Genomic DNA, 68,028 nt, shown 5'->3' with positions numbered 1-68,028 from the left:
AATTCATGCAAAATCTGAGTGGAAGAATACAGGTGCGAATAGGGCATGCCATCAGTTGGGTTGTAGCACTGTAAAATGAATGGGCCATGTGGAGGAACGTTCAACTTCGCAGTGTCACTGATCATAATTGGCCTACACCTAAACTTGAATCCGGTTCATTGCAATCCCTTGATTATTAGTTTGCAAGGTTCATATGCGAAATAAAACGCAAGGATGGTAAACTATATCCCCCATACTCATTGACAAACATAGCTGCTGGATTACAACGCCATTTGGTCGATGCGTGTGACCGCAGAGACATCCCATTTTTTCAAAGAGACTGTCAGATTGTTCAAAACCTTTCAAAACTTTCTGGAAAAACGGGAAAAAAGACTGTTGATGTCGGAGGGTTACGGCACCATCTTAAACCAGATATGAACTGAATATGCTCACGTGTTTTACAACAGGTTCATTAATAGTAGTACACTTCACAGAACAATAAGGTATATGTTATCACTATATGTAGCCTGTTGCGCAACTTTCTTTCTCTGGTTTGCCCAACGAAACTTAAGGTAAGACTATCCAAAATTAAATAGTTGCCAAAATTAGTAGGTAGTAAGACACCAGTGTCAATATTTTATCAGTGACCACAATGTATCGAAGATTTGGCACACTTGTACTTTTCAAATGAAAATACAAATGGTCCGTTGTCACAGCACAAGTGAAGATGGAACATTTCTAATTACTCGTTTTAACTTACTTTTACATGGATTATTAAGCGACATGTCATTAGATCACAAACATACAAATTCAAAGAATAGGTAACTTAAATTATATCGATTGTGTAGTTTATATATATAGATTCGCTCGCTTCTAGGTATCTGTCAATCAACAGGGGCATGACAGTAATGTCACTATAATCAGGCAATATGTTATATATTTCAAAAGAAACAGGTGAAACACTTGATTTTTTTTAATGATCAGCCCTCTTTGGTGAGTCTATAGTGGGTTTGCATCATGCATATACACGTTGAAATTTAGCAATACAACTTGGTGAATCGTTTCACGCTTTTCAAAATAAACTTACTGCAGAAAATTCCTTCCAGGGCCAATTCAATTTGTCAGTGCGGGAATGGATACATCATGCTTTTGGGGACGCTGTCATGTTTTAGGGACATCTGTCTGCTTGTAGTTCGGCATTCTGTTTCAGTGAGATATTGGCGGTTTACTTGCATATAAAGTTTCCTAGTGAGAATATTGGAATTTAATATACATCTACCATCGAGAACAATATAATTTTGCGTGCGCTAAAAAAGCCGTACGGAACGCCTGTTCCGTAACACGTACTGTTTCCAGGCGCCCCATTCCCTGCGGCTGCATGTGCGCGTTCACTGTTGAACGGTTTCAAGGGACTCATTGGCCAAGTGTCAGAACATGTCTCGCGCGCGCTCTGAAAATACGTGTGTAGTGCACACACGCTATCCAGAACTTGCAGAAGTGCGTCAGAGATAGCGTTCCACACTGGCGCTATAAATCGGAAGAAAAATTGTGACATTGCACGAAAACTGTCATTACTCTGACAACGTTGATGCCCCAGTCAAGAATATAAGATGTATAATAATAAGGTTATTACGAAAATACCGCAAAGGATGCACTTGCACATTGGCGCCTCGCATCGCCCTCCGCTTCGCGTCGGGCGATACGCTGCGCCAATGTCCTCGTGCATCGTTTGCGGTATTTTCGTAATAACCTCATAAGATTTCAATGCCGGTGCTTTCACATAGCGCTGAATTAGTATCAGTTGCCGTGTTTTTCGATAGCACAGCAGATGTCTACACATGTGACTGTAAGATTATGAGCAGGATTGATCACATTGAATTTGGTTCTCGCTACGATATCATACTGCATAGTGTTTTTCGCGGTTGTCTCATAAAAGCAAGCATTTCTTTTTGAAAAACCGCTCTGTTACCAATGATTTCGTTTCTTATCAACTGGAAAATATTTTGTTCTGTAAGTGTAAACAGTATTTATATCATATAATGTGACCATGGCTTAAAAGTAGTTTATAAGTTTAAATAGTACAAAATGTTTTTCAATTTTACAGAACTCTAATTTTGGAGAACTCCTAGAAAACTTTTTGCGGTAGATGAAAGTGATTATAAGAAGTATATACGCAGAGAAACCAAACTGGGACAGAAGCGGAAATCGGAACTAGAGGCAGTAGGAGAAGAATTAAAACAAATTAAAGGACATATTGGCGAAATAGTGAGTAAACAACTTCAAACATATTTTTATTTCTTATTTGCTATCATAGATTTCTGCTGAGCATAAACCAAACTCATTTTTACAGCTGAAATGCGAAAGTAAATGCATCACTGTGAAATACTGTAGTTTTCTACGACTATATTTTCATCGTTTGTTTTTCTCTCTAGAGAGGAAGAGGAGAATCCAGCAGCCAGAGAGACATATTGACATGCATGATATGTTTCGAACGGACATCATTCCCCGTTTTCACCTGTTGTGGGTGTAACAAGGTCATTGGTTGTTACATTTGTTGCATCCAAGTAGAAGCCTGCCCAAACTGCAGAGCAGCAATCCCGGAAAATGCGCCACCCCTCAGAGGGCTAGATCATGGCATGTTCGGAACTGAGTACAGTTGTAGCACTGACAGGGAAATCGCCAATGCTATTCAGCAAAGACCGCCTTCACGTAGTGCCGGGATGGAGGAGGAGGAGGAGGAGGATACCATCGAAATCCCAGATGACGACGATGACGACTTTCTGCCGGAAGTAAGATTTGGCCGTAGTAGAGCTAGAAACCAACGCGACTAACCGGCGTGTGCTTCATATTATTGTTTGCGTTTTTACAAGGAATGTTATAGAGTTCACGAATGTTTTGTAAACCGTTTACCCTTTTTCTCAAAGGAACTTGTAGACTCTAGTACATTTCGAAAGATAGTTTTATTGTTCAAGAAAAAGCTTTGTATCCAAGAGCTGAATTTATATAAAATTAATATTTTGCGGAGTTCAAGAGATTGGCTCATTACGTGACAACTACCTTTTCACGCATTCTCCCACCAAATTTAATTCTACCAACCGGTGCCACTTGAAGTCGCCAACAACCAGATAGGGAGGCATATTAAAGACTGCAGCTGCCAGGAGTATCAGGTGACCATATTTTTTCGTGTTTTGACTTTGAATGATTATGGAATGGGCGATTTAAATGACATTTTGTTTCTCATTTACATTTCTGAAGTAGATTCTGATTTATGATCAAAGGTAGAGCTTGCTGTTTCTTCAACCTGGAAAAATTGCTCCGACCGTTTCCGCTACTACTGAGGAGTTTGTGTCAAAAGGTCACAAAGTTTCATTTTATTGTTGTCTTCCAACAACGGAAGATTGATTGTAATGTTCTCTAAAATTTGTTGCATTTATATCCAATAAAACTATTGTAAAACGTAATGCTTCTAGTTTTTGAATACATGCTTTGCTATAATTTTGGTGTTTTATTTAAGGGGGTATGAGCTGTCACTTTTCTGCATTATTTGGCAGTTTCCTTGTACTTCTTTGTGAACTCAAGAATATGTTGACATGCTTGTTCAGTTTGTGAATATAGAATGTGCGTAAAGGACAATGTTACTGCATCTTGTAAAGTTCATTTAAAAGGTACAAAGTCTGCATTTTTCATAAATTTTGTTTGATACAAGATACTGCTTATATCGTTTGAGATGTTGAAAGATACTGAATGAATGTGTGGCCATGCATATATTCGAACCCGTTTTAGACGAAAATGAATGTTCATGACCATTAATTCATTTTCGCGATGGTTTCGTTTATCGTGTCTAAAACCGGGTGCGAATATATGCAGGGCCACCCATTCATTATCTTTCAACACGTCAATCGTATAAGTAGTATCGTGTATCAAACAAAATTCATAAAAAAAGGCAGACTTTGTCTCTTTAACAGTTACAATGCGTTTTACACACTTTGTATTCACAAGCTAAACAAAAAGCATCAACATGCTGTTCTAGTTTGGAGAAGAGCAAGAAATTTTCTGAGCTTTCAATGACCTACTGACGTCACGCAGTCCATCGTCACGTAAACCAAATAAAATTTGTACAGTTTTCGGGCCATGGGGGCACATGCCTTTCATCCTTTGGCGATTTGGGGCAGAACGACTTCCTTAACAGTACGCCCTCTATTGGTAATATGAGATCTGCCAAAACGTAGGGTATGGACAAGTTTACCAAAAGAGGGCGCACTCTCTGGTCGTCTGCCCCATTCTCACAGCTGACTGCTCTGCTCAAAAATATTAACCTATTTTTGCTCAAGAATAGGTCACCTATTCTTGAGCAGCGCAGCCAGCGGTAAAAGAAGGGCAAAGGACAAGACTATCGGGTCAGCAGTTACAACACGGAAATCAAGGTTCCTAGTTATTTATTTTAATAAAGATTACGAAAAGTACTCATATACCGAGGCGCCACCGTAGTTCACTAGTGTATAGTAGAATTGTACTATACACTTAGTCAACTACGGTTGCGCCTGTGCTCATATAGGGAAGATGAGTATGTTAGGGTGTAAGAATCTTGGTTTGCATTTTTACTGCATGATGATGATAGGAGCTACACTTAGGAGCTTTGACAAACGCAGGAAATCCATGAAATGTGATAGAAAATAGCATGTATAAGGGACTGGACACAAATTACAGGGGGGGTGGGCCGGTGTTTTTTGGGGGTGGGTCGCCATTTTTCGCGCAAGCATTTTTGAAGGGTCATAAAATTTTGTGCAAGCCTATGGGGGAGGGTCACCTTTTTTCATGCATCAAAGCTGAAATTGCATGTGCACGTTATGGAATACTGAAAAAAGAAAAAATACCTCCTGGCACTTTCATTTTCTGCCATTACCATTTTCGGCGCGCCCTTCGGGCGCAAATTTCAGGTATAATAAACAATGTATTGATGATCCAAACAGCCACATTGATTTAAGTTGTCATGATTTCTACTTATTCAACACTATTGTGCATAATTGTCCCCTATAATGACTCTTTCAATAACAATTTGGGAGATTACTTATTTGACATCATTCTCCCATTGACAATACATCGGGTATAGGTCGGTGTCAAACGTTCATGTCGCTGTATGTACATTTTTTAATTTTTTGAGGACATTGACAGAATACAAACTGTTCAGAATAGTGCATAGTGTCATCAATAACAACTGGAAGCTTCAGGTCGAACAACTTTTGAATAACAATTTAGGATCAGATAACCTATGAGTTATTTGTAGTTTCCTCATAGCCTACAATGTATAGTGAATCAACATTTTGGTGAAATTCCAAAATCAAATTTCTTGCACAACCATTGACTTGAAACCACTCTAGTCTAATCATGAATATTAATACTAATAATTAGGTGTACATAAATGCACAGGTTTACCAAGTTTTGTATTGGAAAAAAAATATTCATAGTTTCAACATAGACTGCCATGTATAGTGAATGGACATTTCAGTGAAATTCCAAAATCAAATTTCTTGCACACCCATTGACTTGAAACCACTCTAGTCTAATCATGAACATTAATACAAATAATCAAGTGTACATAAATGCACAGATTTTCCTATTTTTGTATTGGAAAAAATTATTCATAGTTTCATCATAGACTGCCATGTATAGTAAATCGACATTTAAGTGATATGCCAAAATCAAATTTCTTGCACAACCATTGACTTGAAACCACTCTAGTCTAATCATGAATATTTATACTAATAATTAGGTGTACATAAATGCACAGGTTTACCAAGTTTTGTATTGGAAAAAAATTATTCATAGTTTCATCATAGACTGCCATGTATAGTGAATGGACATTTCAGTGAAATTCCAAAATCAAATTTCTTGCACACCCATTGTCTTGAAACTACTCTAGTCTAATCATGAACATTAATACCAATAATCAAGTGTACATAAATGCACAGATTTTCCTATTTTTGTATTGGAAAAAAATTATTCACAGTTTCATCATAGACTGCCACACAGTAAATCGACATTTAAGTGATATGCCAAAATCAAATTTCTTGCACAACCATTGACTTGAAACCACTCTAGTCTAATCATGAACATTAGTACAAATAATTGAGTGTACATAGATGCACAGATTTACCTATTTTTGTATTGGAAAAAAATCATTCATAGGGTTTCACCATAGACTGCCATGTATAGTGAATCAACATTTCGGTGAAATTCCAAAATCAAATTTCTTGCACACACATGGACTTGTAACCACTCTAGTCTAATCAAGAACATAAATATCAATAATCAAGCACACATAAATACACAGATTTGCCAAGTTTTGTATTTAAAAAAATTATTCATAGTTTCTTCATAGACTACAATGTATAATGGATCCACATTTCACTGAGTGAAATTCCAAAAACAAAGTTATTGTACACAGATGCATGTGTTACCACCCTCTTCTAATCAAGCAAATTATGTCAATTATTCAGGGTCATATATACACAAATAGTGCATATTTTTAATTCTGAAAATTTTTTTTTACAGTTTTGTCATAGACTCCCATGTATAGTGGATCAACATTTTATGCGAAATTCCAAAAACAAAGTTATTGTACACAGATGCATATTTTACCACCCTCTTCTAATCAAGCACAATTATGTCAATTATTCAGGGTCCATATATGCACAAATAGTGCAAATTTTTAATTCTGAAAATCTTTTGACAGTTTTGTCATAGACTCCCATGTATAGTTTTGTCATAGACTCCCATGTATAGTGAATCAACATTTTGACAGAAATTCTAAAATCAAATATCTTGTCCACATGTGCACTTGTAAACAACCCATGCTAATCAAGTATATCTATATCAGTTATTAAACATCTGTATATGAACAGATATAGCTAGTTTTATACTGGAAAATACGCGTTCATAGTTTTCTTATAGTCGACTACATGTATAGTGAATCAACATTATCGATAAAATCTAAAAATTACATTTTTTGTACAGGCATGCACTTTTTACCTGCCACTTCAAGCAAAGTACATTTACATGAATAACACACATATGATTTGATATTTTTTGGACAACGCCTTATATCGGCCACATTTTGCCTTCCTTTCGGGAGGGCGACTTAAAAAGTATAGCAAGTCAGAAGGGGGTCTTTAACACATTGCGGGTTTTTTTTGGGGGTATTGAGTAACAGGGGAGGGTCACTTATTTTCATGCACGGATAAGGGGAGGGTCACTAATTTTTGTGCATGAACTTTTGAAGGGTCACTATTTTTTACGCAGCGGTTTTTCGAAAAACACCGGCCCACCCACCCCCCCCCCCCTGTAATTTATGTCCAGTCCCTAAGGAAATCCGGTCAGTACAAGCAAGCCCGGCCTGCGAACGGTTGTTAAGCAAGGGCTAAAAACGAAACTATATGTTGCCCCTAATTCTATTTGAAGCCCTAACCTTTTTGTGTCAGCCTGTGACCGTAATCCTAATGCTGGGACTGTAATGCCTATCAATACAACATCGCAGCCGACGTTTGATAACTGCCTGTTCTCCAAAGCAGTGCACTCCACCGTACGTCTACCGACGCACTTTTGCATGTAGCCGTTCCCGGTGGTGTGCACTGCTTTGGAGAATAGGCAGAAAAACGTCAGCTATGATGTCGTCGTCTTGATCGGCAGGAGGGTCTCAGCATGGGTTAAAGTCCGAGGTAGAAGAATAAACGGTTAGGGCCTTAAATAGTGTTAGTGACAGAGCATAGTTTCGTTTCAGCCCAAGTTTGGCAGGTCGCATGTAATGACCGAAATTCTGTACAAGTCAACTCGCTGAGAGGTAAGGAGATGTCATGCCAGTCGAGGGCGCTGTTTTACATTGCCGCATAATTGCATGTTTTGATATGCCCTGGAGGTTGGTGCACTGTAGTTACCGAATCAATAATAAAAGCTGACGGATGACAACGTAATCTCTTCGTTTTGATTGCTACCCCTCCCCTCCCCCGCTTGAAACGAAATGTCTTTTTGCGAAATCAGAAAATAATCAATGTGAGTACAAGGATTTGCACACACATACACTTCCGAGACATGATTAGAAAAGACTGCATCTAACACAACAAAGCCAGACACAACCACTGAGTGAATTTAGAGTTGATCATTTGTCATCATAGCTTAGGTGTACCATTTTGCCAGTGATTACAATTTCTGTAAATTTCTCGATTGTTTTCTGAAATTTCGGAACCGTAAGCGCAAGGACAAACAAAAACGAATTTACTTATCTTGGATTTATTTCCCTCAGGCGTTTTGTAAACTAAAATTATAACAATTAATGATAATAAAGACTACAAAATACCGGGATTTGTCTGAGTGCATCGCATAGGGGATTTTGTGTCAGACAACGGCTACGACAATACATTTTTTGTACGATGGAATTTAGCAAACGATCTCTATATTTCGTTAATAGCCTCACATCTTACACTTGCAAAAATTACTGTCGGTAGTCATGTGAACTGACATAATGGTATACATAGCGCATACACATTCAATTTTACATAGACACAGACTGATTGAAGTAACAATATTTCCACAATGCATTTAATGCAAACCTAAGCTTTATTTTGACATCTCTAAACTGGATAAAAGAACAACACAGACAGCTACCCGATGGAAACAGGATTAAATTCATCTGAAAAGATCAAAACATACTGAAGTGCGGTAAAAATGCTGAAAGATCTAACATAGCGTAAGAAGCTGAAGATGAAAAATAAGGCAGAATTTTGGGGCTTATGATGAACAACTGAACGAAATAAATACTTTGCTAAATCGCGAAATGACAACATTTCCAAGATCAAAAAAATATATATTTGAATAACATTCAATAATTAAAAAATGTCCGTGGTCACAGCAGTTGGTTTACTGGGTTTAATGAATGGATACAATAAAAGAATATTTTGAAGATACTTCAATCACGGTCGAACCTCAGAATTATAAATGACGAAATTATGGGCCTTATGAAAATATCAGTACGAACACGTTATCCACAATGACTAAAGTATCTTTTTAATCGGAGGAGGCTTTGAAACTTCACAAATACGTCTCCTATTCATAGCGTTCGACCCGGGATTGGGATACGCCGCGCCGGCATTCTGTATATTTATAGGTCTGGACGCCAGTTCTGTCTGAAAAGAACGTAGACGTTTGCCCGTACAAGTTTGCTTGCAAATCTGTCAATCTTAGCGCCTTCACTAAACAAGAGAAAGACTATTTTCATTTTTATTGCGCCGTACAGACATGCAATGACGACAGGGCGTGTCTTTACCCTGGGTCTCAAGCCATGAATTCGGGCATAATTTGTGAACTTCACAGCCCTCGACTGATCAGGTACTTTAGGCATTGTGGAGTACGTGTTCATATTGATATTTTTATATGGCCCATAATTGTGCCATGTATCACCTTGTGGCTTGACTGCTATTGAAGTTTTCGGCATGTATCACTTTGGCGAGACCGTATGTGAAGTCTCTTAAAATAATTACGTTAATGTACTTGATCCATTCATTAAACCCAGTTATACCACTCTCCGCCTCGTGCCCATTGTTCTAGCCATGCTCTCTAATTTCCATAACCGAATATTTTATTATATGCCACCTGGCTTTCTTTTGTTTTTTAAAAAAGTGTCCGATTTACAAGTTCTTTTGTTTAAAAGTGTCCGATTTACTAGTAAATCGGACACTTTTAAACAAAAGAACTTGTAAAATGGACACTTTTTAAACAAAAGAAAGTCACGTGGCGACGAATAAAAAAAACAAATGCGAGACATTATACCAGAAGAAATTTATTTCACCATCAAGTACAGAGTAAAGACACTTTAAAAGAATCACCGGACTGAATTAATTTTGCACGACTGTACATCTCAAAATCAATTACAGGTCACCGTGAAATAACAGTATTGATTGCAAATATCACTTCTGTGTTAAGGTTATTGTTATCACGATCATTCGAAGCTGAAATTTAAGACTTCAAAGTCAGTTATCAACACTGAATGTACAGGTTTCAGTCGCCTTTGGTAAAGTTAAATCTAGCTACAGGCAAACACACACGCAGTACCACAGTCATTGTGGATCTAGACATATTGTTTTTTTTGTACTTGCAGTTTCTGTTGCGCCTTTCTCTGACGTGTAGCTTGGTCTTCCGATTGTGGCCGTTAGCACTGGCGTGACAGGGGGACTTTTCTTTTCCATCTTTGGCTTTGGTAGTTGAAGTGCACCGGATACAGCTTTCATTTGTACTTCATCCGCCATATCGATATACGTAGAGCGACTCGGCAATTGCGTGTATGCTGCTCAAAGTTTTCGACCCAAGTGAGCAAAGCGTGACTCTAACGTCGATCTGCAAACACCTTTTCACTTCATTCAACCAACCAATCAATCAAACATAATTCATACAATTCAAATCAAACCAGGTGCGCTACCCACGTCATCGCACTACAATAGCAACACATGTCCACTTTGTTTTATCCAATCATGGGTCAGTTTTTTATACTTTCATTCAACAAGGTGTCAAAACGCGTCAACGTTTTCCTGCCAAAGTTTCGACTTGCACTGCACTAAAATTACAAATAAAACTTCCGGCGTGAAAACAAGGCTCTAAAACTCGGCAAATTCGTGGTATAACACGGTCAGCGAACTCGTCGTCGGCGGTTAACGGAATTAACGGTACAGTTTGCCATAAAACTCCTCGGACCTGCGGGCCTCGGAGTTTACTAGCAAACTGTACCGTTAAATTCAGTAAACCGCCTCCTACTCGTCCGCTTACCTATAGTTATACCACTCGCCGCCTCGTGCCCATTGTTCTAACCATGCTCTCCAATTTCCATAATCGAATATTTTATTATATACCACCTGGTTTCTTTTGTTTAAAAAGTGTCCGATTTACAAGTTCTTTTGTTTAAAAGTGTCTGATTTACTAGTAAATCGGACAGTTCTTTTATTAAAAACTGTCGGTTTACTAGTTAATCGGACACTTTTAAACAAAAGAACTTGTAAAATGGACACTTTTTAAACAAAAGAAAGTCACGTGGCGACGAATAAAAAAAACAAATGCGAGACATTATACCAGAAGAAATTTATTTCACCATCAAGTACAGAGTAAAGACACTTTAAAAGAATCACCGGACTGAATTAATTTTGCACGACTGTACATCTCAAAATCAATTACAGGTCACCGTGAAATAACGGTATTGATTGCAAATATCACTTCTGTGTTAAGGTTATTGTTATCACAATCATTCGAAGCTGAAATTTAAGACTTCAAAGTCAGTTATCAACACTGCACTGCAAATTTTTCTGGTTTGCCGGCCAGCTAAATTCAAGCCAAAATAAACCGGCTTTTTTGTCAGTAAACGGATTGTTTCGAGTTGTGAATTTTGGCTTATATTTGGCTTTCTGGCATGCCAAGTCTGGTTTCTGTGCATGCCAGTTTGGGTTTTGATACGGATATATACATGCCAAGTAAAAATCACTTCAGCTTGCCAGTAAGCCAGTTAGTACTGAACAATGGTTTACAGGCAATCCACTCTTATATGAACTAGGCTTGCTAGCAAGCAATGTTTTAGATACTGTGGCTTGCCCATATACCAGATAATGCTGAATAGTGGCTTATTTGTAAACCAATACCACACTTCTCTGGCTCAACAGTAAGCCAATTCTGGTTCCATCTGGTTTGAAGATAAGCCAATATTACTGCAATGTGGCTTACAAACAAACCAATTTCTGACTAATTATGGTTTACAAGCAAGCCACTATAAGGATTCCTCTGGTTTACCAACAAGCCATTACAAGCTGGCTTGCAGACATGCCACTCTAGGGCTTTTGTATGGCTTGCTGACAAACCAGTTCAATATTGGCCATATTGCTGGGGGGGAGGGGAGGGGGGATAATTATGTCTGACCATCCTTCAAATTTAAAATGGATTTCTTCAAATTTTGCAGACACAGGGGAGGATTATCATCCAATGGAATGGCCTATTGGGTCCTCTATGTGATGGAGCTACACAAAGCAGGACTGTAAAATATCTGAAACACAAACAACAGCTGAAATAGTTAGAAATCCTGCATGCAAGCTACATTAAAAAAACAACAACAACAATCATCAAAATTAATTTCAGATTAACATTTATTGCAATTTACAAGAAATGAAACAGTAATTGTTGCAACATAATTAAATCTAATACTTACAAGGGTATACTCACTGAAAATGACATTCTTATGAATGCTACTTGTAAAATCATACTGATAACATGATTGATGTTATAAAGTTTACCTCATGCATCTGATGCAAAATTGCTAGCTGTTTCACCGGGAAATCCCCTGTGCATTACAGACCACTCATAATTGTCAGCACATTTAGTTCACATCCCAGCTTTGTCAAGCCAGAAGTACTCTACAAATTAACAAGTTCCTTTCAGACATCTGATGTAATTAAACTTTGAGACCCTAGATAACTAAGCAAACCCAGCATAACATTGTCTCTTTCCATGCTGCAGAAGATTACACCTTCAAGAAACAACACAAACTGCTTGCTCCTTCATAGACGAGCATACCTAAACAGGGCTGCTGCTTTGCATCTCTTCCTCGGAGTTTTCCAGTATCCTGGAATGTAAAAGATGTAAACACTTTAAATTTGAGGCACAAGGTTAGATCATGGTAAAACACTCAGTACCAAGCTACCAGTACAATGAGGGCAAGGCCTATCTACTGGTATGTTTAGGGAATTTGTGCAAGTATATTGGAATGTTTATTGGCAGCATTCTAAATTACAGTCATGTTCTTAAACACATATTTGACTGCAGGTACACTATTATCAAGTCTTTCTTGGTGCACCAATAATCTGACATGACTACTCAGGGTAAAGTCTCTTAGCATGAAAAAGAGAGCTCTTACAAGTTATTGTCAATGTCATAGGCCTTGCTGCATCACTGCACTTGCAAAAATGTGTAAAACTATGGTTTGAATGTCATGATAATGAATTTTAAATCCAGAATATCAAAATGAATATATTACAAGGCAAGATATATTAGATTCTCAGTGCAATGTCCTTTTGAGACTTGCAAAGAAGCTGGAAAGACCTTTGAGAAAGCATTTTATCACTCTGGCTATGCAACAGCCATAATTGATGATATACTTCACATGTATATAGTTTGAAATAAGTAAGTGAAGCTCCATTAACTGTAACTACTGTTTATCATCTACACTTTCTTGGACTACTTTCCTCAGCATACTAAAATGCCAAGTATTATGTTTGTAAACACAGCCTGTATTTTTATCATTTTTATAATTGACAAATGAATTCTTGTCCAGCCCTAAATGAAATTTCAACAATAACAATGCTACATGTACATACTGTACTGAGTAGCTAAACATTGAGGATTTCATTATGCTTCAATGACTTGAATGGGAAACTACAGTTGATAAGCAGAACAAAAATGCTGGCAGAAAGCCCCCAAGTTGTGGCTAATGGAGATCCGAACAACAGAACTAAGCCATAATCTACCAAGTAAACATATGATTCATGTGAATGAGGGTATGGTTGATGGTCATATCTGCCTTTTATCTTGAAATAAATTGACAAATGCAGATTCGACATGGCCATGTCCTTGTACAACATCCTAGCACAGCTTTGACGAGCACTCTGTGTACCACCCATATACCTGACAACACTGTAGCAGGGGTAATTTTATACACATCCAGATATAGGAATGTGTGCTGTATGTATGTGACATGCCTAGCACTATATGCATGTACCAGATGTGCTGATCACCTCCCTCTACCAGGACCTGTGTTCAGCATTTGAGGCACAGTGAAATTTTCAGCTGTGAAATTTTCAGCCCCTTTTTACCCTTGTCACATAAAAGCTTACTTCCCTGTACCAGCCTTATTGTAAACACACAGTGCAATTGTGCCTATGCAGACATTCATGTACCAGTTATGTTGGAATTTCCCTATTACAGAACTGTACACATTGCTTCTACAAGGTTGATTTGGAAGCAAATTTTGAAGCTCATTTTTTCAAACCCATGTTACGGTACATGTACTATTTGCAAAACTATTGTACAGGACTGTTGACACACTAGGTACATGGATGTGAAATGCAGCTGTGCTACTTATTTTTCTGACTATACTACACTGAGGATATTATTTTAATAGCTGGTAGTCTATGTAGCTTCCAGAGCTGGTACAGGTATGTGCACATCCCTGAACCAGCCCTCAGAATGTAAAAGGGCTGTGAGAGATTTCCAGTGTAGGATTACACGGACGTCGTTGTACTGAATCTGACAGAAATTATAAATCCAGCATGATGAAAACTCCATCAGCTGTAGCCATTGGCAATTTCCAAGTAGTTTTGTTGTGTGTATATAGTTTCTTGTTCTACTTCTTAAAGCATAATGAATGTCTAACATACAGTATCAACCCAGTTCATATGTGTACAGCATGGTTATTGTTAAAAATCTAATTTCAGTCTGGAATAGAATTCATTTGTCAACAATAACAATGGATGTTAAGCATGTACACAGTACATTGTCAAGCAGAACACTGGTATTCAAGAGACTGTTATATAGCTATCAAAACTGCAGTTTGTACACACAACAATGAAGATTGAAAATTGCTAAAACTTACAGCTAATGTCAGAGCAAACTAGTCAAGGCACATTATGTGCCTTGACTAGTTTGTACTGAATCACAGTAACAATTTTTTTCAACAAGCAATACTTACGTCACAACTGTTACAATTTTTCCAACTGCAGTTTTTCCACCAAAGACACTTGAGAACCAAAAATGTTTGATGCCTTTTTAAAATAAGGGAAATGGCAAATTATGTTATGTTTGATACACCAGACTAAGATTCAATATCATAAACCAGGTGCAAGCAAATGGCTCCCCTCATAAGATTGATTATAACAATAAAAAGTTTAAACAGGTCTGTCAGTTGTGTGACCACGACAAAGATAATATGTCACAGATATGTAATAACAGCTGAAATTTAAACAAAACCCAAAGTTTAGTGTACTATGTGGAAATATGAGGAACATTCATGCCTGATGTAATTATTATCACTGCACATAACAATACTTGATCACCTTTTATATATTCGCTCTTTGAATTCCATATCTGAGGGCAGAGTCTTCATTCTGCTTACACATTGTACACAGAGAATCCATTGTTAATTTGTGGAGCTGAAGGCATTTTCTGTATCGAGTATGTTATGTCCTGGACAATCTGTTGAAAAAGAAACAAATAATTATCTATTACCGGTTAGTGGAAGTCAATAGTCACATTTGTACAGGAAGTTATTTGCTGGAAATGAATGACTTTAATATTTACCCATCTTGAGTGACAAGATGGCTCACAAAATTTGTGTAAGCAATGTTGAAGGACCCAAGTTCAAATCATGCTGTGGAAACATAAATTTGCCTTGAATAACAGAATCAACCATTACATCTTTTTGGCCAAAGGATTTGTGAGGTATGTGTCTGTATTAAATCATCTAAGTTGCCAGTTTGAGGTTATTATCAACATAAACAAGAAATATCATCCATGAAACAGTATGTTTGTTATTGAAAGAATGGCATGAGGATATCTGCAAATAAGCTGTGGCAAGTCAGTTTGCCTGAAAATAACACAGAAAGGTTGTGTGAAACAAATGTGCACTTTTACTCACTTTTTCTGGTAAAATGGGGCATCTCTTTACTGTGGCAATAGCTCTTGTTGCAGCTGTTTGTTGGTGTCTCCGTCCTATATAATAATGACAAAGGGTTATTAAATGCAATTTTCCTGTGAACTGATGGGTGACAAAATTTAAATGATTGCCATCTTTCCGTTCAGGATGGACAATGGCAAGGGGTTATTAAATGTATAGCGGACTATGGACGACGTACACCGGGCGACGCATTCATGATCTACCTCCCTCAAAGAATAGCCCTGCGTACAGGTCTGTGTGTTCCCGGCGTTATAACTTACGGCCTCCGCATAACTGGGGTCTCTGCGGTCCGGATGAGGACCGCAAGGAAAACGCTGTCTTTTTGGACGAAATTCTGCTCTATCGGGGCAAAATCCTTTTCCTGCCTACCTTAACCTCCTTACCGACCCAAGGAAAGATGCGATTAACTTCTCCTAACATCCAAAATCGCTCGTTTTCTGAAACATAACGTACTCGACAAGTTGTTTACCCACGGGGATCGCCATTTTGAATCTCGCTGCAACAACCCCAGTTATCTCCATATAGACCGTTGCAGAGTAGCTAGTGGTGGAGCCTGGAGGCCGTATAACGCCGGGAACACACATACCTGTACTCAGGGCTACTCTTAGAAAAGCTCCTCGTCGCTGACCAGCTGACACAGTGGAGCTAAGAAAACGCATTTGATTATTCACCGAGCATGGACGATTTCGGGGAAACACATTCATTCGCGGTCGTGAAAAGCCATACAAACACGATAAACATACACCCGTCCATGGTGTAGCGGTATGTCGAAGACAATGGCGAATAGTTGTGACAAGGAAATTTTCACTTTTTCCGACAATACTCAAACGCATGTATGTTACTTAAAAATGGTTCAAGCTAGCCGATAATCTTTGAGGAAAAAATAAGCGCGGTTTAAATCAATGGCTTTGCAAAGCTTCCACCGAATACGCAAAAACAAGCTTACATTTGATTTGTGCCGGCTGTGCATTCTAAGACGTCGGTCGCAACAACTTGCATCTGATCATGACCCGTGTATATGTGGTGGCGAATAGCTATCGTTGAGGTACATAACGAGTTCTTGCTTGCGAAGTAATTCTTCATCGGCGACGGAAGCCATTACTGTCGACTTGTACCGGAGAACGGAATCGTAAGCGCTGATACGATCGTCAGTAACGCCTCGGCTATGTACGGTGCGAAGGCCAGTGTAATTCGGATTTTTGGCGGGCGCGGTATCATATCAGTGCCACACAGGAATTAATACGCAACTGCCTAAAGTGAAGGGACGGGGATTCCAATAGCCAGCGGTCCCTTTAAGAGTACGATCAATCAACAAGTACTATAATTCTTACATATGTCACGGAGATATAATATCTATGACGAAGTTTAAACATTGGCTTGGTGAATCATTGTGTAAAATTGAACTATTTTAAAGTGCAATGTTACAAAGGGTGAAAGGACGGTCAAAGGTTAAGGACTTCCTCCTTGTACGCTGTTTTGGTAATTTGAACGACCGTCTGAATATCAGTTGCGTTTGCTATGGCTTGTGTATATTTTTGGCACATTCAGGGGCATAGAACATCCATTTCAAACATGTCCTTATTAATAAAATGCCGCGTCGGACTTGTCCCAGGATCAAGGCTGTGGCCTGGCAAAAATCCAGGATATGCCTACAATCCGGGCCTACAGGCTACAGAGAATAGCATTGATCCCGATTTCATGCTTGTATTACTACTGCATACGTGAATTCGGCCAAAGTTTGTTGTATGCGTGACTCACGGTTGTGGTAGCTTTAGTCTGAGCTATGAATTATTGTGGTTGTTACTTCCGTCATTGTCTTGGAAAATGTTGACAATCCGACGTATAGCCCTACATTTATTTTGCATGTCAATGAAAGAAAAATGACGTCATTTGACGCTTTTTATTGTCAATTATATCCTTCAATTGTTTTGATATTTATGTGCCCACAGATTTGAAGCAAGTCCATGTCTTTTGCTCAATTGAAAACTTCACAAAATTGTATCGCCCAAAATTAAAGCTAATCAATCTGTTGCACTGAATGCGCATGGTCCTCCCTATCGTGCGAAAGGCCTGTCAAGTCGTGACGTGATGTAAAATTCTGGTTTAGAAATTAGCCAGTGACTGATGATGACAATGGCTTGAAAACAGGCCGATTAATTTCATAAACTTGAATGGTTTAAACTCAAACCATGCCCACAAAGCTGCCACTTGTGGTTGGCTTAAAGATGAGCCAATGATTTGTTGGTATATAAACAAACCAACGATGCCAGTGGCTCAAATTTAAACCGATAAATTATATTGTCAGGGGCTTAAAAAGAAGCCATTCGGCTTAAATTTATACCATGACGGCCTTGATAATAAGCCACCAATGTATTGGTATGAATACACGCCATCCATACTCTGTGTGGTGGCGTGACTTCAAACCTTAAAAACCTTCGTGGATTTCGGGCAAACCGAAATATTTCACACTGGTTCACCCGCAAGCCACCTACAAACCAAGTGGTTATATTTCAAGCCAGAAGAATTTGCAGTGTGAATGTAGAGGTTTCAGTCGCCTTTGGTAAAGTTAAATCTAGCTACAGGCAAACACACACGCAGTACCACAGTCATTGTGGATCTACACATATTTTTTTTTGTACTTGCAGTTTCTGTTGCGCCTTTCTCTGACGTGGCTGTGTAGCTTGGTCTTCCGATTGTGGCCGTTAGCACTGGCGTGACAGGGGGACTTTTCTTTTCCATCTTTGGCTTTGGTAGTTGAAGTGCACCGGATACAGCTTTCATTTGTACTTCATCCGCCATATCGATATACGTAGAGCGACTCGGCAATTGCGTGTATGCTGCTCAAAGTTTTCGACCCAAATGAGCAAAGCGTGACTCTACTGAACGTCGATCTGCAAATACCTTTTCACTTCATTCAACCAACCAATCAATCAAACATAATTCATACAATTCAAATCAAACCAGGTGCGCAACCCACGTCATCGCACTACAATAGCAACACATGTCAACTTTGTTTTATCCAATCATGGGTTACTTTTTATACTTCGTTCAACAAGGTGTCAAAACGCGTCAATGTTTTCCTGCCAAAGTTTCAACTTGCACTGCACTAAAATTACAAATAAAAACTTTTGGCGTGCAAACAAGGCTCTAAAACTCGGCAAATTCGTGGTATAACACGGTCAGCGAACTCGTAGTCGGCGGTTTACGGAATTTAACGGTACAGTTTGCCATAAAACTCCTCGGCCCTGCGGGCCTCGGAGTTTTACTGGCAAACTGTACCGTTAAATTCCGTAAACCGCCTCCTACTCGTCCGCTTACCTATAGTTAACCAACTGCTGTGGTCCTGGACATTATGTAATTGTTATATTTTAATGAAATAATTTTTTTTTGATCGTGAAAATATTGTCTTTTCGCGATTTTGCCATTTTGCAAAGTATCTATTTCGTTGTTCATCATCAGCGGAATCTTTAATTTGAAGGGAAAAGACGAATGTGCAATTGCATTTGATTCCTGGCCCTAGCTGGTTCTACAGCGCAACAAAATTATTTCATGAACAGCACATCCAGTCGTAGAAATGGTGCGGCAGAAGTGCACACTTCAATCCTGACTTCCAAAAGCCAACACGAAACATTCAGTCTGCACGATGACCGGGCTTTTCGGTACCATTGCATGACGGGTAATATAGGCAAGAATGGCGTCTTTCAGTGGCGTCATTGAAAGTAAACAAAAGCCAGCAATATCGCCAAAATAAGACGCGGTTTTCTCATAAACTGAGATATATTTTCACTGTTTTTGAGATGGTAAGTGTCGGCTATAGGTCTGAAGAATATTGTCGACAAATGTTTTGGCAATATACGTATTTTAAAATATAATTTCATCACTTTTCAATTGGATAGCTAAAATGACTTGATTTTGAACGAACTCAACTTTCAAAATTTGTAATTTTTGGTCTAAAGACACAATCGCCAAACTATGCTGATTAAATGTACCCCATTGTCAATGTAAACGTAAAATAAAGTCATCTGGGTCACTAGGCACGCAATCGTCGGCAGAAATGGAGCGAATTCATGTGTGTGAATATAGGCCGAAATATGAAAATTTGTCAATTTGTGGCATAATCCTGCTGTTGAGGACGATGCTGCTTGAAAAAGGCTACAAGTGTCACTTTTAGCATAGCTTCCACAATACAGTAAACGGGTGCTAAAGTCCCGCCCGCTCGGCTGGTGACCTCACTGCACCCAGAAATGGAAGGTACATTTTCTATGGGGTTGACAGGACTCTCTTTGAAACTTTGTAATTTTTGGTCTAAAAATCATGTAGACAGTTTAGTGTGAAAAGTAAGGCCTTTATGTATTACTAATTGTTTAAAAATGATTAATCATTACTGTGGTTCATCAAAATGTGTTCTAAGCACTGTTAACTTTTGAGCGAAACAATGAAAAACCCTAAAATTTTCAAGCCGATTATGTTCCACCTAAGTACCATCAGACTAATGCAAACCTCTCCAATCGGCAATGGTTTACTCCTAGCAACATACAGCTTCATATTACTCATCGGGGACTTGCCCCCTTGTCGGTAATTGCTCTGATTGACACGATTGCGAGTAACTTGCAGTGAAAACCATTGATTGACACATGTCAAATCCAAGTCGTAAGGGCGCGAAGCGCGGTACTAGCCAATCCCTTACCACTTTCTTGAATGCAGCTGAGCTGATTATTATTGCCCTCAAAGTATGACTCATCAGCTATGCCTTAATAAGGTAAAATAGGCGTAGATAATCAAGAAAACCCAGGCTAACAATCAAGAAACCCAGGCTAACGACGTGGCGGGAAAATCGCATATGTTGTAAACAAATGCTCATGAATAGTATCACATGACATCTCAAAGCTGCGCCTATTGGTTGAATGGCTAGACATAATGAGGTCATGCATAATGAGCTGTCGTGTATTACTCGCTTGTGCGTGCTCATTCCACCGGCGAGCCACTCGAAATGCACGAAACTTGCACAATACGGAATAACTCGTCGGCGTATGAGTACATTTTCTGTAGTAGAGGTTGCTAATTACAACTGCATTCAGAGGTAACTTTTGGTAGCCCGTATTTGTTGAAAAGATCCAGACAACTAAAATTTCTGTCGATCTCACAACTGGTCTACGTCTGCGATCGCAGGCAGTGTTGCAAGTGTTCGATCAAAGGGTCATACTGCTGCCCGTCACTGCCCGACAGGCAATTTACCTTCCAATGTGTGTAATTAGTCGATATCTCTGTACCACAGCCCATTACTCTCTGTAAAACCAAACAAAATAATAGTCCTAGCGGTCGATTTTCCAGCGAGTGTCAACGATCATCTGTGGTATGCCCATGCAACGATGATCGTATCCGGTATCCACACACTGCCCGTCAGGAAATTATATTGATGACAGCTTTGAGACAGGATTCAGTCATTGTGAGTAAAAACAGACGCATATAGTTTGTGTAGCTTTCTATAAATGTGGCAGTACTCTTTTGGGGCTGGTACACATCAGCAGGGGCTAAACAGCAGCTCTTTTGTGTTTAGACATCGAATCTTGACAGTACGGCATGCAGTCGACGGGTAGTTGGACCGGTCGGGAAGTTCATGTGATCGCTACATTTAGACCTTTCAATCTAGGTTCGTTCCAGCAAAGCCATTTTTGTACCTATCTTTATTTCTACTCTAGAAAGATAATTAGCTTTAAATTTGATCCGTAACTTTAAGAACCGTGTGAGTTTCTTGTTCTAATGTTTTGATGGTATAGCATCGACAGCGGTCAACTCTCGTCGAAGTGTCAACCATTTATGCGCAGGGTGGGAAATTTAACTGTCATAGAACACATGCATACTGAGGTTCTCAACGTCTTCAAATCATCAAGAAAATAGTTATTTTAATTAAATAAATTACAAATAATATCAAATTATTGTAAAATATCTTCATGTGACAACAAATATCAATTGTTATTTATACCTTAGTGATTGAACCCACCCATTAAAGAAAATGGTTTCTGACATGATGTCACACATGCCAATCACCCTACAATACCCAATCAAATCACTGGTACCGGCCACACCTCAAAAGCCGGGTTATCGTGCAGACTGATTATAGATAACAATTAAAAGTGTGTTTTTTTTGTCACAGCCAGTTTCCATCAAACTAACGATAGAGGGCGCTTTGGGTCAAACTCACATGCAAGAAGCGATTAAGAGTTGACCTTATTGAATATTAAGTTTGTATAGGCCAGAAGGAATAAAAGCAATGTGCCCAATGATATAGTTGTCACGATGATAGCCCAGAACAGCTGAAAGATGACTAATCACCTGGAGGTGATTGGTCCCGCTAAAACGACGTTTTGACTTATTTGATTTAAAGTCTGGTGCCGTTGTAAATTGATATATATATTATGTAAAAAATAATGTCTTTGCATCTGGCTTCTGTTTTATTCACTGTGAACGTTTGAGGACTGGGGCATTGTCACGACTCAGATCATCGAAATTTCAAATCGAAAATGTCAAAACAATGTTTTAGAATATGTTATATCAAGAATCATAACATCTGAAGGAGTGGACGTAATTTGTCACGGATTCTAAACATGACTAAGTGGTAATGGAGGAGAATAACCTTCAACACATGACCTGCAGAATGGTCTCGACTAACTACAGTCAGGTCATGGGTGGGGAGAATGATCTACATAAAATTTACAATGGAATAATGTTTTCTTTCTTTTTGTTCTTACGATTTTTCTTGAACCATATTTGATAGGTAAAAATGACAAGAATTGTTTTTATTCCACTACGATACATTATTTTCTCACAAAAATAAGAAACAGCAGATGAGAAAGGACGAAGGACACACAATCATTAAATATGCGTGTTTATTGTATATTCATCATTAATCGAAATCCAATTACTTCACGAGTAATATGGCAATGTTTTCAACACTATTTACTTTGATAATTAGTCAATACATCCTGCTGAATAAAGTAATACAAAATAAAAAAAATAGTCAGACATCTTGAGTTTGTTTTTATCATATTACTTAGCCTTTGTTTGTCTGTATTCTGGAAAATTACTTTTACTATCCTATAGCTTGTTTCATTTCATTAAATTATTATAGATTCCCAGTGATTATTGAATGCTGTTATTTGATAGTGGTAAATACCGATAAATCATTAAAGTTCCTGCCACATAGGCGCGTATTAAAATCTCACACTCGCCCTAAAAGTCATCAAACAAGCCATTGCGTGTAATCTTCCTGCCATGAAAATACTGGATGTATAACATCTTTGAAATATCGCAGTATGTCAACTATTATAAAAATGATATTCTCGTTATGCATTATTTGAATGTACAATAACACAATGTCACTTTTGCATATTAGTATTGAATATGTAACTTTGACCAGGCATTACATAAACGTGTAACATTCCTGGTTGTAGCCTTATAAAAATCAAACGTTTTGCTATAAGGTGTCTTAAACTAAATTACCACAGATAGACAATCTTTTCATCGTGTAGATACGAATGAAAATTGCTTCAGCGAGTGCCCTTTACATATAGCACGTGTTACACATAAATGTTGTGGATTAGATATATGACTTTACCGGATAAAGAAATGGCAAATTCTACCAACTATAAATTTTACAAATTCAATTTAAGCGTGAATATGCTAACAATTGTGAAGATATTGTGATGCCTCTACATGACATATACAATAAAAATGCAAAACCAAATAATGTGGAAACTTGATTTGTCTCAAATCACAATTATGTAAGAACATCTAAAATAAATTGAACACAGCAATACTATTTTACATAATGTATTATTAACACCATTTAGAATAGGTACTGACTTTCATTGAAAATATTGAGGAATGACAAACTACAAATGCCAAAAGTAAAAGTACATCAAACATTTCAAAAACATAAAAGTCGTCTATAATAATTGCAGTTTAAGCCAACATTCAAATAAAACTGAGGCGTGATATTAACAACCAAATATGTCGTATTATCAGTCTCTAGTAACGATATTATGACGTCGATGACATATGATGTTGATGTCATCTGTAGGAATATCATTTCTCAGGTTCTCATGATCTGATACCATTGGTGTCAGTATAAGGAATTTTTGAATATATAACATTTAAAAAAATTCAATAAGGGGCCTGATTGATATATGGTATTTCAATTAATTTTATGCTTCAGCTACTAATATAGGATATAATTATTACTACAGAAATTTTGCAAGCGAAAAACAGTTCTGATTACTACAAGTAATTATGTGTTTATCATATACAGGCATAGAGTTTTGTGTTTTGAAAAATCTCTACGTGGATTAACCCATATCAAAATACATATCTATTCTGTAAAACCGCTTTCAGTGTATTGTCAATAATGAAAAAAATAATAATCTAATGAGCCAAAAGTGTCATGATGGTCTATCAAAATGTTTACTTTATTAGTTTTCATTAAGATGTCACTGCTTTCTATCAAGAAGTTAAAACTAAATTAGAACTTAAATATACCTGGATATTAGTGTTATATATTTAAATTCAGATTTCAATACCTAAAAATCTACAAAAACTACCCTTAGCGTGAATTACCATAGAACATTAACTCTCAGGGGTCTCAAGTATCTTGCCGTGTTCCTCACAGACCCAAATAATTCGTTCCCCATAGGCTACAGGATAAAGCCCACCAAAGTGACCATCTTCATCGCTTTTGCCAAGGAATCGTTGCAATTCTCGACGTTTAAGACCTCTTTTACTTTTTTCAAATTCTTTCATAGAGTCTTGAAAAGATTCTTTTGGTATTTTATCCAGTTCAGGACAATGACTTCTGAAATCATGTATGAATTCAGAAAGTAAGACATTTGCTTCTTTTGCAACATCGGACACGGTTGCTGCAGACACTGTCGGGCAAGGTATGAAATTCAACAAACAGCTAGATTTCTGGATAATTTTTAAGACCCTACAGACATGTTTTCCATACTTTTTAATAAAGCCTTTGACATTCCTGAGTCGATATCCTGGTGAATTTATAAAGTGTAGCTGGTTTGGACTTTCACAAAGTAAGTGAACAGCATAGCCGTCACAGAGATGGGAGAGGACCTGGTGTGCTAATTGGGCTAGTACGGACATGGCACCTACATTTACAGGTAAAATCGTGAAATGACTTGGACAAACCATATCATTTCTTGCATCAAGTATGAAATTATGCAGATCTATTCTATTGACACCATTCCACAACAACAAATCATCCCTGTTGCCAAAGCTGTGACCATGGAAACCAGAGGAACAAGTTTGAGATTTTCCGATGGTATCAATTGTCCCGATTTCAATTTTACGCTTTACGAGACAATGGGGACAAGCTAGTGTTTGGCTATCTCCATGTCACAATTGCTATACAAAGTGCTATTGTGAACAGTAATAACGATTTCTTTCAGTCGATCTAACATACAGCAAGCCTGTGGCCCCCTTACACTTACAAGGATTGAGTTGCTGTAGTAAAGCATCTCAAACCGAACACAATGTACTTCATCTGTACAAGCACTGTTTGATTTGCTACATTCCGAACAAAGAGACACTGTGTCATGACACTGAAAGACAATGTTGTTTCTTGTATATTTTGGTTTTATAGCTCGGACAAATTGTGTTCCCTTACTTACTGCAACAATAAGATCGCAGAAAAACAAAGGCGGGAGAAAACCAAATTTGCATGTCAGAGTGGCTTGTCTTTCCCCAGATTTTGGATAAGGAAACCAATGTTCATGACTCGGCTGGCCAACTGGTAGCTTACAAGGAAACAAATAGAGTCTATTTGATTCAGATATAGAGACATTTTCTCTACAGTGTTCCTTACCATATGGGAAACACACTTGCAATGACACAAACAGGTCTAGAAGAGCATTGTGATTCTCACAATCAATATCTTTCCAAACTATCTTTAGCTTTATTGTACTCAATAATCCACAGCCGTCTATGTATTCCTCAGTGCTGCCGTCCTCTCTTTCATACGATATCAACGTCTTCAGCGTATTTGCAAGCCACTGAGCGTCTAGAACAACGATCTTGGCCTTAACACCATTACCTGTTTTTGACCTATCTAAAACGATGTCGCCCTGACTACAGAGAAAGCTTGTAGCATTTTTTACCGCCTTCTCGTTTACAATTCCAATATACCTTGCGATGTCTTCATACTCATTGTATGATATCAGAGGAGTATTACGCTTCAAACGTTCAGATTTGAGTTTTTCTCGAAGTAGGTGCCATTTTTCCGGTATTTCTGGATTTGATAAAATGACAGCGTCAACACATACTTTCGTCAATTCCCTTCGAACTTGCTCTATGCTTTTGTTTTCACTTGAAAATATACGTTTAGGAATTTGTTCTGTACAGGAAACCTCAAAATATCCGAGAATATGAGGAAAAGACACAACAACTTTCTCTTTGAAATCAATTTCTTTGACATCTTTAAGACCCTCTTCAGTTTCGTGAACAGCAACGTAGCCTGCTAATCCACCAAACTTACTTTCTCTTTTTAATTGTTCTGGATTATTACATATCAGACAATTGCCGTTTAGACTTTTTGCGTAACGCCAAAGATGAGATTTTCTTACTTCACGAATTTGCTCCTCAAACCTCTTCCATATACTTTCGAGCACATCCTTGTTTAACATAGATGCATCAGCATGGGTACCAACCAACAGAACAGCGGAATTTGGCGCGTAGGAGAATAGTGTCTGCAGCCACAGTTTTACTCTGCCAATCTGGTGCAACCAGGAAGTATTTGTTACTGATGTGCCAATGGAAAATCTACTCAGATCAAATACGACAACGAAAACACTGTCATCTGTAATGAACAACGAGTGAGATTCCAGAAAATCGACATCTCCGGCAAAGTCAAAGATCGTTAACTTTAAAGACGTCTTATCCAGAAATAATTCAGAAATTGTGATGCCATCTGTCTTCTGAACGGTTTGTGTTTTATGTCCAGTCAATGCTTTTACAAGACTTGTTTTTCCAACCCCTTCATGACCAACAAGTATTACTTTTACATTGTCATTAGGTATCGTCTTTGAATCTAAAAATTCCTTCAGATAACCAACAATGGCATCCTTACCACTCTCTATGATATCTGGAGGTACATTCAAAGCAGGGTTACGTTGTAACTTTATATCTTTGCAATCAGTCAATTTACACAATGATGGCGGCATTCTTCGTATGGAATTGTTACTCACGTTTAACACTTCTAATCCAGAAATTGAACCAATATCTTCCTGTAACGCAGTCAAACCATTGTCATTGAGAAACAGTTGTTTTACGCCGTCACAGGCAATGTGGATGTATTTTTTTTTAGTTTCCTGAGAAGCTTGAGTATGTTTTTGAACCCGGAGGGTGCAGTGACTGATATTAAGAATTTCGAGTGCCCAACGCAATTTGATAGACCATGGTACACTTATATTTATATCAATACATTGCAATACCCTGGATGATGGCAAAAACCATGAGATAACTTTCTCAGTATCAAATGATTTGATACTGATCAAATGTAAGGCATGAGATATCTGTATCTTTTCCACATTCTTCATATCTACGTCAAATAAAAGAATTGAACTTATCACATACTTCTCCAGTAATTTATCCAACATCGACAATGCCTTGTTGTCACTTAAAATCACAACAGACACTGTGTAACCTTTTTTGTACCATGATGTCAATGTACTTGCTGCTTTATCATCGCATATGTCAACAGATTCAGGAGTCACGTCAGGTGAGTTAACAACAAATTTTGCAACTTTTACGCTCTTCTTAACAAAGTTCTATTCGGAAGAAAATGAAACAAAAAACAATTGATTATTGTACATATATATTGTACACACACACACACACACACACACACACACACACACACACACACATATATAAATATATATATAATATATATATATATATATATATATATATATATATATATATATATATGTATATATATATATATATATATATATATATATATATATATATATATATATATATATATATATATATATATATATATATATATATATATATATATATTGTAAAACAATCGCTTCTTAAGACTGGTATGGAACATAATTAAAAAAATATTGAGAAAACGATACTCTCTCAAACTTCTGGAGAAGTGTGCGAGATTTCTTCATGCAGGCCAGGTGATAAAAAGTAAGCTCTCATTTTCCTTCAAGGGTTGCCATTCTCAATCTCAGCAAATGTTTTAAACATATTGCCAAAACGAATATTGTAGATTTTTTCAGGGAAATCAAATCCTGCTAACATCGTCCGAAAAAATATTTTCCTATCAATTACTGCGAAAAAAAGAAAATGCATTCTCGTCGATTGTTTGCAAGAAATATAATTATTCAAGTTGATTTGTTCAGATAATCTGATTTCCCGCATGCTTAAGGTAATAAAATTTAAGGAAAATTTATCCTGGCAGCTTAAGTAAATGGAAATTAATTCCCAAACGCTTCTTCAAAAGTGTGAAAACGTGTTAAATACACTCTATACATTCGCCATATTCCGTACTAGTGTCATGAGTGTTTGTCTTATCAATATTGTACATGTCATTTCTGTACGGAACAATTGTGGAACAATGACAGTAAACCTTTCAACATGATATGACTATGACTTCATATAGCGCTGTTAATACCATCTTGTCGACGCTTGTCAAAAATGCAAACTCGTTTGGACGCCCTAACGTTGACAATGCTTCAAAGATATGATTTTGGTATTTCTTAATTTCTTCAGTGTTTGCAGCTCGCCATGGCACTGCATCACAATTAGTGATATGAGGACTTGTACTTTTACAGATGATTAAATATGAGACGAGTTACCATGTCAAGACATGTTGCACGCTCGATACTGTCTCACCAATATTCGTGCTGGAATAGAATGTTCTGTAGAGCTTGCCAAAATTACAAAGGACAAAAGCAAGAATAACAATGAGATAACAAAACGGTATAAATCTGAATTGTTCTCTCTCTGCAATCCCAATTTGAAGTGTTCTTCTTCCGTAAGGCCTTTAGTTAATTTATTTATTTATTTATTTATTTATTTATTTATTTATTTATTTATTTATTTTTTTACGTAACAGAAGCGTTGATGAACGACAGCCTTTCGTTTATTTACGTTGCTTACTTTCATGTTCTAAATGTTGTTCTTGATCACTCCAAAACTATTAACGTTTATTGTGAACATCTCGACTTTTACCGTAAAATACCACAGCTATTTTTACAGTCGTCGACATCGACTCAAGGTAATGCGATGTAGGCATAGTTATATGATAAATTACACGTATCTTGTACACTATAACATACACACTGTCTATAATTTTATGTCTTGTTTGATGTGAACGTTTTGATTTGTTCTGCAAAATATTTACAAATCTAATATCATATGTTTCAGGTTTATTGGCACTTGATGTGTGTTACATGTATTCTACAACATAATTTCACCATGCGTATGGAAAAAGTCAGTGCAAACTCGCTGAGAAAAGGAGGGTGCCAGGGTTGTAGATCAGCACTTGCTGTCAGATACGTGACTTCTACACTCTGAGTTGCCGTCAGAAGATTAAGGTTATCTATGCGTAGGGATATTTGGCTCTCCAAACAGTAGAACACCCCATGACGGTAACAACAATCTGTACCAGTGGCAGAAACAGCATAGATACTGCACCGGTGGCTGTGATGGGTATCGGGGAGCTTGTTTGCGTGCTATCGGACAATCAAGAATGATAAACCAATGCGGAAGTTTGTACAAATTTGAGAGCCACTCTTTACCCAATGAATATCACTTTTTGAATTGTGTAGTTGACTTTTGTTCATGAATATTTGTACAAAGTTATAGTCATGAGTACAGCGGCGGTAGATCACCGAGTACTGTCCCTTTCCGCCTGAATGGATATTTAGACGAGCGAGTACGATGGACACGGTCACGGTCATGTGATTTAATCAAAGTCTGTATGAATGATCAGTGACGATAACACGCGTTGTTCAAAATGTGAATTTTATTTAATATATATGCATTCGTGATAGCGGCAGTATCACATACATAGACCTATTCATTTTATTCATGATAAAAATTACTTTTCCGTGCGATGTAATTTGGACTTTATTGTGTCAGCGTGGCGGAGTAAGTTGTTCGGTTCCAGCTGATTCGGATCACAGACGCGCACTCTCAGTCAGAGTGCTGAAGTGGTAGTTCCATACGGTCTTTATACGTCGGATATTCTCGCAAAATTGCAATGAATATAGCCGTCACGACCGAGGATAGGTGAAAGGGAGATGATTAGTATCATCAGGTGCGGCAATTATGTGAAGGTAAATGATACTGTCAAAAAAGGCTTCGAAATCTATAGTGGCCGTGCCTTATATAGCGACGATTTGCTTTCCTCAGTTATACTTTACAGTACTGCACGATCAAATCCGGGGATCGAATGAAGTCGTCGGCTAGTCAACGCCGTTTCAAAATTATGTCAAATTTTGATTTTGGGTACAACATGTGAATAAAAGTGCAATTAAACTGTACATTATGTTGTTGTCGTCGATTATTTATGCAACGTCAGTGCATCTGTGAAAATAAAATAAATGACGTGGAGTGTGATGCAGTACGCGATAGGTAGATCGCTGGATCGATCGCGTTCTTTATCATGAATACTGTTTGGAATTTTGGGGGTAACCTCATGCTGTGAACTTTGCCGTTATTATGAATAGAACCAAACAAAAAACTTAACATTAAACAAAGCAGAACGGCAAAACATTTGACATTGTCCATTTCATGTTCATTCGAGCCAGCTAGTTATCGCTTGTGTCATGCATATCTGTGTCACTATGATGAATGCTCTTCGTCTCGTACCGCGGCTCGGATCGAGGAGTACACGACCAGACTCACATAAGAACAGATTCTAATTCATATTTTCCAGTTCTAATGTGGAAAATTTAAGACACACAATCAGATTTTTCGTGAAAAGTAGTAAACTTTATTGTAAAAGTCGACAAAAGCTGTACTTCATTGAACACTTCAGCTACAAAAGTCGTGGTAATGGTAATGTGCACTAGTCAACAGCAGCTGTACTCCATCGACACCAGCTACAAATGTCATGGCATAGTAAACTAGTCAACAAGAGTTCTACTTCAGTAATCACTACAGCTACAAATGTTGTGACAATGAAAGTGTCACGACATATGTCGTGGGATTGTACATTACTCAACAACAGTTGCACTTCATTGAACACTTCAGCTACACATGTCGTGGCATGGAACACTAGTCCTCAAGACCTGTACTTCACTGAACACATTCACCTAAGCTACAAACGTCATGGCAATTACACAATCACCAAGAGCTCTGCTTCCGAACACATACACTACAGCTACATATGTCGTGGGATTGTACATTACTCAACAACAGTTGCACTTCATATAACACTTCAGCTACACATGTCGTGGCAGAGTACAATGGTCAACAAGACCTGTACTTCACTGAACATATTCACCTAAGCTACAAACGTCGTGGCAATACCACAGTCACCAAGAGCTCTGCTTCTGAACACATACACTACAGCTACAGATGTCTTTGGATTGTACATTACTCAACAACAATTGCAATTCACTGAACACTTCAGCTACACATGTCGTGGCATCGTACACCGGTCAACAAGAGCTGTACTTCACTGAACATTTACACTTCAGCTACAAACGTCGTGACAATGTACACTAGTTGACAAAAGCTGTACTTCATTGAACACTGCCTCAACAAATGTCATGGCAGTCTACACTAGTCAAAAAAGCTCTGCTTCACTGAACAGATATACTACAGCTACATATGTCGTGGGATTGTAAATTACTCAACAACAGTAGTTGTACTTCATAGAACACTTCAAGTACAAATGTCGTGGCAGTGTACATTAGTCAACAAAAGCTGTAGCTACATATGTCGTGGCAATGTACACTAGTCAACAAAAGCTGTACTTCATTGAACACCACAGCTGCGAATGTCCCGGCAATGTACACTAGTCAACAAGAGCTGTACTGCATTGCACGCTTCAGCTACAAATGTCGTGGCAATGTACATTAGTGAACAAAACCTGTACTTCATTGAACACATCAGCTTCAAATTCCTCGGCAATGTAAACAATCAACTCTTCAGCTCCAAATGTCATGGCAATGTACCGGTACACTTTATTGATAGCCATCACTTTGAAGAATCTGAAATAAAAAATTGAAGAGAATTAGCACCTTTAACTTATTACATTAGAAGTATACGTATCTTTAACAACTTAGGGGCTTTTGATAATTAAAACATGCGCATAAAACTAAATGCGTGTGTCCTCACACCCTCCCCTAAACAAGTTTGGAAGTGCAAAAATCCAACCGGCCTAATTCTGTACCTGCATCGAACAATTGCAGGACTCGAACTTAACTTTTTTACCGACTTGCCCTGCGGGCAAGTTTCCAGAAATTTCACTTGCCCGAGGAACAAACTTACTTGCCCGATTTTTTTGTCTGTTTACATTGTTTGGGCAGAGATCACGAAGACCAAGCAATCTCAAAATGTGGCTGACGGCATCATATCAATGCAGGTTCTATTTTGTCTGTATTGATAATCATGTTAATTGTTACGATCCATTAGTGTTGGTCTTCGTGATCTCTTCCCACTCATCCACCAATATTCTAGTGCAGGATTGGGGTCATACAGTTGAAGGGGTGGCCATCAATCGATATTCGCATCAGCAAATCTCTTTTCCAGAAGTTTTGAAACTTCTGTTGTCGTTTCCTTTCATATATGTCGCACTTCTGCTTCTTCACGTAACTTTCCACTGAACTCGATGCTGCGACCGCGCTATAGCTTTATCACCGTCGATTCTGAGTGGCTGGCCGGTTGAACGTGTACTGTATCCCCTGACACAGATCCTGTTCCGGAATCCGTGACTTTGTCAGGCGTAGATTTCAAAAATTTACATGAAAAACAGGGTGGTTTGCTTCGCTATGGAGTACAGTCTGCGTTGTCGCAGTCAGGTCACCGCGTGCAAAGTGGCTCTTGAAATTACTGACCAACACCCCCTTGGAGTCACTAGCGAAAAACAAGTGAGATTAGACTTCCCGAGGGAGGAAAGACAACAGCTGAATATCTCTCGCTGAATGTTGACGTCCAGCTTGTCGGTTGTGATACCCGCTTCAGTGACTTGAAACAGCGAACATTGTTTAACAAAATTTCTTAAGTTATTTATTCCCAGAACATATAAATTTTATCAAAGTCTATCATTTGCCCAACTGGGCAAATGTAATTTATTTTACCAGCCCGATGTCAGGTTTTACTTGCTCCGGGCAAGCGAGCAACCGTTAAGTTCGAGCCCTGAATTGGTAATTACGGCACTATGAAATCAGGCATACGCTACCGACCGTCACCCCCGCCCCACATACTCCCTCTAAAATCAATCTCTGTTCAGTGCCAACTCAACAATGGTGAAACTGATAGAACGAAATGAAAGTGTATCCAAAATTATTGTTACATCATTTTACTCGTGCACTAATTCACAATTGGTCAATATAGCTTTTGCTGTGTTATGTAGAGGAGAACTTTTTGTGACACATGCGTTGATGAAGATGGTGGAAATCTATCATAGCTGATTTCAGGACAGCCTGTCCAAAACTGGCAAAAATAGCTGCAAAAATACATAATTGAAGATTTCATCACAATTAGAACATATTACATTAAGATCATCCCTAAGAACATGCCCAAAGCCATCAACCAAAGCTATCAGATTTGAAAACAAAATATTTAACTAGAAAGGATAAAAATACCGTCAAGGACAGTGTGCTCACATTCGATTTGAATTGGTCCATTCGAGAAATATTTAAACCAGGAAAAACAACAATGACAAAAGCAAATAAGCTCTCCAACTTAGGTACTGGAGGTAATCTTTAGGAACATGCATATCAACTTCTACAACAATGGGACAAGCAGATCCTAAATACATAAGCAAATGTCAACAACAAAAATAGACAGTGGTTTGATAAAAAGAAAAGGTGGGAGTGGGTAAAAAATGTACAAGGGATCTGGTAAAAAAGGAATGCTACCTCATCAATCTTCTAGACCCTACCCCCTCCTGAATATCAAATGTTCCATCCCTTGGTATTACATAACGCCAGATGACAGGAAATTAAATGTATTTACAACCTTGGGGAGTTTTTAGTTAATGCCATGAGTGTTATCATTCTAATGTAAACAGCACTTAAGTTAGTTACAGATGGTGAAATGCCTTCCACTGTGGGTGGTGATTACAACATCTGGAATTATCCTGGATCCAAATTTCTCATCAGTTCTTGTATGTCTTACATAAAAAAGTTGCAAAAATTAGTCCACAATGAAACAATCCACCTCAGCTTTGTTTTCTGGATCAAATTTTCCTACAAATTGATACCAAATATGACAAATTATGTTCACAGCCTTCAAAACTGTCTCACAACATATCCTGGGTTGGTGTCGGTCATATAAGGTCACAAACTGAGACCAGATATGAACTGAAAATGCTCACGTGTTTCATTATATATTGCAGTTGGGTGTAAATTTTAACTTTGCCACATGTTTGCAGCTTTATTGAAAATATTATGATCAACGTAATGAACAATAATCACCGCCGATTAGGTCATGAAGTATACAAATAAGTAATTAGCTGAAATAAAAATATCAATCTTCTTTTACTGCTGTCATTGTATCACCACTTTATATAGCAAGTGTTATTACCGTCGGCCAAGTCCTTCAAGCCATACATGCCGAGCTGTGAAAGCTTATCAGACATGCAAATTATAATTCAGCTGACATGAAAATGTGAAATGACTTTTGATATTGTTTAACCTGGTATAATCATCAATGTACATAGCATATTTTGCCAAGTTTGATTAAGTAAATCCAGTATATATCCCTAATAAGCAAAGGTCATTAAATATGTAAATTAGGAATTGGCTTATAAAATGCTTAATGATTTTCAAAAATGTTGTATCATGGTATCTGCAATATATGTAGCAAGTTTTGTCAACTTTGGTCAAGTTGATTCAGATATATATCTCTAATTAGGAAAGTTTATTCAATATGCAAATTAGGAATTGGCTGAAGAGAAAATGCTTGATGACTTTCAAAAATATTGTATTGTAGTATCTTCAACGTACATAGCAAGTTTAATCAAATTGATCAAGTCAATTCAGATAAATATCCCTAATTATGAAAATTCATTTAATATGCATATTAGGAATTGGCTGCAGTTAAAACGCTTAATGACTTTCAATAATGTTAAATCATAGTATCTTTGATATACATACCAAGTTTGGTCGATTTTGATCGAGTCAAATCAGACATATATCCCTAATTAGGAAAGTTCATTAAATACGCAAATAAGCAACTCTTTTTTATGTCATCCCTTAATGGTTCCCACAACTGATATATCTTGGTGTGATCAACTTTTGTAGCAAATCTCATCAAATTGTGTGTAGTCGTTTGTAATGAATATCCTTTTTTTCTAAAATCATTAATTATGCAAATGAGCAAAAACTATGCAAGCCACATTCACCAAAAACTAATCAGTTCTTGCACTTTGCTAACTGAATCTAGTACCAGATTTGATTCTGATCTGATCAGCCGTTTTTGAGATATCCGACCAACAGACAGACAGACAGACAGACAGACAGATATCGCTCCGACATATGCTCACGTGTGTAAACACGTGAGCAAAAAATTACCTAAAATATACAAATTTGGGGATTTCCCAACACTTTGAGCAGAAAATTTATCTAATAACATCCCTCGGGACTTTTATACCAAATACAAAGCTATCAAACAAGTAATTTTGAGAACAAGTTTTCTTGACCAAAAATGACAATATTGTCTTAAAAATACAAATTTGTGTATTTCAGGACAATTTCCACATATCTGACTATTGACATCTCTGTAGGTCTGTGTACCAAATATAAAAGCTGTCTGTCAAGGAGTTTTAAAAAGAAAATACTGTTTAAGATTTTTTGACCAAAAATGACAAAATTGCTCCAAAATAGTAATTTTCCCAATTTCGTCATAATTTCAACAAATTAGAAGAGTAACACCCTCGCAAAGATCCAACCCAAATTTGAGTGCGATTGGGCTGGTTTCAGAGAAGAATTTTTACTGAAAATGAGAAAAATCACAAAAAAATTCAGTAAAAATACAAAATTAAGGATATCCTCACAATATTTATAAAACTGTATAAGGTTTACCTAAGGTACTTGCACAAAAATTTTCAAAGCAATCAAAACAGCGTTTTCTCGAGATAATAATTCTTGACCATTTTCACATTTTGTAAGCTCATTTGCATAATTTTGGCAATGAAGACTTCATTTGAACAAAATCCCATCTATAGCCCAGGATGCATCCACACACCACAGACCAAGCTGAAATGTGCAGCGGTTTGCGTGTTTTTAATGTTGACGGACATACTGTACGTACATACATACATACACACATAAATACAGTCGCCATCAACTTCAGCTTATACGATAAACTCACATTTATATAACCAAATGTGAACTAAAAAATTACACCAAAAATGCAATAATGCAATATTGCAAATTTTATAAAAAAAATTACATTAGGATAACCCCTAAGAACATGTCTACTGGCTATTAAAGCTATCAGACAAAACAAATTTGTTGACCAAAAAGTGGCAAATTTCCTTAAAATACAATTATTAAAATTTCACCACAATTAAACAAATCCATCATAAGTCACCATAAAGAAGCTGTATACCAGTTTAACCAAATCTGGCCTGTGATTACAGAGTTCAAGCAATTTGCAGGATTTTCCCTTTTTCTACCTCATTTGCATATTTTTGACACTGACACATTAATTTGAACAAATTCACATCTCCACCAATGGGTGCACCTTTAAACCAAATATTACGATGGTTTGTGCTGCTGTTTTGTAGTCTTTGATGTGAACGGACATAATCCGCATGTACTAACATACCTGTCAGTGTAAGTGTAACCAACACATATACATACACACAGACGCTGCCGACCTACCATATGAGCTCTCTTTTGTACATATACATATACCAAATGCTTGAAAACTATCTCGAAGCAACCAAAATGAAATAGCAGAAATTGAGTCACATCAGAAGCAACATGACTCGACTGAAAAACCCGCTCTGAACAATCTGCCCAAAAATAAACAGCTGCAAAGTGCGAACTATTACTGTAACACAGCAAAGGGCGACATAACCGCACGGTGGATTTAGTTAAATAGTTGGTGAAAATGACGCGAAGTCAAACACAATCAACTTAACACAAGATAAATAGTCTTCAAACACAAGCAATTTCAATATCTCACCACGAGCGACACAAAAGCTATGTCTTACTTAGGCCTTCTTGATCAACATTGGCATTCAATCGGGATAAGGGGAGAACCATTTGATTTTTTTTTTGGGGGGGGGGGGTATGGAGGAAATGGGTATGGGAGCAAATTTTTTTTCCTGTCACAGTGACAGCAATTTTTTTTTTCTACTGTCAGAGCTGCATCAATTTTTTTTTTTCAAATGGAGTAGCAATGCAAATTTTTTTTTCTTTGTCATCAAGTTTGTGATGCGTTGTATATAAGGGAGCCGTCATTATTTACGGCCTGAAACTCAGAAATTTTGAATGACAGAGTTTTCACTAGGATATCTGATCGGGCAGAATTTGAAAGTACAGGGGGAGAACACGCGAGAGGCTGAGGGGGAAAGTGTCACAGGGGCTTTTCCCTATCTTGCATGGAAATTTTTAAGATATTGATGTGTGCAATGATGCAGTCTGATGCAATCTGAGAGGTGTTTTTTAATTTTTTTACTAAGTGAAACTGTTAGAACACCCCAAGGGGGAGAGCACGAGAGGGGTTTCCCCTCTCGTATTGGAAATTTTGGGAAATTGATGTGTTTAATGGTGCAATCTGAGAGGACTTTCAGGTTATTTTGCACTCTGTAAAACTGTTTGAAAATGACACATTGAACACTGCAATATTTTTTTACGTTTTTTGCATGATCAGTGTTTGTGTCACAATATTCAACAACCAAACAATGACAATACAATTTGTGAAAAACAGTTCTGTTTGCCAGAGACTGAAGATAAATAAATATACAGGAACGGAAAATCTGTGACCTTCTTGTGTCATTTCTCCAGCTGCCAGCTTCTAATGAAAAACATGAATATGGTATGTTTAACTGTCAAAATGGTCATTGAACTGAGGTAAATGAGAACATGTTTCTGTGATAATAAAGGATGAATTCACAACAGTTCAGTTTTGTCCTAGATCCTGTGAAAATTTTGAGAAATTGATGTGCGCCACGGTGCAGTGTGTAGTGCAATCCGACAGGTATTTTAAATTTGTCTTTTACCAGTAAAACTGTCAGAAGACCCAAGGGGGGAGGAGAGCACGAGAGGGGGTGCCCTCCTCTCGCATTGAAAATTTTGAGAAATGGATGTGTGCAATGGTGCAATCTGAGATGTGTTTCAATTTATTTCGCCAAAAAAAAATTGAGTAACCCCGCCCCCTTCTTCCTCTCCACATTTTGAGTAACGCCCCCCTGAAGTTTTCAATTTTTTTAGTGACCCTCCCTTGTATTTCATTATATTTGTTGTTCCTCAATTTTTCATTGTCAACTTGTACATCTTCCTAATATATTTATATTGAGAGAATAATATATTGATTTTAACACTAGTTTATTGACTCCTGTCTTGTGTTTTAAAATTTTCACAATTTACAGAAGTCAAAAAGTCCCCTTTAGATAGTGCCTATGCCATTGAGATATTGCAACAGAAATCCTGAAATATGATTTCTTGGGTCAGAAAAGGGAAGGAAAACATTGAGTGTACTGAGGTGTAAAGTAGACCTATGTAGTGCATGCTTATATCATAAGTGCTGGGAAAAAAACATAAGAATTACTTGTGGTAAAAACATTTGCGCCGCCTATGGCGGCGCGCCGGCAAAGAATACATGAGAATAGGGTTTCCAAATTTTGCTAATTTCTGGTGCATTGTGACAATTTTTTTTTCACTTCTGTCTGTTATGACAATTTTTTTTTTCTCAGGCCATGACAGGATCAATTTTTTTTTTCTTCTATCTCACCTGGCGACAAATTTTTTTTTCTCAAAATCCTCCATACCCCCCCCCAGAAATCAAATGGTTCTCCCCTAACCAGGCGAGACCGACATCGATCTGACGCTCCAGTCAAGTGCTGTCAGTCCGACACCAGCATAGCGCAACCCGTCATAGTATAGGTAAGATCAGGAAGTCTTGCAATACGGCTCACTTCACTCTACTCGTTACAGGAGGCGACAACTAAACAAAGCGACACATAAACTACACCAAGGAGCCTTCAAGTACGCCTTAAAGCATACTTACCAGGCCACTACCTAGTGCTGTTCCCATCAAAAAGTGACAACATCGGAGCACCACTGCGACAAATTATTTGTCACCTTGTGCTTTGACTACATTCCGCTGCATCAAGCACAGCACAGCCAAAGAAGAAAGACATTCATCGCCAAACAATAAACAGAGATTGACAGTTGTCAAGATCCCACAACACGAAAGACAGCCAAATGCCTCCAGAGCCGATATAATTTATTGGCCAAACGAAAGCCTATACACAATCCAAAACACAAACGTCCAGAGGGACGAACAGTATCGGGTCTGTCTTTGAAACCCATAGCAGACGGCCTTTTTCAAGGCCATCAAATTCTCCAAACAAGAACTACCATAACACATATGCAAAATACAAATTTACACAATACTGTATCACCAAACACAGAAACAGGAAAAACAAACAAATTGCCAGAAAAAGACGGTACAAGAGGAGACGCCATATTATCTTAAATACAATGAAACTCCGTACAAATGCCGAACATAGCATAAACATAAATAACAACACGAATCTTAGATTCATCAAAATCTATCATTACACAAGTTAACAACAGCAAAAATCAATGCACTGGGTACGGGTTGAAATTCACCAAACACCAAATCGTCCTCACAGAGTTCATCTCATACAAGACGCAAACATTAGGAGAAGGAAAATCCAATACATTATGCGACACAAGTTGACCAAAAAAAGACAAATTCAAACACAAGTCTCGATGGACTCCACATACAACTAAAGAACACAAATCGACAGATTTGAATTCTTACATAAAACATCAGGCCACCTGAAATCTACGCTTTAAAAGCCTGATCAAAGGGGAACACTAAGATACATCAGAACTTGCAACACAAAAATGACTTTGTTTCAAAGGTCGATACACTTTATGCAAGATTAATCGAACGTGGCTAAAATAACAGGAAATGTCAAGTCACATCGCAAGCACAGTTCGCCGCACGAATTACGCAACTAGAACACAAGCGAACGAACGAAGAAACAAAGAAAACACTAGTCTTCACGACGAAAATTATAGCAACAATATATATAAGAAACACAAGCTATAAAAATACCGTCAATGACGCTGTACCTTCTCTAATGTGTGGCCAGGTCAGGTAATTGGTTGTTGGCATGGAGTTGTTGGTAAATAGTTGATGATGTAGGGGCATGAGGTGGGATATGGACCCAAGAACCAAAAGATGATTAAATACATCAATCAAAAAAATTCTCAGCTACAGTATAAACTGCCTAAAGATAGTTCAATGTGGAAAAAAGTTAAATAATTCAGAAATAAGAATTAACAGTTCAAAATAGTAATGACGCACTTCCTTACTGACCTGAGTGCATGTGAAATACACAACCTGGCATCTGTAAATTAAATGTATACCAAGTGATCATTTTAAGTCACTTTTAACTGTTTTTAATGGATTTTCCAAAGAGTCCTGTGAAAATGATGAAAAACGCTTATCTGGTCTTGTGTTTGTATAACCTCATGGCTGATAATTGTCATAGTATTGAAAAAAAATTGAAAGTGAAGAAATTACTGTTTTTAATAGGCATATTTTCCTTGAAATACATGACCGTGTAAAGAATATATGCTAAAAGTGTTTAAGAGTAAATTTCTTTTTAAAAAATAATTTAATCTGTGACCAAAGGATTTTTATTCTTTGAGTTTACAAATTCAAACATTGCAATTTGTTCAATCATCTTGTGCAGTGCAAAATTTATAAAATGACTGAAAAACAAAAAAAAATTGGCAGAATTACAGTCTTTGTGATGTAAAATTATGGGTTGACATCACGATAACTGTTAATCTGTTTGAAGTACTAATATACTATAATTTAAAAAAGAAAAGTTCATGCAGAAACGGTAAAATATATTGTCAGCAATGTAGTGTTAATTTTGACTTTACATCAAAATATGCCTTTGCTGGATACCAAATATATAGGGCGAAATATTAAATCAGCCATGTTCAGCAAAATCCACACAACAGAATTAATCCTTTTCTAATTTGATTTGATTTGCTCATGTTATCCTTGTATGACAGTCAGTACAATATGGAACTTGAACACAACACTGTGAATAAGTATGCTGTAAATGAAATGGTGTGGCTGCATCCACATGCAGCAGGAGTGCCTTTGTCTCTCACCCCTCATTTCCAACCTGTCCCATCCCTGAAAAAATAGTTTGGTCTTATATTTATAATGTTAATAATTTCTGTATTTGTTAAAATGTGCGCATCTCAAAAACTTTTGATCATAAACATTTTCATTGTTTTTTATAGCTGACCAGTCAGTTAACCTGTTTATATTGAATATTTGCGCATTTTTTCCGCAGTATTTGACATTTTCTGAATACCTTCTTATTCAGTTTGTCATTTTCTAAAAGTTTAAATGCTCCATTGTGTGGTCAAGCTTTCCACAAGCATCAAATGTGGTACTTCATATAGGAGGGTCTGCCTCTAGAGGGCGGGCATCATGAATAGTGTTTGTTGGTTAATTCCTCCACGTAAACTTCTGATTGTACTGTAATTAGTGTAAACATTGAACATGGCCGACGTCCGATTTTCCTGTCTAAAACTTTCACTCATTTTCGTTCATATGTAGGGCTCGAACTTAACGGTTGCCCGCTTGCCCGGGGCAAGTAAAACCTGACATCGGGCTGGTAAAATAAATTGCACTTGCCCGTTCGGGCAAGTGATAGACTTTGATAAAATTTACATGTTCTGGGAATAAAAACTCAAGAAATTTTGTTAAACAATGTTCGCTGTTTCAAGTCACTGAAGCGGGTATCACAACCGACAAGCTGGACGTCAACATTCAGCGAGTGATATTCAGCTGTTGTCTTTCCTCCCTCGGGAAGTCTAATCTCACTTGCTTGTCGCTATTGACTCCAAGGGGTGTTGGTCAGTAATTTCAACAGCCACTTTGCACGCGATGACCTGACTGAGACAACGCAGACTGTACGTCATAGCGAAGCAAACTACCCTGTTTTCATGTAATTTTTTGAAATCTACGCCTGACAAAGTCACAGATTCCGGAACAGGATCTGTGTCAGGGGATACAATACACGTTCAACCGGCCGGCCACTCAGAATCGACGGTGATAAAGCTATAGCGCGGTCGCAGCATCGAGTTCAGTGGAAAGTTAGTGAAGAAGCAGAAGTGCGACATATATGAAACTTTGAAAGGAAATGACAACGGAAGTTTCAAAACTTCTGGAAAAGAGATTTGCTGATGCGAATATCGATTGATGGGCCACCCTTGAACTGTATGACCCCAATCCTGCACTAGAATGTTGGTGGACGAGTGGGCAGAGATCACGAAGACCAACACTAATGGATCGTAACAATTAACACGATTATCAATACAGACAAAACGGAACCTGCATTGATATGATGCCGTCAGCCACATTTTGAGATTGCTTGGTCTTCGTGATCTCTGCCCAAACAATGTAAACAGACAAAAAATCGGGCAAGTAAGTTTGTTCCTCGGGCAAGTAAAATTTCTGGAAACTTGCCCGCAGGGCAAGTAGGTAAAAAATTAAGTTCGAGCCCTGATATGACTCTGAAACTCCAGGAAACGATTGGGAAGAAAGGGTTATCTTGAAAATTGAGGTACTCGCCGATATTTTGCAAAATTAAATCAAAAAAATGCAGGAAAATGCCGACAGGCTTACACAATGACACTGACAGTTTTCAGACTCGGAGGCATATGATCATCTCTTCAGATTATGCAACAGGCCAAGATCACGTGAGGCCATGAGGGGATATCCACGCAACTCAGTACCAAACACTAGCGCTCACAGAGTGAGCAAACACAAAGTGAGTACCCCTAACGTCAGCTCAGTAGTCTGTAATAGATTGTAGTCAACTAAGAAACCTTGGAGAAAGGCTTAACACTGTGGCTATGCCGCTAAGTCCCTTTTGATTTTTGTCATAGCTCAAATCGTTCTCCCACACCTCAACCTGAGCCATGAACACCCCCACCAGTTTATGATATGACCCATCACAATGGCATGACGTCAACGGATCTTGACAGACGGAAGTCTTGACAGACGGAAGTACTTGACAGCAGCATACTGGTTTTCAACTCTAATACCTTCTCTGTCTATAAATAGACACGAGAAGGTAAAAGCAGCAATGTGCGAAAACTGGGAACACATAGACAAGGACGAAACATTAAGCCTGAATGAAATATTTCCACAACAACCGATCATCGCATACAAAAGAAATCCAAACATTAGCGATAGGCCTACTGATACAGGCCAAAGTCCACGGCATTTTTGTATTAGGAACAAGTCAATGAACGAACGAACACATGACGATCCACACATAAATCAGGGTTCTCAAAAATTTTGAAGTATGAGGAAAATTCAGAAAAGTAGGCGGTTAGCTTCTGTGTGCAACCAGGTTCCCTGGGTGGGGGGGGGGGGTGTTCAGTATTTTTTTTAAATTGAAGACATTTCTGAGCAATTTCATGCATTCTTATACAGTTATAAAAGGCTATTCCAACATACATACAGGGGGAGGGTTTCAGGGACGTGGGCAAGAAATTTTTAAATTTTGGAGACATTTTGGAGTAATTTTATGCATTCTTGTACAGTATTAAAGACCATTTCAACATACAGAATAATCATTACCATTGTCAATTACAACATGTTTTAAAGGGATAAGTTTTTAAAAAACATCAGAAAAATTAATTTGATATCACTCGGGCCTGTCAACTGCATTCAGTTGACAAAAATAATAGCAAAATTTCACCAGACTGTTGTGTAGAATTATGTTTAGCTCGTGACTTGAACAAACATTTTGAAATACATCATAGAATAGGGGTTTTCATAACCCGGAAAACGATCCGCTGGAATCATGACCAGCCTGGCTGTACAAAGTTTTTTACTGATTTAAATAAACTTGATTGAAGATACTACTAAAGAGAGAGCGATCCCCAGTATGAGTACAACACGTTCGCTGATAGCGGTACTGCAGTGATAGCGACAAGTTCACCGCGTAAATTGCTAGACTACATAAACAAATCAAATACAGTGGAATTTGATGGAGTGTCCGGTTTGCCTTGCAGAGCTCGACGAGTCTACATGTTGCTTATCATTAGAAAAGTAAACATTTGCAACAAATTGAGTCTTCGTCTTTGGTTGGTGTTAGATTACAGCGCGCGGCAAACGTTTCCCATACACTGTCTCGTCACGATCACTGCAGTCGTTTCAGCATGTCACTGACAACAAGCATAACACTGCACTACATGCACATCACCAGTTTTCTTTTAGGTGTTTACTTTAAATTGGGAACTTTATGAAGAAACAAGTAAATTCTTTAAAAAAAAACCTTTCTTCTCCTCTCGATGTCAACAATCACGACAACAGTTCCTTCAGCATGCAGTCTGTAGCATTGCGAGTGCAGTCTACTCTATCAACAAGTTTGACACGATACAACACTGAATATTTGTCAACCAGAAAATGCTAAACACTCCTAAATGAAACTTTAATCCCGCTTTCTCTTTTGTCTCAGCTAAATGAAACTTTCTCAATTGACACTTCTCTCTGAATTGACACTTCTCTGAGCTACAAAATAGACTTGAAGAAAAGTGTTGATTTTGCACAGGCAAGTGCAATTCAATCAACACGGTACATTTTGTGCCATTGAATAACACACCAAGTGTTTCTGAAATAATTCACCGTATTTTGGCACTTAATTTCCCGGACGGCATCATACACGGCAACGGGTTAGCATGGAGGGGACGATGATATCTCTCTGCCTTCAAAATATTCTTTACCTTGCTGAAAAATACAATGTTTCACTGTAATAAAACGCCGAGAGTCAGTCCGGTTGATGTTGAGGACTTTCCTCGAGATATAGATCCGACACTCGAAAAATATGCCAGTGAGTTTTGTCTGAGTTATATTTCCTAAAATCAAAGTACACAAAAGCTGTAGCTGAAAAAAAACTTTGATGATGTGCTATAGCTATAGTGCGGTGTCAAGCTTGTTGTGCATGAGTGGCATGCTGAAACGACTGTCATTATTGTAGACGAGACAGTGTCTGGGAAACGTTCGCCGCGTGCGCTGTAATCTAACACCAAACCCCTACTCAATTTGTTGCAAATGTTTAGACTTGTCGACTATCCACTGGGCTCTGCTCAGGATCCTTATCAGACATCGTAATTAAGAACGGTACTAATTGAAGTGAAACAGTTCAGTAAAAGATGGCTAAAAGTTGTCTACTGACTAACGTAAAGAAAGCACAGCTAGCTACTTGTCAGACTAGAGAGCTAAAAGTAACCTGGTGAGCATGCGTAGAAGAAATGTGGACTATACCAATATCACTCGGGGGTGAAATTAATCAAAATGGGACATTTTTACCCAATGATAAGCAACATGTAGACTTGTCGAGCTCTGCAAGGCAAAACGGACACTCGATCAAATTCCACTGTAGTTTATTCAATTCAATGAATTATCGGAACACAATTCTCAGTGATTTTAATTCACTGTACTAATTTCACAATAAAACGAATCCGCGAGCTGATTTTTGATTTTTTGGTGACGTTGAATATAATTGAAAAAAAAGAGCTAAATTTCATTGTTCATGTTTGATAAAACCTCAAACGACACCGAATGTCAGCCTGTACTACACCATGTGTGTACAAAGCACCGGCGGTCAATGTTGTAACACAGTACACACAACGCGATGTCGGTCGACCTAAAATTTGACACTGTGATCGACGTAGCGTTTCAAAAGTGATACCAAGTTATTTTTTGTTTATTTAGATTTGATGTAAAACTCCCAAAACCAACATACAAAGTCCTACTCTTACGCAGAAAATCAAAGTTTTCAAACGTCGACTTTCTCTTCCGCGATGCACACAACCACGGCCCCTCCACAAAACGCGATGTCGATCGACTTGAATATTGGCACCGCGGATCGTGATTGACCATGGATGGATTGACATAGCGTTTCAAAGTATGAAAGATGAGTTGTTAAGTGAGCTTTTATATCTCAATCTTGTTAGTTGGGCGCAGGTAAGCCAAAATTTCTGTGTTAGTGGGTCACTCAAATTGGCTTGGTGGGACTCGAAATTTCGGATTTTCCAATGTAGTTCCTCCGACCCCCAGGCTCCCTAAACAGCTGTGTACGCACGAGCAGAACGACCAGGACCAGCAAAAATTTAGAAACAACGAAGCTACAGCTAAGAAATTTACAGACTCTTGGCCTTTGATGCATCAATTTATGGGTATAATATACCTGTATAAAGGCATTCTGAGTACAGCGGTATAATTATTTCCTCCCAAACGACTCTGACCATTTTTACATCCACGCTCTGACATTATCTGTACCAATGTGCTGATCCGTCACCATGAAAAACTTTGAACCACCAACGTAAACCACCTACTAGTAGGCGTCCCTCCACCCAACCACCCGCCCACCGGTGGTTTAACCTAGCCGACACACGTTCTGTAAAGCGGATGAATAGTACATCGGAATTCATATCGCCTTGAGCATATGTACTTGTGGGTATGTGCGCTATATAAGAACCAAATATTGCATTCATTTCACTCGCAAAAAAATGGCTACGCCACCAATGGCGTAGCCAAAGCCGGACACTCTCGCCATACTCGTAGGGCTAACTTGAACAGTGTGCCTACGATTTGATTATCGCAGGCAGGGCCAGTGTTTTATATGTCCACAAGGTCTTGTGTCAAAATGCATCGTTTAGGCCTATCAGCTGCAGCAGAGGGTGTTACCGGGCACCACGCTAGCGGATCCGGTAACATACAGCCTGAAGGGAATGTGATACAGCTATCCAAATACATCTTAGACCAACGTGTTACACTGGCATTCGACAAAACCCAAGGCGAGACAACCTTGTTTGGGCCTCGCGCAGCAACGCTTGAGTGTGAGGTTCAGCCTTCAGGCCTTCGATCATCAACAATTCCAAGCAATTCTACGAGCACTCCGGTCTCGACCACCAATAAGCAAATCGTACTCAACAAGTGTGAAACAGTCATTACTTACCAGGTTTTCTTGATCAGCCATGTACTAGTTAGTATGTTTCCGTAGTTGCCTCGTAGTACCAGTTGGTCGCTCCATATGGTCAAACATCAACCGCGAACGACTTCTGTGAGGTTTATTTTACGAGGTCAATGCCTCCTCACAGCTTGGCTGATTATTAACGAAGCAATCTTATGATTGGTTAATCAGGGGTCTGTTTCAATGCGAGCGGACAGAAGCTCGCGAGCCAATTGCAATCAACCTTACGCTTCGCTTGGCGCTAAATTTAACATGTTTAACGGTGTATTGAGACCGAGACTCAAAATATCCGAATATAGCTTTACTGTCAGCTTCCTTGAATGCGAGTATCTTCACTGGATTATGAAGAAAAAGGAACTACGGATTTAACTGGTAAGTAAGCCTCGAAACGCGCTATGTATACCATGATAGTTCACTTGTGACGTAAATATGAATGTTTAATTTACTTAAAGGGTGAGTCCTGCCACATTTTGAGACTTTTTCGTTTTGACTTGGGGCATATACTATAGTTCTGGTTGTCAATGAAATTGGTATTAATAAAACAAACATTTACACACAAACTGAAGCTTATTTGAGCGGTTTTTAGACGGTTGTATTATGTTATTTCGACGAAAACACGGGAAAAGTTGCACTTTTCGATTTCCATCATGGCGACATTTTCCGGAAATTGCCGAGCTCCGCCCCGTTTTGGCGTAAGTAGCTGTGACGTCACTAATAGAATGGGTGATGGTGACTTCGTGCATTGAATATGTGATAATTTCATGAGTGAGTGATAATTTCATGAGTGAAAGCAGTGCAACTGAGAATATCATCGTCACAGAAGATATGACAAAGCTGTTCAGAATTTACAGGCCTGCAAATTTTAACAGTCGGAACCTTAACTTAAACGAGAACAAGAGCGGAACTCTTGTTGACCGTCGCGTCAGTGACAAGCCCACCGTGACCACAGTCAAACACACCAGTGCACTACCGTACACACAACCGCAAGCTAACAAAATATAAATATGTCTGGAGTTGCCATCCCACCTTATTATTACTTCTCAACACAAATTGCCTCGTTCAAAATCTGTATATAAAAATTTGAATTACACCATGACGCTTGTAGATAAACGTAGTAGAGATCAAGTTGAAAATTGTCCACCGTTTAAACACACATCTTTCCTATCATTCAACAGCTGGAAGTGGAACAGGCTGAGGGTCATGTTAGCATAAACACTGAAGGTAGTATTCTCGCCGCAAAATCTTCAGTTTGGCGTTATAAAACCTCACATGAACATTGGCACTTTTAAAATATGTGACCGTAAAGACATGTCTAGCCAAATTCTCGGGAAGAGATACATTAAAATTGACAATCTACATGATGTAAATATCGGGCACACTGGCACCCGAGGCCGGGCGGCTCAGCCGGCCATTTCTGTGACGGAGTGATCAGCTACGCTTTCCGCAGTTTTTTTTCTTGATTAAGTGTCAGCGATATAAATCACAGTGTTCATTGTTTCGTGACTGCGAAATTCTCAAAGAAGCTAAAATATTTTAGGGGAGACTTAGTCGAGCAGAAGGGAACAGATGACGACAACGCGACTGCTTCGTCAACAGTATAAACTTCTTGCTACACGTTGTGTCACTGTTACTGGCAGCGCCGTGCTGTATTATACACAACCTATCGTTCAGTCTCGCAAAGAGTCAGTCAATCACTACGTAAACTTTTAGGAATATAAAATTAGATATCTCCTAACGTTACTAATTATAGAGTCACACATGCATGGGATCTAGTACTTGTATTCATTTATTTATTTACAATCACTTTCGTAAAGCATCTGAATCGGCGATCAGTCTTGGGGGATGTAAACACGGCCATACTTCTCCGCGGCCCCCGCATCCTTGACATGTTTTGGGCAACCTGTCGCAGTCTTGCTGCTGTTCTCGCTCTTGTCCACAGTTGATGATGATACACGCGAAGCTTTCTGGTGACAATGGTCGTACTGGTATGGCATTGCGATTACATAATCGATGTAGTAACTCCAGGAATTGTAAAGTCTATCTTACCGTACATCTGGCTTCCGAACCGTGTTTATTCTAAGTCACGGCACTCGAAAATGTGCACCGCAGAAAACGCTTGTCTGAATGCCTCTTTTCCGACCCTTTCTTGTAATTTTGTCAAATGCGGCTAATACATCATCCTAAATGCAATAAACTGACAATGGCTGCAGTTACTTCAGCCACCAAAGGCGTAACTTCTCACCATGTTGAAGCCACAGCGGTAAGCATTCGCTATGGCCGAGGTGAACACACTCACTCGTACATTCTATTAGTTACGTCATTTCCGGTGGCAATGCCCGCGAATTCCGAAACGACCCGAATGGCAGCTAACTTCAAAGTCGCACAACATATTGCATTTTATAATATTTAACCACGTCGTTTCATTGGGTTGATGCATTTATTTGATAAAGTGGGAATGGCAAAATCATATAGCATAGCTCATTTTAAGCAAAATTAACTTTGAATTTATGCGGGACATACACTTTAAATGCGTCAAGGCCTTTTATCAAATTTCCGTTGAGGATAATTCTCCCAGTCACAGAACTAGAACTGCTATATAGCTTGACACGTAGCCAGGCTCGATGTTGTCTCTCCCGGCATTATTCGCACCATCAAGGTCAGTCCTGCCCGGAATAATTTTAGCAATTTGTGGGCTAGGCCTATGTTTTACAGTAATAGCTGTGGGTCCATAGCTGTGGTGATTTCAGACGGGATTCTTGCTGCGGATCCGTAGCCCTACCACCCTCTTTGCTGGTTGTGTTTGGGCAACACAACTAGCAAAGGGAGTGCTAGGGCTACGGATCCGCAGCAAACGGGATTCCTGCCTTTTACGGGCTAGTTAAAATCGTAAAAATCAAAACCAGCCCGTAAAAGGCAGGGATCCGTCTGAAAATACCACAGCTATGGACCCTGGCACAGCTAGGCCTAGCTCTGCGTGGTAGGACTGTGTGTTACTGGCGTTCCGGCCCCTCACAACAGGACAAGGAAGGCCGTATAACGCCGGTAGGCCTAACACCCTGCCATGCAGAGCTAGGCTGGGCCGTGGGGCTTGCGTGATTCCAAACCAAGTCAGTTTCGTAATGGTAAAAGATAGTAAAACTGACATTTATGTCCAGGGTTGAATGAGGTTAGCCTATTTATTATTTCTCAGGATGTTTGCTGCAGATAGCCAAACCGTTGACCTATGACGTCACATTCTAGCATCGGGATATAAACAAAACACGTTTACATTAATTAAAGTGTAAAAAATACTGTTAGAGAGTTGATTTGATTTTGGCGCAGAAGTTTGCTTACTAAGCAAAATATCGACCGAGAATACGTGTTTTTGTTTAGATCCCGAAGCCAGATGTGACATCATAGGTCAACGGTTCAATATCCATGATGGTGGATTTCATGATTTTTCCCACGGCAGCAGCCGCCCAGTAAAGTACGGAGAAAGTTAGTAAACGGAGAGGAAAATGGACATCTGCGTTGGCATCCGTCGATAGGTAGGCGCTCGATGCACCCCGACTTCGGATTATGATGGGCTTTTTGTTTTTGTTTACAGTCTGCACGATAACCCGGCTTTTGAGGTGTGGCCGGTACCAGTGATTTGATTGGGTATTGTAGGGTGATTGGCATGTGTGACATCATGTCAGAAACCATTTTCTTTAATGGGTGGGTTCAATCACTAAGGTATAAATAACAATTGATATTTGTTATCACATGAAGATATTTTACAATAATTTGATATTATTTGTAATTTATTTAATTAAAATAACTATTTTCTTGATGATTTGAAGACGTTGAGAACCTCAGTATGCATGTGTTCTATGACAGTTAAATTTCCCACCCTGCGCATAAATGGTTGACACTTCGACGAGAGTTGACCGCTGTCGATGCTATACCATCAAAACATTAGAACAAGAAACTCACACGGTTCTTAAAGTTACGGATCAAATTTAAAGCTAATTATCTTTCTAGAGTAGAAATAAAGATAAGTACAAAAACGGCTTTGCTGGAACGAACCTAGATTGAAAGGTCTAAATGTAGCGATCACATGAACTTCCCGACCGGTCCAACTACCCGTCGACTGCATGCCGTACTGTCAAGATTCGATGTCTAAACACAAAAGAGCTGCTGTTTAGCCCCTGCTGATGTGTACCAGCCCCAAAAGAGTACTGCCACATTTATAGAAAGCTACAAACTATATGAGTCTGTTTTTACTCACAATGACTGAATCCTGTCTCAAAGCTGTCATCAATATAATTTCCTGACGGGCAGTGTGTGGATACTGGATACGATCATCGTTGCATGGGCATACCACAGATGATCGTTGACACTCGCTGGAAAATCGACCGCTAGGACTATTATTTTGTTTGGTTTTACAGAGAGTAATGGGCTGTGGTACAGAGATATCGACTAATTACACACATTGGAAGGTAAATTGCCTGTCGGGCAGTGACGGGCAGCAGTATGACCCTTTGATCGAACACTTGCAACACTGCCTGCGATCGCAGACGTAGACCAGTTGTGAGATCGACAGAAATTTTACTTGTCTGGATCTTTTCAACAAATACGGGCTACCAAAAGTACCTCTGAATGCAGTTGTAATTAGCAACCTCTACTACAGAAAATGTACTCATACGCCGACGAGTTATTCCGTATTGTGCAAGTTTCGTGCATTTCGAGTGGCTCGCCGGTGGAATGAGCACGCACAAGCGAGTAATACACGACAGCTCATTATGCATGACCTCATTATGTCTAGCCATTCAACCAATAGGCGCAGCTTTGAGATGTCATGTGATACTATTCATGAGCATTTGTTTACAACATATGCGATTTTCCCGCCACGTCGTTAGCCTGGGTTTTCTTGATTATCTACGCCTATTTTACCTTATTAAGGCATAGCTGATGAGTCATACTTTGAGGGCAATAATAATCAGCTCAGCTGCATTCAAGAAAGTGGTAAGGGATTGGCTAGTACCGCGCTTCGCGCCCTTACGACTTGGATTTGACATGTGTCAATCAATGGTTTTCACTGCAAGTTACTCGCAATCGTGTCAATCAGAGCAATTACCGACGAGGGGGCAAGCCCCCGATGAGTAATATGAAGCTGTATGTTGCCAGGAGTAAACCATTGCCGATTGGAGAGGTTTGCATTAGTCTGATGGTACTTAGGTGGAACATAATCGGCTTGAAAATTTAGGGTTTTTCATTGTTTCGCTCAAAAGTTAACAGTGCTTAGAACACATTTTGATGAACCACAGTAATGATTAATCATTTTTAAACAATTAGTAATACATAAAGGCCTTACTTTTCATACTAAACTGTCTACATGATTTTTAGACCAAAAATTACAAAGTTTCAAAGAGAGGTCCTGTCAACCCCATAGAAAATGTACCTTCCATTTCTGGGTGCAGTGAGGTCACCAGCCGAGCGGGCGGGACTTTAGCACCCGTTTACTGTATTGTGGAAGCTATGCTAAAAGTGACACTTGTAGCCTTTTTCAAGCAGCGTCGTCCTCAACAGCAGGATTATGCCACAAAATTTACAAAATTTTCATATTTTGCCGTATATTCACACACGTGAATTCGCTCCATTTCTGCCGACGATCGCGTGCCTAGTGAACCAGATGACTTTATTTTACGTTTACATTGACAATGGGGTACGTTTAATCGGCATAGTTTGGCGATTGTGTCTTTAGACCAAAAATTACAAATTTTGAAAGTTGAGTTCGTTCAAAATCAAGTCATTTTAGCTATCCAATTGAAAAGTGATGAAATTATATTTTAAAATATGTATATTGCCAAAACATTTGTCGACAATATTCTTCAGACCTATAGCCGACACTTACCATCTCAAAAACAGTGAAAATATATCTCAGTTTATGAGAAAACCGCGTCTTTATTTTGGCGATATTGCTGGCTTTTGTTTACTTTCAATGACGCCACTGAAAGACGCCATTCTTGCCTATATTACCCGTCATGCAATGGTACCGGAAAAGCCCGGTCATCGTGCAGACTGTTATCTGGAGCATTGCAATTAAAAACGCTCACTCACTATCTCACTGTTTACAGCTCTGAATACGCATGCATGCCCGGGTCTGATGGGGGGGGGGGGGGGGGGGGTCATCGCCACAGACCTCTGATCTCCACAACATGCAGCACTGCATATTCACAGCTAACTATCCGCTAACTCACTGTGAGATTAGCAGCGTCCGGGATATTGTGAAACGTTTGTCCATAATGTACGCTACATCATGAATGTATGTACATCCATGGGTATACATATGGTAAGGGAGCCTTCAGTAAGATGGTGGGCCGGGCACGCCTGGGGCATTCCGCGCACACCTTTACCGTAGAATGTGACCTCCCCATTATCCTCCTGTCTAAAATGTGACCCCCCCCCCCTTGTTTAACATTCTAAAATTTGACCCTCCCCCAACCACTGCAGTATTCTCCTCAGGAATAAGTGAAAAGTATCAGCTATACAAAATTTGTTTAATTGTTATGTAACTTAGGGACAAATTACGGAGAAAAGGGCTGGTGTTTTTGGAGGGACAGTCACAATCTATCACACAAGCATTTTTGAAGAGATATGGCATTTCATACATTTGCGGAAGGGTTATCATATTTTGTGCTACTATAAGAAGGCAAGATGTGGCTGATACGGTGCCTCATCCAAAAAATAACAAATCACACTACATGCAGTCTATCAAGAAAATTATTGACAATTTTCCACCACAAAACATGCAATATCTGTATATTTGATGTGTTTGATAATGTATTGAAATACACTTTTGCTTGAAATGGGAAGTAAAATCACATTGTGCATTTGTGTACAAGAGATTGATTTTGATATTTAATCTAAAATGTTGGTTCACCATATATGGCAGTCTATGATGAAAGTATTAATAATTGTTTTCCAATTCAAATAGGTAAATCTGTGCACTTATGTACACTTGATTATTGGTGTTAATGTTCATGTTTACCGGTAGACTGGAGTGGTTTCAAGTCCATGTTGTGCAAGAAATTTGATTTTGGAATTTCACTGAAATGTTCATTCACTCAGTGTACATGGTAGTCTCTGAGAAAATTATGCACATATTTTACAATATAAAATAATAATATCTTTGTATTTGTGTTCATGTGGTAATTGATATACACTTTTCCACCTGTTCCATATGTTTTTGTCTCTTGTCTTTCATCAGTTTTAACTGTTCTGGGTGTTAAATCATCTTCTTTGCTTAATTGTGAAACTTGTGGATAATGTATATGCATTTGAAGGAATCAGTGTATTTCATTGGTGATTTCCTATTCAGGAAATATCATACAGACAATCAAAGGTTTCTCCATAAAATCAGCTTCTGTCAAAAGTGACCCTCCCCAAGATAGGTTTATAAATAATGACCCTCCCCCTTGAACAGTTTTCTGAAAATTGACCCTCTCCCCAATTCTTCCGGCCCTGTGATTTCTGAAGACTCCCTAACTAAGGTAGGCGTGGTATAGCTCTGCATCACAGATGTTATGTTGACTTGGTAGTTTGTAAAAGTGTAGTTTATGCGGTTACTTTATGCTGCGTTCTGACGTGTATCCCTTTTCCTGCCAAGTCCATATTTCACTACCAGGTCAAGACGGAAAAATTAATGAAACACAACATATTCCATAAGATGTATTTTAACATAATACTGTACATTTGAAAGCTGTTGAAAAAATAATACTGTAAAGTTGAGTCATTTGACTAAAGATGCTATAATAGACCAAGCCAAGTGGGTGAAAATACTTCACGTTTTGGCTCAATACCACTTTTTACTGACTTGGCTGATGGGGAAAATATACTGTCTGGCAGGAAAAGGAATACATGCTACGCCTTACCACTCATTATCATAATTGAATGCTGTCCACATCACTGATTGGTACGTGAGTTAATGCCATCAATGGCATCAAAAGGAGATTCACCACTTTCTATGTATAGACGCTATCCATATGATGTGTTGCGTTATTACAATGGTGGACTCTAGAAATGCCGAATTTGTCAAAACACGGCAGATATCTCCTAAAGTTTTCTGTTATCATGACATGAGAATGCTTTTGGACAGTAGAGACTCTTCCGCATCAAACTGGGTAACGGACTGTAGGATTTGTGTTTATTTTTTGACTAGAATGGGCAGTTTTATATTCAGGCCAGACAAGTCCGTTTCAAACCTTTGTGGTAAGGCTACGTACCAGTATGTCCAAGCGTAGCGTAAACTCACAGCATGAACTACACTTTTACAAACTACCCAGTACACACAATGGCTGTGCCCTGCATACGATGCTACATGTGTTCCGGACGCCGTACAGCCTCACACCATATAACGCTGGGAACACACAACAATCGTATGCAGGGCTTACATTATGTCTCTAAAATGCCCAAGTAGTGGTTGTTTTGAGAAATAGATGTCCTTATTGGCTTTCAAAGTTTAAAGGAGTGTTCACAAGTAAGCTTACACTTTTTCTTCAGGGATGTGCAACCCAAAATAGCACCAAATTAATCTACTTTGTTTTTACCAATAAAAGTGTAGCTCGTGTTTTGTTTCAAGTTAAAACTTAGAGACACATTTAAGGAGTGTTCAGTTATTATGGCGGGGGGTTGGCCATAAAATCCAGGGATCACCTCAAATTTGAAAACTGCAAAGGAGGGGGTCATGCGTTTGTCAAACAGCACAGGGGGTTCACTTTCAATTTTCATAAGTATCCACCCCATCAAAAAGCATTTTCAGTGTTCAAACAATATTGTGGGGTATAAAAATGATTTGTTGCATGATTTCTTTCTGAAGTCATTTAAGGTGGCTGGAAAGGCTATTTTTGCACCAATCTTTTCTCAGAGTTAATGTCAAGTTTCAAGTGTTAGAATGAAGATATTTAGTTCAAATTTTCAGGATAACTCCTTAGTTAATATTTTCTCCCAAAAATTGTATATTTGCAGCCGTGATTTTGAAATATGACACCAGTAAATATTAAAATTTAATTTTTTATTTTTTTTTTACATATTTGAATTTAATTATAATTGGAAAGTATAAATATTACCAAATTTGTTATAAATATGTTGACACTATTTATTGTAAGATTTGTACGGCAGGATTTGTAAATAAAATTTGTTTTTATGATTTTACATGGGTTTATATATCAAAAATTATTAAAAATTCTTTCAATTTCAAAATGTGATTTTTCAAAAAACACTTCAAGTACAGGAAAATTGTGCCATACAAATCTTATCTGTAACCTTGTTAATAGGCTGTAAAAATTCCATGTCCATATCTCATTTCAAAGGTTGGATTAAAGTGGCATAAAATTATGAAGGAAAACTGTTATTTTGTCAAAAATGTTGAAAACAAGCCATATTTGCACCCCTCTTTTGAAGTCATAGAGCAGTTTTTTTGATTAATCTCACTTTTGACACCTCTTTGACACTCAAAGCATCTAAAAATGCATTTACAATAGCAGTCACGCACTCTGAATGCCAGCACCGCCTTGTCAAACTTTCCTGAAAAACAGCAAATAATGACTTTCCCTTTTCAAAATTTTCAATAAAAGCTAGGGGACCTCTACCATAGTTAATACACTAAGGACTCCCCAACTTCTTCTTATTTGGTCAGCTTTTCAGAAGTTTCAACAGGCTATAATTCTGCAATGCCTTTGTGCCCAAATGTCTAGTTTTTTTATACCACAGAGAATGTTGACTAATTTTATATTTTAATAGTTTTGTTGAAATTTATAACTGACGCTCTAGCCTTTCCAACCACCTTAACTGTAAATCTGAATAAAATTATAGTCATCTGTCACACATACATCTTCCCTTGTCTTCTTGTAAGTCGAGCTCACTGAGGGCAATGAATAATTCCAAAGTTATTTACATGTTAGAGATATGGCAAGTTTTGTATGGAAAATATTTAGCAGTTACCTGTAAACTGTCATGAAAAGTGAAAGAATACTTTTACATGAAATTCAAGTATCATTATTGTTGTCCACATCTGAACTTTCAAACACCATTTTTGAATCAATGACATTTGTATCAGTTGTAAAATGTCTATAAATACACAGATTTAGTTTTGTGTTGAAAACAATTATTCAAACTTTCCCCATAGACTACTATGCATAGTGAATCAACATTTCGGTGAAATTCCAAAATCAAATTTCTTACACACAACCATTTGTAACCATCCTAGTCTAATCAAGCATACCGGTAATATGTCCATTATACAACGTCTATATATACACAATTATAACAAATTTTTCATCGGAAAAAATTATTTACAATTTTATCATAGACTCCCATGTATTGTGGATGAACATTTTCAATGAAATTCCAAAATCAAATTTTTGTTCACACATGAGTTTTAACAATCCTATTTCAATCACAAGTACATTTATGCAATAATCAAACGTCTATCAATGCATAGATATTGCTAGTTTTGTATTGAAAATTATTTCGAGTTTTCTCATTGACTACCGTGTATAGTGAATCAGCGTTATCAATTAAATCTAATCTAATATCAAAGTTTTGTCACAGTACACACATGGACTTTTTACCTGTTAATGCAAGCAAAGTACATGAACATGCACCATGAGTAAATGAACAGATATATTTTGTTAGTCCCCACGGACACCATCCGGGGGGACTTATAGGTTTAGTCATGTCCGTGCGTGCGTGTGTCCGTTCACGCAGATATCTCAGAGATGCAAAGAGCGATTTCACTCAAACTTGGTACAAGGATTACTTCATAATATGTCATACAGATGCACGTTGATTTGTTTTGTGATACGATCCAATATGGTCGCCAGGCGGCCATTTTATTACGATTTTTTCATGTACAGAGCCATAAATCAGACATAATACAACCGATTTTATTCAAAGTTTGTACAAGGACATTGACCAATGTCATAGATATGCAACTCGATTTGTTTTGTGATACGATCCAATATGGTCGCCAGGCGGCCATTTTATTACAATTTTTTCAAGTACAGAGCCATAACTAAGACATGTTTCAACCGATTTTATTCAAAGTTGGTACAAGGACATTGACCAATGTCATAGATATGAATGTCAATTTGTGTTGTGAATCGATCCAATATGGCTGCCATGTGGCCATTTTGCTACCATTTTTTCATGTACAAAGCCATAACTCAGACATGTATCAAGCGAATTTATTCAAAGTTGGTACAAGGACATTGACCAATGTCATAGATATGCACGTTGATTTGTTTTGTGATACGATCCAATATGGCCGCCAGGCAGCCATTTTATTACAATTTTTTCATGTATAGAGCCATAACTCAGGCACATCTCAACCGATTTTATTCAAAGTTGGTACAAGGATATTGACCTATGTCATATATGTACGTCGATTTTTTTTTGTGATACGATCCAATATGGCCACTAGGCAGCCATTTGATTACGATGTTTTCATGTACAGAGCCATAATTCAGGCACATCTCAACCAACTTTATTCAAAGTTGGAACAAGGACATTGACCTATATCATCCATATGCATGTCAATTTGTTTCACAATATGATCCAATATGGCCGCATGGCTGCCATTTAGTTACAATATTTTCATGTCCTTAGCATTAACTCAGACATGCATCCTCGGATTTTATTCAAAGTTGATACAAGGACATTGACCTATGTCATACATATGCATGTCAATTGGTTTCACAATCTGATGCAATATGGCTGCCTTGTGGCCATTTTGTTATGATTTTGTCATGTCCCGAGCCACAACTTGGATATGTATCAACTGATGTTTTTCAAAGTTGGTACAAGGACATTGACCTATCATGTCATAAATATGCATGTCTTTTGGTTTCACAATCCAATGCAATATAATGGCTACCTGGTGGCCATTTTGTTACAATTTTTTCATGTACAGAGCTATAACTCGGACATATTGCCCAGTATCATTCAAAGTTGGCACAAGGACATTTACCTATGTCATACATATGCACATCAAGTTGTTTAACGGCATGTAGCAGTATCATGTCAATTATTGAATTTTCGTAATTAGTCTGATATGTCAAGAAATACTGCATCAAATTTCATGAAACTTGGTACAGATGTTAAGCTCACATTACTTTGATAGTGAAAAAGACATTTATCAGTGTAAAGTTAATTAATTTGTAATTGCATATGTAATAAACTTTCCTAATTACAGTGATATATCCGCATTGATTCATTTTAATGACCTTTTGTAATTAGTATGGCGACTCACATTGGCTTTATGTTTTCACCACATGGAACTCATTTTTGGCCATTAAGCCCCATCTGTATGCAGTATATTTAAACACATACCTAATTAATGAAGGGGACAACTTCCTCCCGGAGGACTTGTAATTAAAGTACACATTAACATGCGGGGACTGTGTCATTGTCGATGACTTGTTAAAGATAGATGTACTTCTAATGTAATATGTTAAAGATGCTAATTCCCTTTAATTTTTTATTTCAGAATCTTCAAAGTGATGGATATCAATACAGTGTACCGGTACATTGCCACGACATTTGTAGCTGAAGCATGCATTAAAGTACCGCTCTTGTTGCCTAGTGTACATCACCGGGACATTCGTAGCTGTGGTGTTCAATGAAGTACAGCTTTTGTTAACTAGTGTACATTGCCACGACGTTTGTAGCTGAAGTGCATATGTTCAGTGAAGTACAGCTCTTGTTGACCAGTGTACACTGCCAGGACATTTGCAGCTGAAGTGTTCTGAAGTGCAACTGTTGTTGAGAAATGTACAATGCCACGACATATGTAGCTGTAGTGCGTGTGTTCAGTGAAGCAGAGCTCTTGATGACTCTTGTAATTGCCATAACATTTGTTGCCAAGGTGCATGTGTTCAGTGAAATAGTGCTCTCCGTGACTAGTGTACGCTGCCACAACATTTGTAGCAGCAGGTTCAATGAAATACAGCTTTTGTTAACAAGTGTACATTGCCACGACGTTTGTAGCTGAAGTGCATTATGTTCAGTGAAGTACAGCTCTTGTTGACTAGTAAACACTGTCTGGACATTTGAAGCTGAAGTGTTATATGAAGTGCAATAGTGTTGAGTAATGTACAATCCAAAGACATCTGTAGCTGTAGTGTACGTGTTCAGTGAAGTAGAGCTCTTGATGACTCTAGTAACTCCCACGACGTTTGTAGCTTAGGTGAATGTGTTCAGTAAAGTACAGGTCTTGTTGACCAGTGTACACTGCCACGACATGTGTAGCTGAAGTGATCAATGAAGTGCAACTGTTGTTGAATAATGTACAGTCCCACGACATGTGTAGCTGAAGTGTTCAATGAAGTGCAACTGTTGTTGAGTAATGTACAATCCCACGACATACGTAGCTATAGTGTATGTGTTCAGAAGCAGAGCTCTTGGTGACTGTGTTATTGCCACAACGTTTGTAGCTTAGTTGAATGTGTTCAGTGAAGTACAGGTCTTGTTGACCATTTTACACTGCCACGACATGTGTAACTGAAGTATTATATGAAGTGCAACTGTTGTTGAGTTATGTACAATCCCACAACATATGTAGCTGTAGTGTATGTGTTCAGTGAAGCAGAGCTCTTGTTAACTTGTGCAATTGCCACTACGTGTGTAGCTGAAGTGTATGTGTTCAGTGGATTCCTTGTTGACAAGTGTACATTGCCACGACTTCTGTTGCTAGAAATGTTCTATGAAGTACAGTCCTTTTTGACTTTTTCAATAAGTTTACTATTTTGAAAGAAAAATCAGATTAAGCGTGTTAAATTTTCCACATTAGAACTGGAAAATATGAATTAGAATCTGTTATAAGTGTACGGCAGCGCCATTAAACTCCCCTTTTACACCTCCTTGATAAACCCCCTACTGAAATTCAACGTCAATAAAATCCTTAGCCGATGCTAAAAGTTTCATCAGTTGCTTGACAGCATTACTTGTGGATTTTTGTATATTCGATTCCTCCCTTCGGTGATAAATTCGTCAATTTCGGGAGGTGACTCAGCAGTTTACATGTAGGCTACTTCTAGAAGCTGAAGAGTTTTTAATTTTACGGGATTGAGAAACAGAGAAACTGTCACGATCATCGTAATCAAAATGTGTAGACTTTTGTCACATGTTTATAAATCCCTAATTCCGTCAAAACTCTTCAAAACCTAAGCTTACTCTATTTCATCTATAGAAGCTAGGCAATAATGCTGGCGACAAAAAGTCGTTAACCTACCATTACCATGGCAGTAGAAAAAAAGTTCCGACCGTATTAACCTACTTCTAACGTCAGAAGTAGGGAATACGGAAATCTTGTAAACAGTATTACTATTGTGTGATGTCACACTGTGGGAATAACAGGGTATATGTAAGTGATAAATATTAAATATATATATATATATATATATATATATATATATATATATATATATATATATTATATATTATATTATATATATATATATATATATGTATATATATAGACAACGATAATAATAATTTTCGTAAACAACAAATTCGCATTAAAGTGGGTTCCATGGGTATTGCAATCAGGGTACTGCATACTGTCGGGCACGACGTTACAGTTACATAGTATTTGAGCTGTTGATATTCAGTCAAATTTTTGTCCTCGAAGAATAACGTAACTTTGTCCGAGTTAAATTTCTAGGCCCATGCTATCTTTGAAATCGTGTGTATAGCTTCGTGGAAGGTTCGTGTTGGGTGAGGTCGTCTGGCATTAGCTCCGTAGACAAACGTTGTTGCCGTGTTCCTCGCTCACGCGACCGACGACTACAAAATTAATGATCAACAACTCGTTCACGGCACATTGACTGTATTCTTAACTTATTTCAGAGGATCAAATACGGATTATTGTGGAAAACTACTCTTATTTTGCAAAAAGTAAAGAATTATTGGCTGGTGCATGTGATAAGTATAGTATTCTTTATAAATTGTCTTCGTTTGGCTCGGAAAATACTCGTTACATAATATGACAGAACCTTACGGCTAGAGAGTGCAAGCATTCCGTACTGGGGGTATTTGCACGAGTTGCTGGAGGTGTATTCTTGCGTCAGTCCTCGCACGAGCGATAGCGAGTGTGAGGGCAGCAAGAATACACCTCCAGCACAAGTGCAAATACCCCCAGTACGGAATGTTTGAACTCTCTAGCCGTAGGGCTCTGTTATTGTTACTTATGTTTTAACTTTACTTTGAGAATAAACAGAAAAATAAATCTGAAACAGCCTATAAAAACGAAAGAAATGCGACCACACAACCCAGGCAGAGTTCTGCGGAATGATATTCATTGTTTACGCTGTTTTGTGAAGAGGCGCCACTACGATGATGTCATTGACTTTTTATCGGCTGGAGGTCCTGCATTCCCACTTTTGATTGGATAACGCTGTTTACTTATTTACAGGTCACAAGGTCAAGTATTAGCTCACACAGTGAAAGTGAACAAAAGGCAGGAATACTTCCGCGTTCAAAGGCTAGTGGTCGATGGTCCGGGAAAATTAATGAAACAAAAGACTTATATTCCTTTGAAAATTTTAATGAACATGGAAAATAAACATGAATTATAATTATTACATAAATATCAACAAACCAGCAATCTTTGGTCAACATGACGACACTTTTAACGGAAATATTGGCGAAGGACGGCATCGACACTGATATTCAGTGCAGTGTAAACAATCGAAATCTGACCGCGTACCGAACAAACATTACACAGTAAAGATCACGTAACGAAGTTTCAAACACATCAAGAGTCCAGTTATGTCCAAAGCAAGTAAATCTATTGAAAAATGACCAGTGTCACTTGAAAGTCACCGATCTCAGAGAGCTACCCGTCGTCCAAATCATACAAAACCATAGGAGGTCGTCTCCTGGTAGCGGGATTTTCAATGGAATGGTGACCACAATTTGCGGTGGACGTGTTCCCTGCTACGTTGAAATTGAAATTAAAAGTTCCGCCAGTAATGGTTGCGTTGGCAAACATGCCCGCGATAGCACTGCTTGCTTGCTGTGACGATATACTCAGGACTGGATTATTAAGAATGGCTTAACCTGAAAGCGGCGGCGTTTCAATAGGCAGGAGCGCCCGGTCGTGACTCTGTTGCTGTGGCTCATACTTCGAACGGGCGCCGGTTAAAATATCGCTCATCTGATTCTGCTGGTCTTCCGAGGCGATCGCGTATCTGTTCAGGCTATTCAAGTTCTTGTGACCGCTCAACTAAACCACTGTGTTTGGCGTAACCCCTGCGTGTAGTAAACGGGCTATCGACGTTTTCCTGGCACTGTGGTTCGTCAACTTGCCCTCGAGACCAGCGGCTGTGCACATATGTTTCATAATGGTGTCGATCTTCTTGCGTTCCATTGGCTGCGTCCGAAACCAAAACCGCTCTGTACACTTGCTGAAGTTGCCTGGATTCCGAGTAGAATGGGGAATCTAGATACTTCATCTTTTGCGGTCCTCGAAATTCATATTCTTTAAAGACTCGTACAGGGCATTCGCTGGGCTATCCGGCGTAGCATATGCTCTTGGTTGAAACTTTCTCGTTTTTCCCGGCTCGCCATTACGGGTCTTCGTCACTCGCTCGTTGTACGGTAAGTACTCGCCGCGCTGATCCTCCTTGATGACGATATCGCCCTATCTCATCTGGTGGTGTTCATTGCTTCCCCGCAATCCAAACAACTTCGTCATCGTGTACCAACCGTGTTAATAATTGAATCGGGGGTGGAGGTACCTAGATGCCGGCTCTCGATCAGGTTCAATTCGTCCGCCTATGTTATCGCGGACGATCTGCACGGTAGGTTGCCCTTTCCTTCTGCTTTCAACTTCTTTCGCTTCGCGGCAAGCGACTCTCTGCTCTTCTTGAACTCGTCGTCCCGTATAATACTCTTCGGGTACTGCATTTCTCGTAGATGTCTGTCGGTGCTCTTTTGATAGCTCGACAATGTGTCTTGTTCACATTCGTTGCTGTTTTTCATCCTCACCGACCAGACGAAAGACACCAGCAGATCATCGAGTTCACTCAATGGTACTTTATGAACAGGACGCGTATCTCCTCTCATATGGGTTTTCCACTCGTGAAAAACTGCCAACTCACGCTTGGTTTTGTTGGCCGTGTTGGGATATTTCTGTTTAGCATTTGTCGATCTACTTCTTTGTCCGTCACTTCTACAAATCTCTGCACGGCAGACGTACTTTTACTCGACCCGGCTGCAGGATGACTGGCCGTCGAGGATGATGTTGACGGTAATGTAGATTGTTGTTGTTCCGCAACAGGTACCGTGAATAACATGTCTATAGTAAAATTCATCTTCTAGTTGTGACAAATAAATGCAATTTTCCTTGTCGTACTTTTCGTCTGTGCAATCGAAATCCTCCATCATGAACGTTGAAACGGTACTGCGACTTGTTAAAAGGCTTGCAGACGACAATTTGTGGTTTGTTTATGTAATAGACGTTTACAAACAAAAATTACTTCCGGCTAGTATTACTAATTTGGATTTGGATATGGCATAATGTTTTCGGTATTGCACTGCAATGCAAATACATGTGGTACGAGCGCACTCCGATGCAAGTAATCCGCAGTACAAATGTAATAATGACCGTGCCACACCACCCGTCTTTTACTCGTGGTGACACGGTCATTGCATCACTCGTATTTTCCTTCGCCAGACCAAGAAAACTATTAGGGAATGATATTTAGTAGTAACGTCAATATGTTTGCATTCAGGAAAAGCGTTTCATTCTATCTCTTCTCGCCTTCTGTTTGTAGTTATACTACATATTCCCGAAAAACCCAAAAAATCAAATGATTATCAACGAAAAAAGTTCTGTTCAAAGAGCAAAATTAAGCTTATTAGTAGTTTGATCGGTATCATTATTTTACTTCCAATTTGTTTGTTTTACTGTTTCATAGCAAAATACCATTTGTATTTTTTTGTTCTTTTCTCATATCAACAGAACGTATACAAACCACATTATAACATAAAACTATTTACGTAATTTGTCTTTTACAAGGGACATGTAGCATGCATTTCTCGATATTATTCATGATTTTTCTCATATTTTAAAAATTGTGGCACTGTAAATTCAGTTGAATCAACCTCATTTACCTTAGTTTACTTTTCACTGCCTACGGGCCAATAGCTTGCCGTGACGGCTTTAATACATTGTACATGTTGTTGGGGACTGAGTATTTGTAATTGGATAGCCATCCTCTTCTGTACCACCCACTTTTGTACCTCTATTTGATTGCAATCATGCCAGTCGTTTTTGTTTTAAAGTTGAGAAAGCTATGCATTAAAAGATGCGTTGACATGTTTATGTCAAAGTTTATATCAAAACTTAGAACTGGTAGTGTCACCCGAATTAAAATGCTTGGATTACCATTTCTTGTTTACATTATCGCATAAGTCAATCTCGAAGCTTGATTAGGGCAGCGCATACAACCATGCACAATTCGCTACAATATACCTGATCATATATACATTATAAAGTGTCACTGCCTTCTTACTTTCACATGCGAGACAGCCCGAACATTTTCCATATGCACTTACACTCTAGAAGTAAACGCGTTAAATATTTTGACACATTTCACACTTGCTTGTTCGTGTTCAAGGGCACGTTTATCTCTTACTTACAACAAAGTTTCGTAAAAATGAGTTTTTTTTTCTCGTCGGTCATCATGAGGAGACAAGGCTACGTATTTGGAAATTGATGTTAAAAGGAGAGTAAAGTCTACGTACTGGGCTACAATTTTCTCTCACACTTGCCATACTCAAACCTTTTTTCTTCAAAAATATTTCTAAAAATTTAATCTAATATCCAATTCCTTCAGTACGTCACTTTTTAACGCGACTGAGTTGTGTCGTCCTGCCTTCTGCGCCGCTTGTTTTAATAAATTTTGTTAATGTAGAAGTACACTTTTCCTATCTTCCACTTTCCTTTGCCTGGCATTACGTCTCTACTGTCGGGTAACGGAGTGTCATTTACACGACTCCAATTATTATAAATAAGAATAAAAGTTTCATCTAAATTTGAAGATTTAATAGGCTCCATTTAATATCTTCTGCGTGATTTTGTATTGATAATTACAAACAGCATTAACTAATGACACAATATGTTAGTTTCCTTTATACTCATTTTTATTTGCTCTGCAACATTTTACAAATATATTTAGTTTTAGTAGGGCTTGCCTTTCTGTTGTATTTTCTCGATGTACTACTGCAAAACACTACTAGCAATGAGAGTATTCTATGTATGAAGCAGAGCCTTGTTTTACGGCAATGCAATGCTGTGCCGTCATAATTTGATTGTCTCATATTGCTTCATCGGTAAAACCTTACGCTATCTTCACAATTTATATAATCATTACGTTCTGCTCTGCCGGATGCGAAACTCTGTTAGTGGACTTCTGTCCTCATCATTCACGTATTTTAAGCTTTAGTGCCTACACCATATATTTTTCCCCTTTTCTCAACGGTTTTCGGTCTATTTGATATGTTATTTTTGCTGGTGTCCAGGATGTATTGCTGGCACTGCACTGTTTGCATTATAAGTGGACATGTTGCGTATTCTGCTAATTAATACGCTAAGGGAGTACTTTTCTGCAGCAAAGTCCTCTTGAAATTCAAAGTGAAGTACGCCGAACAACCAATTAGTGAGTATTTTTGCATTCAGTCGTGTGTGTTCCAGCAAATTACTGTGGTTTGATGCAAAACATGTTGTTGCAACTATACCCCATTTTTTGTAAGCAAATGGACAGACATTATTTTTTATTTACACGTTTCATTTTTCAAGCATTTCCGAATTCAATATCCTTCCCCTTCTCTATTTCGTGAAGAATACCATCTTATAACAAATAAATGACAGCAAATGAAATTGCGCCATTTATTTCTGTGCTATCCCAAGTAATACTAATAAAAATGTTGAAATCAATTTTAAAAGTGCCAACATCACAACGTAGACCAGACTGCTGTAAAACACATTATCAATTCCGAGGAGTTCGGGACATATTCAAGATCGGTATTAGAGTTGTAATTTGAAATTTGACTTACGCTATCTCCGTCGAGTTCAGTTTCACGATCACTGACAATTCCACTATCACTGTCTAGAAAAACATGCTCAAGGGCTTAGTCGGTGTTAAACTGTGCCCGCGTCGCCATTTTTAAATACCTTCTGACAGAAAAACGACAACAACAACTGATCACAGGATTGATACAAATTACGGCGGAGAAATGACCGAGTATGGCGGCATTTGTTTACAAATTTGGCGCGCATGCTCATTTAGGTTTGACCTGTACCCCGTGCGCTAAACTAGGTTTGAGGAAATAGTCAACAAACATGATGTAGATCAGACAAAGCCAACGTATATCGAACGCATATAAACGCGTACGTTCTTGGCGCGTTTACGCGCCTCCCGCAGTCTGGCCGTTGGCGCAGAATGCGCCCTCCCGCGGTGAAAGTGTTAAGGTGCTGAAAAGATACAATAAATATTTTTCTGATTCCAATTCTTCCCAATCGCATGATCATCACTCACTGCAAATATTTTTCGATCATGCCAAACCAAGCCGGCACAAACGTTGTAATTTCATATCTCGCCTAATCCCCCAAAACGGCGGTAAAAAAAGGTGTTTGCTGGATTACAGCCAAAGGTGAGAACGAAGCTGCCGGAGAGAAATTTTGTCATGTACACCGTGTTAGCGTAACAAAAGATGGTCACACTTGACGATGACTATGTTGTTAACACGCTGACAGGATTGACATGTTCAATGGGAT

The 68,028-nt window shown here is 38.4% G+C and overlaps 3 long non-coding RNA genes across 3 annotated transcripts; 1 reads left to right on the top strand and 2 right to left on the bottom strand.

Annotated features, from left to right (window-relative positions):
* Positions 1-12,128: 12,128 nt before the first annotated feature.
* LOC139128690 (uncharacterized) lies at positions 12,129-16,240 on the bottom strand. The gene is made up of 4 exons (XR_011551382.1): positions 15,689-16,240; positions 15,108-15,246; positions 14,744-14,816; positions 12,129-12,622 (listed from the first exon to the last, which is right to left on the bottom strand). It is a non-coding gene; the product is annotated as an uncharacterized lncRNA (long non-coding RNA).
* Positions 16,241-30,732: 14,492 nt separating this feature from the next.
* LOC139128698 (uncharacterized) lies at positions 30,733-47,370 on the bottom strand. Its single transcript, XR_011551383.1, has 2 exons — positions 47,211-47,370; positions 30,733-31,980 (listed from the first exon to the last, which is right to left on the bottom strand). It is a non-coding gene; the product is annotated as an uncharacterized lncRNA (long non-coding RNA).
* A 21-nt stretch (positions 47,371-47,391) lies between these two features.
* LOC139128699 (uncharacterized) lies at positions 47,392-60,306 on the top strand. The gene is made up of 2 exons (XR_011551384.1): positions 47,392-47,597; positions 59,734-60,306. It is a non-coding gene; the product is annotated as an uncharacterized lncRNA (long non-coding RNA).
* The last annotated feature ends 7,722 nt before the right edge of the window (positions 60,307-68,028 follow it).

Source organism: Ptychodera flava, unplaced genomic scaffold, assembly GCF_041260155.1.
Source record: "Ptychodera flava strain L36383 unplaced genomic scaffold, AS_Pfla_20210202 Scaffold_65__1_contigs__length_701920_pilon, whole genome shotgun sequence".
Lineage (NCBI taxonomy): Eukaryota > Metazoa > Hemichordata > Enteropneusta > Ptychoderidae > Ptychodera > Ptychodera flava.
Note: the sequence above shows the minus strand (reverse complement) of the source record. Positions and strands in the feature narration are given on the sequence as shown.